At 60.9% G+C, this 66802-nt stretch overlaps 3 protein-coding genes across 3 annotated transcripts; 1 reads left to right on the top strand and 2 right to left on the bottom strand.

Annotated features, from left to right (window-relative positions):
* Positions 1 to 22415: 22415 nt before the first annotated feature.
* ZBTB42 (zinc finger and BTB domain containing 42) lies at positions 22416 to 25899 on the bottom strand. The gene has a single exon (XM_036270016.1). The coding sequence runs from the start codon at positions 25897 to 25899 to the stop codon at positions 24646 to 24648; it is 1254 nt and encodes a 417-aa protein (XP_036125909.1). The 3' UTR covers positions 22416 to 24645.
* A 5634-nt stretch (positions 25900 to 31533) lies between these two features.
* AKT1 (AKT serine/threonine kinase 1) lies at positions 31534 to 52858 on the top strand. The gene is made up of 14 exons (XM_036262138.1): positions 31534 to 31767; positions 34313 to 34426; positions 43488 to 43616; positions 46249 to 46360; positions 46554 to 46701; positions 47000 to 47131; positions 47198 to 47263; positions 48059 to 48127; positions 48279 to 48404; positions 48531 to 48659; positions 48734 to 48948; positions 49310 to 49397; positions 51612 to 51714; positions 51964 to 52858. The coding sequence occupies exons 2-14, from the start codon at positions 34381 to 34383 to the stop codon at positions 52041 to 52043; spliced, it is 1443 nt and encodes a 480-aa protein (XP_036118031.1). The 5' UTR covers positions 31534 to 31767; positions 34313 to 34380; the 3' UTR covers positions 52044 to 52858.
* Positions 52859 to 55857: 2999 nt separating this feature from the next.
* SIVA1 (SIVA1 apoptosis inducing factor) lies at positions 55858 to 61120 on the bottom strand. The gene is made up of 4 exons (XM_036272999.1): positions 60979 to 61120; positions 58687 to 58881; positions 57662 to 57818; positions 55858 to 56116 (listed from the first exon to the last, which is right to left on the bottom strand). The coding sequence occupies exons 1-4, from the start codon at positions 61094 to 61096 to the stop codon at positions 56059 to 56061; spliced, it is 528 nt and encodes a 175-aa protein (XP_036128892.1). The 5' UTR covers positions 61097 to 61120; the 3' UTR covers positions 55858 to 56058.
* Positions 61121 to 66802: the final 5682 nt, after the last annotated feature.

Genomic DNA, 66802 nt, shown 5'->3' with positions numbered 1-66802 from the left:
TCTCTCTCTCTCTCCCTCCCACTTTATCTGAACAAAAAATGGAAAAATGTCCTCAGGTGAGGATGAAAAAAAAAGACAAATGGACATCAATCCCCCATGGAGAATGTCTGCCACCAAACCAAACCTCCTCACCAGCTGCCTGGTGCAGCCTTCTTCATAGCGACCCAGAGCAGCAGGGCAAACACAGTGAGGGGCCAGCAGGCAGCAGCCCTGCTGTGCCGCGTGCCCGCCAGGGCCTGTGGCACCGACTCGGAGCTCTAGCCCCGTGGAAGTTTTATTCTAGTCAAGGGGACAGAAAACACACAACTCAATGTATCTAAGATGTTGGCCAGTGGTTAGTGCTGAGCTCAAACATAATTCAGGAGAGGCGGGAGTGAAGGGATCATTTCCACCGACAGGGCCACGCGGAGAGCCCAGTGCTTGGCAGTGAGCGAGCAGGTTGCTGAAGGTCCGCCACGCTGGACAGGAGAACTCGGTGAAGGCGCCCGGTTCACGGGCAGGAAGGCTCGGCATCGTGAGGACGGCAGTTCTACCCAAATCACGATCTCTACGAAAACCCCATCAGTCCTCTCCCACGGAAACAGAAAGGCCGATGCCCGGATTCACATGGAATGGCCAGGGGTCCCGATGAGCCAACCAGTCCAGGGAAAGGATCAAGTGGGACCCATGCTTCCCAACTGCAGACCTGCCGCGAAGCAGGCGATTCGCACAGGGCGGTTAAGGCCCAGGGCACAGCCAGAGCAGGACCCTCCGCCTGTCCCATCTCACGGCACATACACTAATTACTAAACTTCTGCAGCACAGCCGGGCCAGTGTGGCTCAGGGGCTGAGCGTCAACCCCATGCACCAAGAGGTCGCCGGTTCGATTCCTAGTCAGACAGGTGCCCAGGTTATGGGCCAAATCCCCAGTGGGGGGCATGCAGGAGGCAGCCAATCGATGTTCTCTCTCATCGATGTTTCTATCTCCCTCTCTCCCTCCCTTCTTCTCTCTGTCAAATCAATAAAGAAAAAAATTTTTAAAAATTCTGCAGCATACCAAAAATATACTCTACTTTTTGCCGATCTGACACACACACACACACAGACACAAATAGGTATAATTTTGATTCATTCATACAGGACGGCTATTGTTGCATTGGCTGTTGCCATTTTTTTATTTGACAATCTAAGGGAAGAGGTCAGTGCCCTGGACAGGGTCAGGTGTTGCATGTTGTGAAAATCCCCGCAGCTCACCAGCCTGCCTGTCGAGGCACCCGGCTGACCATCACTGTCCTAGGGAGCTCACAAGCAGACCCTTCGAATACGTTCAACTAATTGTTGACAAAGGTGCCAAGACCATTCAGTGGGGAAAGGACAGTATTTTCGACAAACAGTGCTGGGAAAACTGGATCGCCATGTGCAAAAGAATAAAGTTGGACCCTTACATTATATCAAGCACAAAAGCTAACTCAAGACGGATCAAACTTAAGCTGTTCAACTCTCAGAATAAAACTTAGGTAAAATCTTCGTGACCCTGGATTTGGCAATGGGTTCTTAGCTGCGATACTGAAAGCACAGGTAACTAAAGAAAAAATACATAAATTGGATCTCATCATAATTAGAAAACTTTGTGAGTCAAAAGACATTATGAAGAGGATGAAAAGGCAACCCGCAGAATGGGGGAAATGTTTGCAAACCACACATGTGATCAGGGATTTTAAAAATTTTTATTTTTTGATTACAGTTTACATTCACTATTATTTTTATCAGCCTCAGGTGTCCAGCACAGCGGTTAGACAATCGGATACGTTACAAAGTGGTTTGCACCATACTTCCAGTACCCACCTGGCACCATACACCGTCATTACAATTGACTACAGTTACTATTTTTGTTTGTTAATCCTCACCCGAGGACATTTTTTCATTTTTTGTTCAGATAGAGTGGGAGGGAGAGAGAGGAAGAGAAAGAGAGAAACATTGACGTGAAAGAGACACATCGAGTGGCTGCCACCCACACAACCCAACCAGGGCCCCAGGGACAAACTGCAACCGAGGTACGTGCCCTTAACAGGAACCGAACCCGGGTCAACACTCTAACTGCTGAGCCAAACCAGCCAGGGCTTTCCATTGATTTTTAGATAGAATGGAAGGGAGTGAGGGAGAGAGAGAAACATTGATGTGAGAGAGACACACTGATTGGTTGCCTCACACACGACCCTGACGAGGGCTGGGGATCTAATCTGCAACCCAGATACATGCCCTTGACCAGGAATCAAACCCACAACTTTTTTGGTCTTCAGGCCACTGGATGCTCTAACCACTGAGCCAAAGTGGCCAGGGCAGACTACAGTTACTATTATTAACTATATTCCCTGTTCCGTGGCTGTTTTGTAACTGCCAATTTGTGCTTCTTAACCCCCTCACCTTCTTCACCCAGCTGCCCAGCACCCTCCCATCCGACAGTCATCAGCTTTCCCTCTGTATCTATAAATCTGTTCCTGTTTTGTGTTTTCATATATTTTGCTCTTTAGATTCCACATAGAGTGAACTCATACGGTGTTTGTCCTTCTCTGTCTGGCTTATTTCACTTAGCACAATGCCCTCTGGGTCCATCCATGTTGTCGCAAACGGTAAGATTTTTTTTTATTTTTTTTATCCTCACCCGAGGACATTTTTCCATTTTTTGTTCAGCTAGAGCGGGAGGGAGAGAGAGGAAGAGAGAGAGAGAGAGAGAGAGAGAGAGAAACATCGATGTGAAGGGACCCATCGAGTGGCTGCCACCCTCACGACCAACCAGGGCCAGGGACAAACTGCAACCGAGGTACGTGCCCGGGTCTCTCTGTACCGCAAGCCGACGCTCTAACCGCTGAGCCAAACTGGCCAGGGCAAGATTTTATTCTTTTTTATGGCTGAGCAGTATTCCATTGTGTATATATGTACCGCACCTTTTTATTCCCTTGTTCGTTGATGGGCACTTGGGTTGCTTCCATATTTATCTTGGCTATTGTAAATAACTCTGCAATGAACATAGGGTGTATATATTTTTTCAAATTAGTGTTTTGGATTTCTTTGCATATATACCCAGAAGTGGAGATGCTGGGTCATAAAGCGGTGCCACTTGTAACTTTTTGAGCACCCTCCATAGTGTTTTCCATGGTGGCCGCACCAGTCTGCATTCCCACCAGCAGCGCACGAGGGTTCCCTCTTCGCCACGTTCTCGCCAGCACTTGTTGACTCACTGATGATGGCCATTCTGACAGGTGCGAGGTGATAGCTCATTTTGGTTTCTATTTGCATTTCCCTGATGATTGGTGGCATTGAACATCTTTTCATGTCTATTGGCCATCCGTATGTTCTCTTTGGAGAAACATCTATTCAGGTCCTCCACCAATTTTTATTTAATGATTGATTGACTTTAGAGAGAGAAGAAGGGAGAGGGGGAGAGATAAAGACATTGATGAAAGAGATACATCAATTGGCTGCCTCCCACATGCCCCCACTGGGGATCAGGCCCACAACCTGGGCATGTGCCCTGACCAGGAATCAAACCGGCGACCTCTTGGTGCATGGGTCGATGCTCAACCACTGAGTCACAGCAGCCGGGCCCTCCACCAATTTTTAAATTGGATTGGTTGTTTGTTTTTGTATTAATTGTACGAGTTCTTTATGTATTTGGGATCTTAACACCGGATCAGACATATCACTGGCAAGTATCTCCTCCCATTTAGTAGGCTATCCTTGAGTTTTGCTGATGGTTTCCTTTGCTGTGCAAAACCTTTTAGTTCCATTTGTTTATTTTCTTTCTTTCGTTTCCTTTCCTGAGAAGAGATGTCAGAAAAAAATACTGCTAAAAATATATGTCAGAGTCTGGCAGGTGTGGCTCAGTGGATTGAGCCTTGTTCCATGGACTGAGAGGTCCTGGTCTGATTCCCGGTCAGGGCACAAGCCTGGGTTGCAGGCTCGATTCCCTGTGGGGCGTGTGCAGGAGGCAGCCAACTGATGTTTCTCTCTCACATCAATGTTTCTCTCTCTCTCTTCACCCCTCTCTCCCTCCCGCTCTGTCTGAAGATAAAAGTAAAAGGTGTCCTCAGGTGAGTTTACTGCCTATGTTTTCTTCTAGAAGTTTTATGGTTTCAGATCTTACATTTAAGTCTTTAATCTACTTTGAGTTTATTCTTGTATATGGTGTAAGAAGGTGGTCTAGTTTCATTTTTTTTGCATGTATCTGTCCAATTTTCCCACACCATTTATTGAACACACTGTCGTTACCCCGTCACAGGTGCTTGCCTGCTTTGTCGTAGATTGACTGACCAGATCTGTGTGGATCTGTTTCTGGGCTGCCCATCTGTCCCACCGACCTGTGTGTGTGTTTTGTACCAGGCCATGCATGTTGATGACCATAGCCCTGAAATATAGTTTGATCTCAGGTAGCTTGATACTTCCAATTTTCTTCTTTTTTCTCAAGATTGTTGTAGCTATTCGGGGTCTTTTGTGGTTCCATATGAATGTTTGGGTTATTTGCTCTAGTTCTGTAAATAATGCCACTGGCATTTTGGTAGACATTGCGTTGAATCTATAGATTGCTTAGGGTAGTGTGGACAGATTAATGATGTTAATTCTTCCTAACCGTGAACACGGTACTGATAAGGGGCACTGAAAAATTCCTATAACTTGGTAACAAAAAACAAGCAACCCAATTAAAAAATGGGCAAAAGACTTGAACAGGCATTTCTCCAAAGGTGTACAAATAGCCAATGAGCACATGAAAAGATGCTCAACATCGCCTGTCACTGGGGAATGCAAAGCAAGACCACAGCGAGAACCACCTCACACCTAACAACATGGATATTTTATTTTATTATTATTTTTTTTTAATCCTCACCCGAGGATATTTTTTCCATTTTTTTGTACAGCTAGAGTGGGAGGGAGGGAGAGAGAGGAAGGGAGAGAGAGAGAGAAACATCGACGTGAAGGGACACATCGAGTGGCTGCCACCCGTACGACCAACCAAGGCCGGGGACAAACTGCAACCGAAGCACGTGCCCTTAGCGGGAACCGAACCCGGGTCTCTCCGGACCGCAGGCCAACGCTCTAACCGCTGAGCCAAACTGGCCAGGGCAACAACATGGATATTTTAACAAAAGGAAGCGTGGTGAAGGTGTGGAGAAATTGACAAGCTGATCCTAAAATTCATCTGGAAATGCAAGAGGCCCAAAATAACCAAAACAATCCTTAAAGTTGAAGAACTCATGCTTCCTGATCTCAAAACGGGTACAAGTCTACAGTAACCAAGACGGGGCGGTCCTGACACAAGATACACGCAGGGGTCAGCGGAACAGAACTGAGCCCAGAATTAAACCCTCGCTATCACGACCAGCGGGTTTTCAACGGGAGGTGAAGACAACGCGGTGGGAAAAGAAGGGTCTTTTCAGCAATGGGGCTGGAACACTGGCTTTCTACATGCAGAAGAACAAACCTCAGACCACATGCAAAACCCACTCAAAGTGTATTGGAGACCTGACGGTGAGGGCTGGTGCTCCGAGGCTCTGAGAAGGGAACAGAAGTGGATGTCCATGGCTTTGGGTTTGCCGCTGTTTTTTTTTCTTCCTTTTTTAATGTTTTCCTTTATTGATTTTAGAGAGAGGAAGGGAGAGGGAGAGAGAGATAAAAACACTGATGAGCGAGACCCCCCCTGGGGATCGGGCCCACAACCTGGGCATGTGTCCTGACCGGGAATCGAACCGGTGACCTCTTGGTGCATGGGTCGACGCTCAACCACTGAGCCACACCGGCCGGGTGCCCCTGTTTGCTTAATTATGACATAAAAAGCACAAACAACAAAAGAAAAAAAATAGATCAATTTGACTTTCAAAGAATGACAAGTCTTGTGCCTCAGAGGACACCATCAAGAAAGCGAAAAGACAACCCACAAAATAAGAGAAATGATATGCAAACCTTACATCTGCTAAGAGTCTAACACTGTCACCAGAACATATAAAGAACTCTTACAACTCAATAACAATAAAAAGACAGATAACCTAGTTAAAACGCGGGCAAAAGGTTTGACTAGAACTTTCTCCAAAACAAGATGCGTAAGTGGCCAGTGAGCACAGGATGAGGTACTCGATATTCTTAGTCATTGGGGAAATGCAAATTGAGACCACGATAAGCTATCATTTCACACCCACTAGGATGGCTACGATTAAAAAGATACCTAGTGATAAGTGTTGGCACAGAGGTGGACTAGATGGAACCCTGGCACCGGACTGCTGGAATGTCAGACAGTGCAGGAGTTCTGGAAAACAGTTCCGAAGTTCCTCAACAGGTTAAACAGAGTTACCAGAAAGTCCAGTTCTCGATGTATAACCAAGATGATGAAGACATCCATCCACACCTGTCCACACAGAACGTGCAGGTGAATGCTCCCAGCAGCACTATCCACAAGGCCAAAAGGAGCCACAACCGAAGTGTCTGTGATGGGTGAATGGATAAACATGCTGTGGTCCATCCACGTGGTGGAATATTAGTCGGCCATGAAAAGGAATGGAGGATTGACTCTAGCTACAATACGGGTGAACCTCGCCCTGGCCAGTTTGGCTCAGCGGTTAGAGCGTCGGTCTGCGGTCCAGAGAGACCCGGGTTCGGTTCCCGCTAAGGGCATGTACCCCGGTTGCAGTTTGTCCCTGGCCCTGGTTGGGTCATGTGGGTGGCAACCACTCGATGTGTCCCTTTCACATCGATGTTTCTTTCTCTCTCCCTCCCACTGTATCTGAACAAAATATCAAAAAAGGTCCTCGGGTGAGGACTAAAAAAAAACCAATACGGGTGAACCTCAACCTACGATGCCTGGTGAAAGAAACCAGACACAAAGGACCATGTGTTGTTTGATTCGGTTTATATGACTGTCCAGAAAATGCAAATTTATAGACACGAAGTAGCTGGTGGCCAGGGGCTGGGGGTGGAGGTACGAGGGGCGGGGGTATGGGGAGTGGCTGTTGCCTGGTGCGGGCTTTCTTTTTGGGCTGGTAAATGTTCTGGAATTAGGTGGTGGTGGTGACGAATGCACAACTGTGAATACACTATAAACAACCACTAAATTAACACTTTAAAGAGACCATTTTATATATTTATTTTTTATTTATTTATTTATTTTATCCTCACCTGAGGACATTTTTCCATTTTTTGTTCAGATAGAGTGGGAGGGAGAGAGGAAGAGAGAGAGAAACATCGACGTGAAAGGGACACATCGAGTGGATGCCACCTGCACGACCCATCCAGGGCCTGGACAAACTGCAACTGAGGTACGCGCCCTTAGCGGGAACCGAATCCAGGTCTCTCTGGATCGCAGGCTGACGCTCTAACCGCTGAGCCAAACCGGCCGGGGCTAAAGGGACCATTTTAAAAAAGATTTTAAATTGATTTTTAGAGAGAGAGGAATGGAGAGGAAGAGAGAGAAACATCAATGGGCCACCTCCTGCACACCCCCTACCAGGGATCGAGCCCACAACCTGGGCATGTGCCCTGACCGGGAATCGAACCATTGGCCTATCAGCGCATGGAAGGATACCCAACCAACGGAGCCACACTGGCTAGGGCAAAGGGGCAAATTTTATTATATTTAAACTACATGTCAATGTTTTGGTTTCCAAAAAGTGAATGAAAGGAGGAATGAGAGGCGTGTAGAAACAACATCCTACAGTTATTGTGCAGCAAAGACTGTGCCTTTTGTTACACGTACATTTCAGTTCAGTAAGAATTGCAGGGAAATGTAATCACAGCATGACGGTCACAGTGGCTTCACTCCTACTCACCCCGAACTGGGACAGCCCCAGTGTCTGCAGACAGAAGGGGGGTGCTGGTCGCCTGCAGGCTGCCAACATGGGTGCAGCTCGGGGACACTAGGTGACAAAGGTTGGATGCAAAGGAGAGTGGACGCTGTGGTCGCTCAGCAGCATTCACAGCAGACAAAGCCGACGTGCGAAGCTGAGGCCGGGCAGCAGCCCCGGGGCTGCACCGACTGAATGGCATGAGGGTGCCGGCTGGGGCATGTGAACGGGGTGATTGCAGGGGCGTCTACACGCCTGAAAATGATCTAACTGTACACTTAAGAGTGGGGCTCAGGACAACGTGTGAGCGACACCTCAATGAGAACGTGTCAACTGAAGAACCAGCATGGTCTTAGCACATGGCTCTTCGTGCACGTTTAACACGCATACATGAGCCCAGCGGTGTGCTCAGTGGACGGAGTGCTGTCCCATGACTGAGAGGTCCCGGTTTGATTCCTGGTCAGGGCACGTGCCCGGGTTGTGGGCTGGATCCCCAGTAGGGGGCGTGCAGGAGGCAGCCAATCCTTGTTTCTCTCACCGCGATGTTTCTGGCTCTCTTTCCCTTCCTCTCTCTCCAAAAAATCAATAAAAACATAAAACACACACATGAAAGGAGCTTAAATATTTTTGAAACTCACATGGACATTTTATCCTGGGAGCAGCCAAGGCCAGGGGGCACCCCAGCGGGACCAGGGCCCAGTGATGAAGAAGAGGGGTGTGAACCTGGAGCTCATTCCCGCTCCCAGGCACTGTCCTGGGTTCTATTCCACTGAGGCCTTGGCGGCTGCCCCTCTCTCCCCTGCAGGAGGACTGGCACCCTCCTGGCCTGCCTCTCCCTCCAAACCAGCTACCGACCCCAACTTACTGAGACCCTGGGTCCTCGGACTCTCCTGCCAGCCTCCCCCAGACCCCAGTGGGTTCCCTCCTGTGGTTGCCTGGTCACAGGCAGGGGCAGGAACTCTGTTATCCTCGGAACTGTGATGCAGGTCACAGTGCCACACCCACCAGCACCAGCCTGGAGGGGATCTGAACAGCACCTGGGGCCACCCAGACAAGGCCTGGGACAGGAGAAGGCAGGGGTGTGCCCCATGGCAGAGGCCCCAGAGGGAGCCGCCTTGGGGAGACTGGCCCAGAGAATCCAGCAAAAGGGGGAGCCCTGGTCACTGGTGCCCCCAACCTCAGCCACAGGCTGCTGCCTAGATTCCAAGGAGCAGGAGAGAAAAAAGCATCAGAGGGCAGGCTAGGCACAGACTAAAGTTCCGGGGGCACTTAGAGTGCAATGGAGCCCGCGCCCCCTGGCTGCCATGCCCAAGCTGGGTAGAGACCCCTGCTAGGTCCCATGGGAACCTGGCCTGTTACCCCAGCCTCTAGGGTCAGCGCCGCCCCTGCAGGTGGCCCTGTGCTGCTGGGCTCCCCCAGCCCCTCTCCGGCCCTGCCCCGCACTCACCCCTGCATTCACCCTTCCGGCCGGTGGGCAGCCACCCCACGGCTCCAACGCAGGCCTGCGCTGGCCGCTCCAAATCCTGGTCCCCACCCAGGTTCCCCCAAAGCCACCCCCTTGGGTGCCAGAGCTAAGGTCACTGCCCTGGTGCCCCACAACCTTCCCTGGCCCCTGGCCCCGGCCCTGGCCCCCGCCTCACTGCCCCTTCCCGCGTCCACACCCACCACTGCAAGGGCGCAGGCACCGCCCTCATCCGGACCAGGCAGCGCTGCCGGCCCAGCTCGCGCCAGCGCACGAAGCGCCCTTCCTGAGTGCAGACCCCCTGCTTCCCCATTCCTCCCAGGACACCCCCCCCCCCAGTTCAGCCCCGCCGTCACCCCGCTCCTCTCTGGTCTCCCGCAGCCACGTCACTGCGGGTCTGAGCGGAGTCCCGGCTGCGTCGGGTCTTGACACGTGTGGTCACCTCATCGTGACACCCTTCCTTCCCGGAGGACACGGCCTGTCCTTCCCTCGCGCCCCTCAGCCCTTCCCGGCCCTCGCACCCCCCGCGGATGGAGAGGGGCGCTCCATCTCCGTCCCCTGCGCCTGAGACGTCCTCCCCTGCGCGCGCCGCGAACCGATCCCACCCTCCGCAGTGCGCAGAGCGCTGCATCCCCGCAGGCCCGTGCTCTGGGCCGACGGGTTTGCGCGGAGAAGCCGCGGAGGGCGCTCAAGCCGGGAGCCCTGCGGGGTGCTATTGCGGCGCGGCGCCGCCAAGTGGCGCGGTGGCCCCGGGGACCCCGCCAGGCCGTCTTGAGCGTGAGCGTGCGTAGCGCCCGGGAAAGGGGCTTCCTCCTGCATCCCCCCGGCTCCAGGCAGGCGCTGGGGTCACAGAGCACGAGCGTGGGGCTGGCGACCGTGTGGCCTCGGGGTGACTTGGGACGCTCCTAACACCTGTGTCCCAGTCCGCATAGCTGACCTGGGAACCCTCATTTTGGAACTTTAAAGCGCTCGGTTTACTCCACAGGGCCTGGTGGAGCGATCCACGATCCACGATCCACGACCCCCTTCCTGGGGCCGGGGCCCACCCCCGCCCAGCACGGAAGGAGATCCTGCGGCCTCTTGAACCTGTCCCCAAGGCCCGCTTTTCTCTGACTTCCCAGTAAGCTGCCAGCAGCCGGCCCTGACTTTCTTTCCCACACTTTTCCGGAGCCGAAGCAGCCCACCTGGGCTGCCCCCGTGGCTTCCTCTATGCTGCCCCGCCTTGTTGCACTCTCCCCAGCTTTAATACCTGTTCTCACAGTCACCTGGACTTGCCTTGTGCAATCTTTCCCGCAGGAAGTCCAGAACCCACACACTACCAGCCGGCCCTGGGCAGACCCGCTCCGGCTGGGTCCCTGCCCGGTAGGACCAGCTCCAGGCCCAGGACCCAGACAAGAACCAAAGCATCTCCCTGTGCCTCAGGCAGGAAGGTCCCAGCAGCGGTGCAGATCCCCGCCCCCACCTTACCCAGACTGCAGCCCAGCACATCCCCGAGGGAGCTGAATGTCACCTGTGAAGACTTGAAAAGTGGGTGGTGATTCTGTGAATAGCAGCCCCCGAAGAGGTCCATGGGCTACCCTGGGACCCAGACGCTGTTGCGATGGCACTTATGGGGTCAGCAGGACTTTGCAGATGTGATTCAAGGAAGTGTCAGCCCTGCTGACACCTGGACCTCGGACATCTGGCCTTCAGAAGTTGGACAGAATTGCCATGTCACTTGTTACCACAGCTCTGGAGACCTAACACGGAGCTGTGACCAGCTCTGGACATGTGGAGAGGTGGACCGGCAGCCCTGGGCCCAGAGCTGGGTCCCCGTCCCAGAGCCCATTCCTCGGAGCCCCTGCCCTGCCCTACCCCACCCAAAGACATGCCCCTCACAGCCTCCTAGACCCCCCTGCCTTGCTCCTAACCCTGCCTGCACCTCTACAAACAAGCCCCTCAGTGGTCTCCCCAGGGTGACCTCTGTTGCTAGGCTCCCGTCTGCAGGGGCACATGGCCCCTCTCCTGGTGCTGGCTGCTCTGAGTCACCCCCCATCTCGGAAACACCAGGGGGAGTGGACACTGTGTGCAGACCACCTCGGGAGGATCCAACCGGCTCCGTGATTTCCGGACTTCCAGCTGGGGAACGGGGCCTGTGTCCCCGTGTCCCAGGCAGTTCAGACTCCATTTCAGATGGGCTCTGAAGCACCCCTCACTGCCTTGGGGTGATGCAGGGTGGAAGCCACCTCCTGGGGCCTCGCACGCTGTGCTCCCACATGGCTAGGCGTCTCCCGACTGCCCTGTCCCCCCAGTCCTCCTGCGTGGACAGGTGAGTGTACTTGGGAGTGTGAGGACAGCTGCCCTAGTTGGTAGGTAGTTCTGATGCCTCCTGACAATGCAGGAAGGGCCTGGGCCAACCATCCAGTGTCTCTTTAGGATGAGGGAGCCTCACCACTAGCAAGTCCTGCCGCTTGGTTTCCAGCACCTGCCACCCCCGCCTTTCACTCACCCACACACTGTTGTTTGGGGAATGGGCTGGGTTCTTAGCTGTTAGTTTGGGGGGAGGCGGCTTACTCTCTCCCTATCTTGAGGCCAGGAGTTAGGGTGCCTGCAGGGCTATGCTCCCTCTGGGGCCCTAGGAGCGGAACTTCCTGCCGTCTCTAGCTGCTGTTGGTGGCCCTCAGTCCTTGGCTTGTGGCTGCATGTCAGTCTCTTCGTCCATCGCCACACGGCATCCTCCAGTGTGTGTCTCCAAATTTCCCTCTTTGTAATAGGTCACCAAATTGGCTTAAGACCACCCTAATAACCTCATCCTAACTTGATAGGGTCTCATTCCTAAGTACTGGCACTTAGGAATCAATGCAGCAGCATTTTGGGGGGACACAATGAAGCCCATAACTACTACAGATAACAGAATCCACTCCAGCTTGTTTAAGCAGACACGGACGCCCCCGAGCTGTGGGATGGCTGGGGATCAGGCTAAGCTTCCGGGAACAGCGCCAGGCCCCCTGCCAGCCGGCCCTGCTGCCCCCACCAAGCCCGGAGCTACTCTATTACTCTATCTCTGCAGCTGCAGGAAGCTGACATCACCCAGAAGGATCAGTAGGATACTGCCTTTGCGGAGGTGGGGGTTGGGGGGGTTTTTGGGGGGTGTAGATCCCACAGATCGGCACAGGGCAGGTCGCATGCCTGCCCCTAGTGGCAAGGGGGTGCAGACCAATGTCATCCTTCTGAAGTCTGAGTGGGAAATACAGGATTTACCATGTGGGAGCTATCAAAAGGCAGAGAGGATATTCAAAAGATGCTGGGCAGTCCAGCTGGTGCGGCTCAGTGGCTGAGCGTCAACCCTGCACCAAGAGGTTGCTGGTTCGATTTCCAGTCAGGACACAAGCCCAGGTTGTGGGCCCAATCCCCAGCGGGGGGCATGCAGGAGGCGGCCAGGCGATGTTCTCTCTCATTGATGTTTTTATCTCTCTCTCCCTCTCCCTTCCTCTCTCTAAAAAATTAATGAAGGAAAAAAAAAGATGCTGGGCAGCCACAGACCTTAAGTCCACTCTTCTCCCTTCTCTCCCACTGTAACCACTGGAAGACTTAGTGCCCACTCCCCGCTGGGCCCCAGTAGCCTTGGGCAAGGGAGATGGTTCTGGCCAGTGGGATGTATGAGAGGCCTAGTGGAGACTTCTGGGGACTTTGTCTCCATGATCAAAGAGATGGACGTCTCTGTCAGGATCCTTCCCGCTCCCTCCCGCCTAGCACATGGAGGTGGCATCTGGAGCTGTGGCAGCGCTCTGTGGCCACAGCAAAGGACAACTGGATTGCAGAGATGCTGGTCTGACCCCCTGGGCTGCTCAGTTAATGCAGACATGACTGCCTCTGGGCTCCTTGTTTCAGGAGAAAAAGAAATCCCCGTGAATTCAAACCACTGCATTTGTCAGAATGTCTGCTACCTGCGGCCAAAAGTTCTTCTGATGGATACATTCACCCAGTCATCCACCCATCCAACCAAACTATGGGTAACAAAGCTTCGAATGCTTTAGCAAGGTTAAGAAGCAGTTTAAGCTTTTTTAAGGAAGGGCTGAGGGGAAGAAAGGTGGGGCACAGAGACCTCCTGAAAGGTGGGAGCCGGGGGAGGGGGGCTCAGGTGGAGGGTTTATTCTGGAGTCATTTGTAGAAAATAGTTTACTGTGAGAAGTAGGAATCGGGAAGTGCTCAGGTTATTTTGTTTGTTTGTTAATCCTCACCCGAGGACATTTTTCCATTGATTTTTAGAGAGAGTATCAGGGAGGGAAAGAGGAAGATAAACATCAATGTGAGACACCTCAATTGGTTGCCTCCCACAGGACCCGGACCAGGGCTGAGGATCAAATCTGCAACCCAGGTACATGCCCTTGACTGGGAATCGAACCCAAGACCCTTCAATCCACAGGCTGACACTAATCACTGAGCCAACCCAGCCAGGGCAGAAGCCCTCCCTTCTGAAGGATGCGTGTTTTTACCAGGCTTGCAGTGAGTACGGCTTGCATGCAGAGCTCAGGTACCTGGCCTTTGGAGACGGGGCCAGGGTTCTCCTCCACCCCACTGTGGCCTCCAAACCCACCCCCTGTGCCCTGCAGAGAAAGCCACGCTGCACTGCCCTTCGTGCCCTCTGGTTGCACCAGTCTCTTCCCAACCAGGCTGGCCTGGCAAGGCCCAGGGAAAGCCCAGCCGGGCACCCAACCCAGACCGTCTCCCCAGGCCGGCCCAGCCCGGACAGACTCGGACTCGGAAGGGTTCCGCAGTGCTGAGGGTCCGGGCAGGGCGGCCGCCCCAGGGCTGAGCAAGGGCCCCCCGCAGGCTAGGGGCTGCCGGGGCGCAGGCGGTGTGAACACAGCCCGGCCTCGGCGGCCACCATCTGCGTGCAGGCTTCAGGTCCGGGCCCGCATCCACCCGGACCCAGGGCCCTCCGTCCCGGGCCTGCTGTCACACTGGGTATGCCCGTGTGTCATGGACCACGTCCCCTCGCTCCGGCCTCCAGTGTGAAGCGCCCGTGCCCGGTACTGATGGACACGCCGCAAACACAGGGTCCCGCCCGCAGGCGCCGCCGCCCCGAGGGAGGCGAACAGGTGAACCCACGGGGGAGTCAGCGCCTGCGCCGGCAGCCCGGCGGCCACGGGCGGAACCCGCGGCCGCGGCTCGCGTTCCCGGCGGCCCTTCCCAAGCGGCCCGCCGTCGCCCCACGTGACGCGCGAGCGCGGGAGGGGACTGCGCATGCGTCGCCCGGCGCCGACTTCCGGGCCAGCGGCGGGCGGAGCGAGGGTCGGGGCCTCCAGCCGCCGCTCGTCGCCGCCCGTCTGGCCGCGGCGCCAGCTCGGGGAGGGTGGACGCGGCGCCCCGTCCCTGCAGAGCCCGGTGGCGGTGGCCCGGCCGCGCTGCCCTGGCTCTGGGCACGGGGCGGCGGAGGGAGAGGCTGAGCCCGGCGGGGCGACTCCTGCCCTCCCGGGTCCCTCGGGCGCTGCTGGAGGGCGAGCGAGCGGTGCAGCCGAGACCCGGAGCCGCGCTGGGCGGGCGGAACCGCGGGCTCCGGGCTTCCCTTTGCGCGTGCGGGCGGCTGCGCCGGCCCGGTGTGTGCGGGCGACGGGACGTCCTGGGAGGGCGGGGGGTGCGGGCGGTGGGGTGTCCTGGGATGGGAGGGCGGGGGGTGCGGGCGGCGGGGTGTCCTGGGAGGGCGGGGGGTGCGGGCGGTGGGGTGTCCTGGGAGGGCGGGAGGTGCGGGCGACGGGGTGTCCTGGGATGGGAGGGCGGGGGGTGCGGGCGGTGGGGTGTCCTGGGAGGGCGGGGGACGCGGGCGGCGGGGTGTCCTGGGAGGGCGGGGGGCGCGGGGGAAGGACTCGGCCAGGCAGTGCTCGCGGGAGGCCGCGCTCAGCCCAGGGGCGCTCCGAGGGCAGGACTAGCCCCTCCGCCGGGGCGGCCCGGGGTTGCCGGCGTCTCGGGTGGCAAGCTGTGTTGGATGCGGCGGACGGCAGAGGAAATACCAGGATTCCTAGAACCGGATGCGCCGACTGTGGAGTTCGCGTGGGAAGTGACCAGCGGAGCTAGCCCAGAAAGCCGAGAAGGAAGAAGAACGAGAGCCGCCGGCCTGAGGGGACCAAGCATGTTCCGCAGCCCGTTGGGTGCGCCCCGTTGGGCAGCCGTGGGCGGGCGCAGGCGGACAGCGTGGAGGAACCGCAGCCCACGGCCGACCGGGGAGTTCCCTGGGATAAGGGTTGCTCTCTGACCATGAAGGTGAAGACGGGCAGGTTTCATAACGGTGTTGCTCATCTCAATGACAAAGTTAGGTCCCTAGCCAGACCACATACAGTTAAAACTAAAGAGATCAAAGACACAGATGTAAAAGAAGTCAAACCATGAAAAAAAAAACCGCTAGAAAGAAATGTTTTAACATCGGAGTGGAAATGCCCAGTAGGAAAAGGGGCAAAAGACCAGAGCAAAGAGTCAGCCCAGCCAAGACCCTAAGGACCCGCAGGCACAGGAAGCTGTGGAACCCCACTCCTAGCAAGGAAAGTGCAAATGAGACTTGGTAAGTATTTTTCCTGAAGAATCCTGGTAAATACCACATACCTGGGAGCACCAATCAACTGTTGGAAAATAAAATAACGTTGGGGTACCGTTTCTCACCTGTCGAGTTTTGAAAAATCCCTGTTTGCTAACATACTGTGGTGGGCAAGGTTACAGGAAGATGTGCGGAGGGAGTGGAGGCAGGGGCAGCTGTCGGGGAGGCATTTGGCACCGACACCTTACAAATGCTTTGAGCCCCCGGGAGTTTGTCTCATCCCTCCCTGTGCCAACGATGCATGATCAAGGTTATTTGCTGTAGCCTTGCTTACAACAGCAGAAGTTAGAAAACCACCCAGGTGTCCAGCCCTCGGAGAGGATGCGATGTTTCAACCACACTGAAATAGTGCAGCTGTCTGGAAATAAAGGGGTCAAGGAAGTGTCTATGTGCTGATACGGGCAGATCTCTATAATCTACTTTTAAGTGAAAAACCAGCAACGTGCAGAACAGCATACATGGTATGCCACCTTTTGGGGAGGTAATTAATAGGGGATGTATTTACAGAAAGAAACATTGGCAAATGCCCAAGAAATGAACAGTAATATAACCTGAAGGCAGGGACAAGTTGGGTGGGGTGGGGGCACAGCAGCAGGGAGGACAGAGCGTCTTCAATGTGTATCTTTTAATGACAAAGAATAAAACAAAAATGCTTGCCCAGCCAGTGTGGCTCAGTGGTTGAGCCTCGACCCATGCACCAAGAGGTCACTGGTTCAATTCCCAGTCAGGGCACATGCCCAGGTTGTGGACCAAATCCCCAATGGGGGGCATGCAAGAGGCTGCCAATCTATGTCTCTCATCAGTGTTTCTATCTCCCTCCCTCTCTCTCTAAAATCAATACAGGAAAAAAAAAAAAAAAACATGCTATAAAAAAACAAAACTAAAAAACAACGCTTGTCCAGCCGTGGTTTGGTGAACTGAGAGGTCTGGGTTCAATTCCTGGTCAGGGTACATGCCCAGGTTGCTGGCTGGATCCCCAGTAGGGGGCATGCAGGAGGCAACCAATGGATGTTTGTATTTCTCTCCCTCTCTCAAAGAAAATCAATAAAATATATTTTAAAAAAGAAAAAGCAGTACTTAGGGGGAAATGGACATAGAAAGCACATAGCATCAGCCTGTCACGTGAGAAGCATTGCCAGGAAGTGCAGGAAAAGGAGATGAAGGCAGAGGTTTCCATTTTACTTGAATGCATCTGGGTTGGTACCTACTGCTTGGTAATGTGATTCAAAATAAAAAGATCTCCCCTCTCCCCCCGTGCTCCAGGCACCAAGTTCCCTCCCCACAAGGGACCAATGTCCAAATTCTCTATTTCTTGAATACCCTTCCAGGAATCTGATACACACCACGTAATTTCCCCTCTCCCTGCCCTGAGGGAGGGCACACTGTCGCACTCCCCTGCACTTTGTAACTTCCACTTCACGATGTGGAGCTCATCACGCACCGTCCCCACCGTGGGGCAGATCCTAGGTCTGGTCAAAGCCTTCGGACAGTTATAATGTGGACGGCACTTGTCCGATTGCCCTTCGAAGCGGGCACGTGCCAGCTTAGAGCCAGTGATGTGCGGCGCACATTGCAGAGTCATCGCTCACAGCCTCACCCAAGATGGGTTTCTTAAGTGCAATAAGCTGCCTGTCCCGTTGCCACTTTCCAGAGCCACCCTCCGGCTGTTGTCCCGGTCCGTCTGTTTTTATTAGTCCATTGTACATGTACATGTGTCAGAATGCACAAATCTTAACTTACATTTAACAAATGGCTACACCCACATAGCACACCTCCTATAAAACTCTGGAAATGTCCACATTGCCAAAAAGGTCCCTGCAGCCCTCCCAGGCGGTCCCCACTCCACCAGTGGCGGTCATTGGCTCCACAGCCCGCCAGGTGCCTGCCCCCTTCTTGTCCTCACAGCAGGGACATTCACCCAGTTGCTCCTTCCCTTGCTGGCTGTAGGCTGCCCCATGCGTGCCTTAGTCTGTCCGTTTTCCGACTGCGGGACCGTCGGGCCGTCTCCAGTTGTTTGGTGATAGGGATAAACCAGGTGAATATGGTCCCTTTGCGGACACGCGCGCGGCCTTTCTCCTGGTCACACTGAGGACTGGCGTTGTTGGGTCCAATGATAGGTGTATAGTTAACTTGGTACGAAGCTGGCAGACCCTTCCAACGTGGTGTGCCACCTTCGAATTCCCTCGTTGGGCACCTTGCCGCTGCGCCCTGTCCCCAGCACGACTCCCGGCCGCCAGCCCGTGGACTTCAGGGCGGGCATGTGGCGGGATCCCACGTGGCTGTCACTTGCATCCCCAGTAACTGCTGGAGCCGAGCATTGTTCCACATGTTTATCATGTAACTTCCCCCTCAAGGCATCCGGCAAACCCATGGCCACAGCACACAGCTCACGGAGGCAACTTCTGTATTTCATGGGGAGATTCCTGTCCTGTTTCTGCCTATTACTGACTCCAATTTTAAAAAAATTCTCACCCGAGGATATGTCTGGAGAAAGGAAGGGAGAGAGAGAGATTGGTTGCCTCCTGTATGCGCCTCAGTGGGGGATCAAACCCGAAACCATTGAGCGCACAGGATGACGCTCCAACCAGCTGAGCCACTCAGCCAGGGCTCCGGTTATTTTTAAACAGATATGTCTTTGTCTAGAACTTCACTGTTATCCGCAGGCGTGGGGCCAACCAAGCTCTGTTCCGTTGAGTGGACTCACCGACCTGGAGCCACACGCCCCCGTTGTGCGTGGGCTGCCCAGTGGAGTATCTGCCTTCATCGGGTTTAGATTTGCCAAGGAGTTTGACAGAAACAGGCCTAGCTGGGACGCCTGGGCAGGGCTGCTGAGCCCGGCGAGGGGTACGGGGGGGAGAAGCTGCTCCATCAGGCAGACGGGAACTGGGGGGACTGGAGCTTCTGTTGACTGACGGCGGGATCCACACTTCAGATTCAAGAGCAGGTGCCGGAGCCCAGAGGTGGGGCCTGGGGCTTGGAGCAGACCCGGCAGGGGTGGGTGCTTGGCCTCGGCCTCTGTGATTGGGACGAACCAAGGAGGCGGAGCCCGGAGCTGGAGCCTCTGAGGGCCAGTGGGAATGGAGGGTGGTGGTCCACCCAGGACAGAGCCTCAGAGAGCTGAGGCTTGTGACACGAGTGGGCAGAGATGTCTCTGCCTCCTTCCCAGCCACGTGGGTGGGGCGGGTGGGAGAAACAGCTTGGTGGTGACACCGCAGGGGAGGCAGAGTCTGGGAGGGACAGCCCAGTGAGGGGCCCGTTTGAGAAGTTTGCCCAAGGGGAATGCCCACGTCACACCCAGGAAGTTGGCCCTGGGACGGAGTGGGTGAGAGGGTGAGGTTCAGGGGATGGAGGACCACCGTGGGAGGTGTGGCAGAACGGGGTCGGGCCTGGGGCCCTGCGCTGCAGCTCGGAATGCCAAGCGGCCTGCTGGCCCTCAGCTGTGCCCGGCTGCCTCTGGGTTGCCCAGCACATAGAGGCAAAAACAGAAATGCCATCGAATGTTACTGATGAGAAAACTGCAGGCTGGCCCAAGTGTGGGCAGAGCCAGGCTGGGGTCTGGGCCTCCAGGCTCCCAGGCCAGGGTCCTCTGGCCTCCACGCTCTTCTGAAACACCATGGGTCCCCCAAGACTGGCATGTTGAGGTCCTAACCCCGGCACCCCCGAATGTGGCTCCATTTGGAAACGGTCTTTGCAGAGATAATCAAGTTAAAACTAGGTCTCTTTAATTCAGTCAGCCTGGGGTCCTCAAAAGAGGAGATCAGGACACAGGCCCAGCCCTGTGACACCTGGTCAGGGACCTCCGGCTCCAGTGGGGAGAGAATGGGTTTCTGTTGTTTCAATGGCCCAGGCCACTGCAGCAAAGTCACACAAGCGCTAAAGAACAGACACGCGAGCCCTGGCCGGTTTGGCTCAGCGGTTAGAGCGTTGGCCTGCGGTCCGGAGAGACCCGGGTTCGGTTCCCACCAAGGGCATGTACCTCGGTTGCAGTTTGTCCCCGGCCCTGGTTGGTCATGCGGGTGGCAGCCACTCGATGTGTCCCTTTCACGTCAATGTTTCTCTCTCTCTCTTTCTTCCTCTCTCTCCCTCCCACTCTATCTGTGCAAAAAATGGAAAAATGTCCTCTGGTGAGGATGAAAAAAAAAAAATTAAAAAAAAAAAAAAAGAACAGACACACGAGATCTGGTGCTTCTAGAAAGAAATGCGTCTTTTTTTTTTTTAAATCCTCACCCAAGGATATTTTTCGATATTTTTTTCAGATAGAGTGGGAGAAAGAGAGAGAGAGAAACACCGACGTGAAAGGGACACATCAAGTGGTTGCCACCCACACGACCCAACCAGGGCCGGGGACAAACTGCAACCTAAGTTATGTGCCCTTAGCGGGAACTGAACCCGGGTCTCTCCAGACCGCAGGCCAACGCTCTAACCGCTGAGCCAAACCGGCCAGGGGGTGTCTTTGGTCTCCATCCGCTTTGCTGCACAGAGCAACCCAAACCTTGGGAATTTCCTGTGACAAGAGTGGCAAAGGCGTCTTCCGTTATGTCATTGAGGTAACTTGGAAACTTGGAAAGACCCAGGTCACCCTTAGATGGGGATTAGAGGGTTGGAACTTCCAATTCCTCCCCCCCCCCTCCCCCAGCTTCCAGGGAGGGCTGGGAGTTGGTCAGTCGCCAGTGAGTTCATCAGTCGTGTCAGGGGAATGAAGGATCCACACAGACCTCGCAGGAGGGGCCCGTGACCAGGTGGAGATGTGAGGGGTGGTACCTGGAGAGAGCATGGTGCTCCAAGCCCCTTCCCAACTGCCCTGGGTATTCCCGAGTTACATCCTTTCATGATAAACCTGTGACCTAGTAGGTAAACTGTTTCCCTGAGTCCTGTGAGCTGCTTAGCAAACTAATCAGACCCCAGGAGGGGCCATGGGAGCTCCGGTCTGCAGCCGGGTCAGCGCAGGTGAGCACCTGGGTGTCTGCAGCGAGGTCCGGGCTGCGCCGGTCCTGCAGGACTGAGCCCTTGACCTGTGGGATCTGACGTTGTCCCTGGAACTTAGGAACCCAGCTGGGGTCGGAGAATTGCTTGTTGGATTCGGGGGCCTCCCCACCCCACCATCCACACGGAACTTGGTCCCGAACCTGAATCAAGCTGAAGCTGTCTGCTGAAGGCCAGGGGATGGGTTCCCTTCACCCAGCCTGTTTCATTATCACACTGATGAAAATAAAACTGTGTGGATCCAACTCGGGGAGCTGACTCCTAGCTCCCTCAGAGCCCCTGGCCCCGATCTCCCTGGATCCCCCTAGCACTGACCTCCCTACGGGGCTGTGGCGGGTGGGCATGCCCGACACTCAGTCCAGCTGGTCCCCCCTCTGAGCTGCCTTCTGCCCCCAGCCCAGCCCCCCACAGCCCTGGAGGCTGCACTTTCTGCCCCTCCTGGCTCCACACCCTGGAACTGCCCCAGCCCCCAGCCAGCTGTCCCCAGGCCTCCCCAGTCACTGCTCACACACCGCCCTGCTCCCCCTGGCTGCTGTCCTGCTTGCCTGTCACCTTTGCAGTGGCTGGTCCTCAGCCTGGACTGCCACCTCTGTTATCCCCCCGATGCTCCCAAGAGCCACCGTGGCAGGGGTGGCTTTGGGATCCCTCTTGCTGACCCTGAGCTCCCTGTGGGCTCTTCCTGGCTGCCCTGCGGAGCCAAGGTCCCAGGAGGGCCAGCTCAACCAGGCAGCAGCCCCCTCCTGCCTCAGTTTACTATGAACAAAGAGGTCACAATGAATGTCGTCCAGGGAGTGTGCGTGGAAGTCACCCTGCCCAGGAACGGGGCTCCAGCGTGAGCTGTGAGCACAGCTTGGCAGAGCTGGGCAGGAGGGATGGGCCTGGGAAGCCCCCTCTGGGGGTCAGCCCCTCCCCTCAAGGGACCTCTTCACCGCCCTCCTCCCCTAGCTGGCTGGCATGGTGACAGCCTCCTCCCAGTTTTGAGAAGGCTGGGCTGAGTCATGGGACCAACTGGGAACATGACAGGGCCTCCCTGCAGGACAGCGGCTCCCCGGGAGGCGGGCTGGGCAAAGGAAGAGGCGTCAGGCATCACCTCCAGAGCAAGGGCTGCATTTGGGTCAGGACTGGGAAGGCCTCAAAGTTTGGTCCAAGGATCAGTGTTCCTTCCAGCACAGCTTGGCCTGCCGACCTCTGAGGACCCCTTGGCAAGCTGGGCCCACACCCTGCACGGGCTCTGCCCCAGCTGGAGGGCACTCTGGCCAGGACTGGGCTTGGGACATACAAGAGGCCGTCTGCCCATCTGCCCCTCTCAGGCCTTCTAGGGGCTAGGCAGGCCAGGGGTGAGGGGGGCAGGAGGGACCACCCCTTTTCCAGCCTTGCCCACCTCTTGCCCAAACCCGGGCCTCTGAGGGCTCAGTCCCGCCCTGGGGGAGCCCCGGGAGCAATGAGGTGTGGAGGGGGGCAAGGCAGAGGGTGGTGAGGGGAGGGCAGACGGGGCAGGGGAGTGGCACTGGCTCTGGAGGCTCAGGTCCAAGCCCAGGGCCTGTGACTGCTCAGCAAGGTTCCCCTCCCTCAGGGCAGGAAGCCACCAGGCCTCCAGGCTGGTCCCCATGGCATCCTGCCCCCAGCACAAACCTGCCTCTGGGCACCCCCCCAAACTCAGGGCAGGGTGGGGGCAACCCAGGCAGAGGATGTGCCAGCAGTCTACAGCCCTGCCCCAGCCGACTCCCCCACGGGGTACAGCAGGTGGTGGCATCTGGGACACCCCCGGCCCCACCAGCTCAGCCCAGCAGTGTCCACACCCCCACACACTCGGAGACGCACACACTCCCTTCCCCAGGAATCACCGGGCCTCTCCAGCTGGGGTGGCCTTTATTCACCGTGTCACCATACAGACGAGGACGTGAACACAGGGAGCTCGGCGTGTGCGCAAACAAAGCCTCCCGCCCAACGGCCAGCGGGAAGCACTGTCCTCTGGTCACCCGGAGCCTCCCCCTCCAGGGGCAGAGCGGCAGCCAGCCAGAGGCTGGGCTGGCCCAGGGGGACCCCACGGCAGGCTCCACCCAAAACGTGTCTACACACACTCCCACACGATTCGTATCTTCAGTGTGTACACACTTCACGCGAACTGTGTCGCTTAGCGAGCTGAACGCTGACAGCTTCTCTTCAAGCTCACTTCACAGTAACTGTCGGCAGAAGACAATGAGTCCAGTGTTGATAACTCAGGGCCGACTTCCCGCCCCAGGAAAGTCCATTTCTCCCCCATGGAAGCCCCTGGGGAAAACCAGGCCCTGCCACCTCCCGGCTGCCCATTGCTGCCCGCAGGGCTTGGCCGGCCATTAGCCAGCTTGCACACACACCCACATGCGCGAGCACACACACACACGCACACACACACACGGAAACATCATGCCCAGTGTGCAGTTGCACTGGCCTTTCAGTAGGTGGGAGACGGGGCAGGGCAGTCGGAAGCAGGGGTCCCCTTCACCCAGCTCCCTGCACAGGGGGTCTAGGGCCTCCGAGCCCCAGGCATCAAGACAGGCCAGCCACACACTGGGGAGCCAAGGGCCTGCAAGGGGATGAGCCCATATGTCCTACTGGGAAGGTCCTGTCACTTCAGACCAGGAAGACGAATAAATACGACATCAAGTGTTGTCAGGAGAAGGGAAAATAACTTAAACTTGGCTGGACTCTGTCCTCAACCATGTCCAGTCACAGCAGAAATAGCCCCTGTGGTCTGGGGAACCAGGAGTCTAGGTGGCTCTACCACCTGCAAAACCCCCCAAACCTGGGGCTGCCTGTCCCGACATAAACAGAGGTTCCAGCAGCAGTGAGTAGGCGAGCAGGGAAGGGTGCCCCCAGCCAGCCACAAATACAGCGCCTTCCATATCCGAGGAGCATCAGTCCCCCAAGACTGTGCATGAAGCTGTGGCCCAGCCCACAGCTAGCTACCCTCCCCCGCCCCGCTGACTTCACGCAGCCCACTGTAGGGAAGGGAACCCTCCATGCAGTGCTCCTGGTAGAGAGGAGCCTGGGCCCCTGCTCTGTGCTCTGGAAATAACCAGCAGCTCCAGGAATGGACACGTGACCTGCAGGGTCCGGTCCCCTGAGGCCTGGCAGCGGCCACCCTGGGGTTGCTCACAGGCATCCTGGACCCTGTGCCCAGGCAGGGGAGGTGACACGGCCCACTGCCCATGGGCAGACATCTGGCAACTTCAGGAGGCTATGCATCTAAAGAAAATAGTTTCCAAATTCCAAGCCTGTTACAGTGTGGTCAGGGCCACAAGCTGTCTCCCACCGTGATGCCTGGAACCCCACAGCCACAAGCTTCTAAATGGTTCTGCTCCTGCTGCCCAGATGCCCGCACTGGGCCTGCACCCCCTCCAACACCAGCTGTGCCCCAATGGCCTCACACTGACAGCTTTGGTGATGCATCCTTCACCAAGTGGGGCCAGACTCACAAGGGTCCCCAGAGCACACCAGTGAGGGGATCAGGGAGTCCTCAAGGGAGAACACACAGGCTGCCCCATGCAGAGGTGTCTGGGCCAAGTTCGGGGGCCCTTGAGACACCCCCAGAACTGGAAGGAGAGGAAGACAGTGTCACAGTCAGGGTACAAGGTGGGGGAGAGGGGCAAGGCATGAAAGGGAGCTGCAGAGTCTGAGTCTGGGGCCACTGTTCTGGGGGGCAGCAGGGTTCTTTCTGCTGGGCGGGTCCAGCCCCAGGAGCTTCCACCGGCCAGCTCTGGGTCCCTCGCACTGCATCCCAGTGCCCCCCGTCCCCAGGAGGTCAGCCTCGCCCTTCCACTACCACCCCCGCAGAGACTGACAAGTCACACCAGGCCGCAGTGGAACTTTCGGACATGGCGGTAGAGGTCCCCCGACTGCGTGAAGCGGCGCTCGCACCAGCGACAGGCGTGGGGCTTCTCGCGGGTGTGCACCACGGCATGGCGGCTCAGGTTGTGCGAGTATTGGAAGCTCTTGCCACACTGCACACACGTGTAGGGCTTCTCGCCCGAGTGCGTGCGCTCGTGCCGCTTCAACGTGTACGCGCAGGAGAAGGTCTTCCCACAGAGTGGGCAGGTGGGCACCGTGCCGTCAGGCGAGAGCCGGGCGCGGGCGCTGTCCCGCTCGCGGAAGTGGGCACTGAGGTGCAGCTGCAGCACGTGGGCGCTGGGGAACAGCTTGCTGCACAGCGGGCACATGCAGAGGTGGCCTCCGGGTGCCAGCTCGTCCTCGATGGCCTTCCGCTCTGCATCCAGCGCCAGCTCCCGGCTGCCCACCCCACTGACTGGCAGCAGCTCCAAGCCCCCTGCCAGGTGCTGGGCTGCAGGAACACAGGGTGGCTGCAGGGGGCTGTGGGGACTCAGGGCGCCAAGGCTGTCCTGTTCCGACAGTGAGTCCTGCTCCTCCTTCACTGGTGGCTGGGCCCGTTGCTGCATCTGACTGCAAGGGGGTGTCTGCAGGACACAAGGCGGGTGGACTGGCTCCCGCCTCCGGCCAGGCTTCAGTGACAGGTCCAGAGCCCGGTCTGATTCTACTGGAGCCTTCCAGGGAGGAGGCCCCCGGGCTCCTGGAAGGATGGCAGCCTTGACCCCAGCCCGGGGGAGCCTGGCCTTCTGGGCAGCTGGGCAGAGCTCAGGGGTCCAGGAGGGCAGGAGGCGGACAGGCTGGCCGGCCGGCTCGGCCCCAGGGGTCGGGATCTCAGGAAGCAGCGCGTGGTCCTTCTCCCTGAGCCTGCCCTTGCAGACCTTGACGATGTCGTACATGTGCAGGTAGCTGGCCGCGGCCAAGACGTCCTCGACAGGTAGGCTGCGCAGGTCCAGGCGGCCCTCATACATGAAGTCCAGCAGACGGCCGAAGGCGGGCGCCGTGACGATGTCGCCGTTGAGCCGCACCGTGTCGCGGCTGCCCGCGGGCCGGTCCCTGTAGAAAAGATGGAAGTAGACGCTGCACGCGGCCAGCACGGCGCGGTGGGCCGGGAAGCGCGCGTCGCCCACCAGCACGGTGCAGTCGCACAGGAAGCCGAGCTCGCGCTGCTGCCTCAGGCGGCCGAGCAGCCGCCCTCCGTGCTCCGGGAACTCCATGCCGCCGCCGTCATCACCTGGGCACAAACGGACGCCCGTGAGCGCGCCTGCCGACGCCGCGGCCGCCGCCGCCCCGGCCGCCCGACGCGCCCTCCCGGGTGCCGGCAGCGCGGGCAGAGGGCGCGGGGCGCCGCGAGTAACCTCCTGCCCGGAGCCGTTTGGGGCACCTGCCCCGAGCAGGAAAAACTCGCTCGAAAGTAAACAGAAGCCGCTCCGCCGCGGGGGCGGGTCCCGGGGCGCGGGCGGAGGGGGCGCGAGCCGCTCGGACTCGCACGACTCCCCGCCTGGGGCGCCCCTCCCTGCTCCTGAGCCCCTGAACTTCACTCTGGGGCGGCCGCCCGCCGCGTCCCCCGACGCCCGGGTCGCCGCGCCGTCGCCGCCCCAGGTCCGCGCCTCCAGCTGCCGCCCGGCCCGCCAGATGCCGCCGCCGCCGCCGCCGCCGCTGCGGGCCCCATTTATGGCAGCGCGGCCGCGGGGAGCGGGCCGGCGGGCGGGGCAGGCGGAGCTCGGCGCCCGCCCCCCGCGCTCACCTCCGCCGTCCAGAGCTCCTCTCCGGCCGCCGCCCGCCCTCCCCGGTGCGGCCCCGGCGCACGGAGCTGCGGGCAGCGCGCCCCGGCGGGGAGGGCGCCGGGCGGGGCGCCCTCCAACTTGGCGGGCCCGGCACCGCCTGCAGCTCGCCCCGCCCCAGAGAGAGCGAAACTCGGGGCGGGGGCTGGAGGGGGCGGGCCGAGGCGACTTCCCGGAGCGGCGGAACCGCTGAGGTCACCCTCGCCTCCCCTTCCTTGCCCGCCCCGCCCGACTGGGCCCCGCATGCCGCCAGCTGGGGCGCCGGGGTGGGAGGGTATGCGGGACGCGGCGGGGGAGGGGGCTCTCTCGCGATACTTGCCGCCTACGCCTCGGTGCCCCCCTCCCCAATCCCCGCCCGATGGGGTCCCAACTGCGCCCGTCTGCTAAGGGACCCCTTCGGAGGACCAGCCCCTCTCCTAGCCCGCGCTGGGGCAGTCATCCGAGAGCGCTCTCGGGACCCTGGCCTTCTGCCACCTCGCAGGAGGCCGGCGCGGGATGGAGGAGGGGGGCGGAGTGGGGGTATCATAATCATAAATTTGGAAAAGATGACTCCCCGTTTTCCTTGAAAGTCAGTATTTAAATTTAAGTTAATTTAGCTGGGACCCTCTAGCAAACACTCAAGTGGGATCTCGACCTTGGAGTCTGGAGCAGGGGACTCCCACGCTCAGAGGGCCCTAGCTCAGCATGTGCCTTGGAGCTGTGCCTCTGAGGCGAGGGGACATGACAGGTCCCAGCAGACATGGCAGGGTGGGGGGCCAAATGCCTCCAGAGCCCAGAGCAGGTGGGACAGTGTCCAGGGAGGAAGAGACACCAGAGGGGCCTGGTTGGCGTCCCAGGTACAGGGTGTCTCAGGTGCAGGAGCACTGAAGATGCAAGCACCTGGTCCTGCTGCCCGAAGGAACAGACAAGCTTTTGGAGAGGTGCCCACCGCCCCCCCACCCCCACTCTTGGCTGTGGAGTGTTCTCCCAGGGGCGTGATCTAAGGGGCTGCCCTTGGCCGAGCAGCCCTGAGGCTCTGTGGACCACAGCTCTGCTCAGCTTCACAACAGTCCCTCTGGTTAGATGCTGGAATCATCACACCCATTTGGGTGTGGGATGCTGCCCACATTGCAGGCAGCAAGTCACTGAATCAGGATTCGAATCCTGAACTCTCCTGAATTCCCACCTGCACTTCCTGGCAGTCCCCAGATGGAGGGTAGGCAGGGAGGTGGAGATCCAGCCAGGAGCGAGGGGTAGAAAGGAGGCCTTGACTAGGGGATGGGGCGGTCCTGGAGAGGCACTAGGTTACAAAAGATGGGACTCTAGCTGGCCAGGTATCAAGGGCAGAGGAGTGGGGAGCCCTCCAGCCATTCTTCTTGGTGCCACAGAGAAGGGAGAGCCATCTGGGAGGGTAGGTGGCTGTCCAGCAGTCTTGGTCAAAGGCCATGGGTTGGGGGCCTGAGGAACCCTGCAGACATACAGTCTGCAGGAAGGGAAAGCACATTCTTACACTAAAAAGCTATTCCTGCCCTGGCCGGTTTGGCTCAGTGGTTAGAGCATCAGTTCGTGGACCAAAGAGTCACAGGTTCAATTCCTGGTCAAGGACAGGTACCTTGGTGTGAGTTCAATCCTTGGCCCGGTTGGGGTCATGCAGGAGGCAGCGAGTCAATGTGTCTCTCACATTGACCTCTCTCTCTCTCTCTCTCTCTCTCTCTCCCCCCCCTTCCTCTCCTTCACTCCCTCCCCTCCTCCTCCCTCCCTTCCACTCTGTCTGAAAATCAATGGAAAAATATGCTCAGGTGAGGATTTAAAAAAACAAAACAACTCTTCCTTGTTTGTCTGAAATGCAGATCTGCCGGGACACCCTTCATTCTCATTTCCTAAATCCAGCACTTAGAGCTTGGAACCCTGGACTCCCATTGTACTCCGTCACTGAGACTGCCCTGGCTCCCATGGCCCCGCCCCCTGTGGGGACCCTCCTGGAGGAGGGCCACCACCCCACCCCCCTTGCCCCAGCTGCCAGCAGGGGAAGCTGGATTCAAGTCTGGTGTGAGTGAACCCAGATGGGCCACCCCCCTGGGTCTGGCCTCCCAGCCTTGGGCATGACCCTTAATTTCCTTGAACTTTAATATCCTCATCTCCGAAACGGCAAGATCCCAGGGCCTTTTACTAGTCACTCAGGTTCCTCCCGAGAGAGCCCTCCCCTGCCCCCCCCCCCATTGCTATCTGTAACAGTAGGTACCCAGAGCGGTCTTCCTGATCACCCAGCTAAGCCCTCCTCCTGCCAAGCGCACATCCCTCTCTGGAGCCTTCTCCTTCTCCAGCTCCCCGCCCAGCAGTGTGCCCATGCTGTGACAGGGCTGCTGGCACCAAGTGGCCTTTCAGTTAATGTCTCTTGAGAGAATGCCTGCTGGTGGCTCCTGTGAGGGACGCACGTAGGTGCCACCACCCTCATTCCCACTGCTCTGTAGTGCCCACCGGCTCACTGATGTCTCCCCTGGCTTGACCCTCGAGCCTGTGGAGGGAGGGGAGGCCGGCCCTGAGGAGCTTAGGTGGAGTGCGGCCCTGGGGTGGGCAGAGTGCTCCTTGGGCACCTGCAGAGGTTGTGGGGCACAGAGAGGGCCCATGCAGGCCAGAACGCTGTCCGCAAGAGCCTGGGGTGGGCCTGGGGGGCCAGCCAGGTCGGGGTGGGCTAAAAGAGGAGGAACGCCACTGTGAAAGAGGCCCTCTGGCCTCTGGAATCACAAAGTCTGAGCTAGATCCTCTTGTCCCAAGGAAGGTCTGTCCCAGGCAGCCCCAAAATGGCAGTCCGGAGCTGGCCACCCCGTAGCTCTCGGGTGCCCTATCTGCCTAGCAAGGTCTCAGGCGTGGGATAACAGGAGGCATCGCAGTGGTGTGGACAGTGCCTCCCTGGGTGCAGCGGACCAGGCGGCCATCTGGCCCAGGAGCTGCCCTGCGGCCCCGCCCTGCAGCTGCTGCTGAGACCAGGCAGCCCTGGGCACCAGGCGAGGAGTCCTGCTCGATGGCCAGCAGCTGCAGAAGGTGACAGGGCTGGAGTCGCTTGTGCTCCTAGAGGGGACGGCAGTTTTTGTTGGAAACATCTGGCCAGGGGGCTCCCCAGTAGGTCCAGTAGTGGCCAGGGCCAGAGACAGACTGGGCCCTCTCTGACCATTCTGTCTGGGGGGCAGGGTGGGGTGTTCTTGGGGAGAGGGCTCTGCTTTTCCTCCAGGAGGCCCATGGAGGAGGGGACTGGCCCTGTCCAAAGGGTACCCCATCACAGGGCAGTCTCACACACAGGTGCAGAGTGGGGTGTGGGGTCATAGAGGGTCCCCGGCACTCACTGGGCGCCAGAGCTCTGTAAGAAGCCTGAAGAGAGGCATCCTGGAGCCAGGCCAGTGGCGAGTGGGCCAGGAGGTTTGGGGCCACCTCAAGGCAGCCCCCTGGCCAAGATGCTGTTCCTCAAATGGTCAGCAGGCCAGAGAGCAGCCTGGGGAGTCCCCACATCTCCCAGGAGAGGGCGCCCTCCTGGCCCCCCTGTGGCCGCTCACTGTCATCCCACCCCATTACCACCTCCTCTCTCTCCCCCTACCTTCTCCCAAGTACTGTGGGGCCCAGGATGGGGGGGAGTATGGAGACCCCTCCTGGAGAGCAGTGGGTAGGTGAAACAGTCCCAGAGGGAGCCCCAGGGGCCCAGTGGAAAGTCTGTGAGGTGAGTGATGGACAGACTTCGGATGTTTGCGGAGTGACCCTTAGGTCAGGCATCTGGCCAGACCTCTCACTTGGCCCCTGGAGGCAGGGCATGCCTGGGGGTACACAGTCAATGGTGGGACAGCTGCACTGGGGTGAGGTGCGCCCGGAGGGGCCAATAGGAGAAGCAGGGACCTGAGAGTACCCTCCCCAGGAGCCAGTGTCCCCTGAGCAGAGGAGACAGCCCTTCCCTGAGGAGCATCACCCTTGGGTCAGCCCAGAGGCTGGGACTGAGCTGTGGACACTGTTGGGGGGAGGGCTGCACCTGCCACTCACCCAGATGAAATGTCTATACCCCCAAGGCTGAACTCTGACCCTTGGAGAACAAAAATGCCCTTCCCCCCCAATACATACCAACTCCAGGAAGATAACTCTATGGTCTTCCTTTTACAAAGGATTACTATCAACTTAGAGGCCTCAGGCCCTGGGGGGAGGGGCCGCTGCAGGAGAAACTTGAGGCTCCAGGGGAGGGCCAGGGCCAGGGAGGGGTCACAGGTAGGGCGTTGTCCTGGGACTCTACAAGGAGGGGGTTAGAGTCCCTCTGCCTCTGGTCCCTTAGCTGCCCCCCAGTGGACTGTGGGTGCCCGGGACCCACTGGGACAGCAGGGAGGGTCCTGGGCTGCCTCAGCTGTCACAGTCCTTCTCTAGAGCCTGCCCCCAACCCAGCTCCTGCTCTGGTGTCTGTGCCCAGCGCAGGGGTGACACCCTAGGCCAGTGGACACCCCTCCACCAGTCCCTGTGCCCTCTCTCTGTCACCGTGCGAAGAAGTCTCCATCCACTTTCGTAGCCGCCACGTGTCAGTATCTTCCTCCTGGGGGAGGGTAAGTTCCTGGAAGCCCCCCACACGAGGCTCAGCCGCCCTGCCCTCCCAGCCCGGCCTTAGCGCACCGACGGGCGGCTCGGCGCTTTCCCTCTCCTCCGCAATGCGGCCAGCCTCCAGGCCACCCCCGCCCCGACTGCGCCGCGGGCAGGGTCCTTGGCTGGGGTCTTCAGGGCGACCGTGACCGCTCCCTCCCTGGCCCCCAGCAGGCGGCTACCCACTTGGGGAACGTTCTGATGTCCAACTAACCTGCAGCCCACCCCACCCCACCCCCACCCCTCGGAGGCAGAAGCCGGATTCGTTCGGGTCGCGGCAGCGCGAGCCCAGGAGTGCGGCTCGCTGGACAGACGGGGAAACCGAGGCCGGGAGGGCGTGGCCAGGGGCTGGCCGCCGGCGCGCGCGGGGCTGCGGGCCCACCCGGCCCGGCCCCCACCCTCCGGCCCGGGTAGGGGCGCCGGGCGGCGGAGGCGGATGTGGGCGGGCGGCCGGGCGGGGTGCGCGGGGCGGGGACGGGGCGGGCCGGCGGCGGCGGGACGGAGCGGCAGCGGCCGGCCCAGCGCGCGCGCAGCAGGCACCGGAGGACGCGAGCCGCGGCCGCGCACGAGCACCGGGCCCGGCGCGAGGCCCGCCCGACAGCGCCCGCCGCCGGCCCGCGCCGCCCAGCCCGCCCCCGGCCCGGCCCGCGGGGATGCGGAGCGGCGGGCGCCGGAGGCCGCGGCCCGGCTAGGCCCGCGCTCGCCCGGACGCAGCGCCCGGTGAGTCCCGCCCGCCGCCGCCGGGGCCCGGATTTCCTCCCCGCGCCGCCGCTTTGTTCCCGGCCGGCGGGGCCGGGCGCGGGCCGCGCAGCCGGAATGGAGGCGCGGGAGCAGGAAGTGGCCGAGGGCGGCCTGGGCGGGGAGGGCGCGGGCCGGGCGGGCCGGGGGTGCGGGCCGCCCCGGCCTCCCTCTTGACCTTGGGGAAGCGGCCGGCGGCCGGCGAGGCCCGGGCTGGGGCGGAGGGGCGCGGCCGTGGCGAGCCGTGGCTGGGGGCGCCCCTGAGGCGGGGGCTCCCCAGGAGCGCTCTGGGCGCCCGGCCAGTGCTGCCCGGTGCACCGGAGGCGCTCAGGGGCCTTAGGAAGAGGCTGCCCCGGCCCTCGTTCAAGTTTGTGGGTGGGCCCTTGGAAGGAGACCTCATCTTCCCACAGACAAAAAGTTGTCTCATGTGCCCACAAAGGACGACTAACCCTCCTGGGCCCTGAAACTGCTTCCTCATCTGGGTGGGCTCCGGGTGCCGCCCACACCCATCCCAGAGGCTGGGGCCTGGAGGGTGGGTGGGTCTTAGTCCCCAGATTGCGGGGAGGGGGGGCATGGGCCTAGCTCTGGGGCCAGAGGGCCCCTACCTTCTCTCCGGAGGCCCTGCCTGGCTCCAGGCCACCCCTCACTGCTCTGAGCCCCTGGCCCACCGAAGGGCCAGTGCTTGGGTCCCTGCCCCTCCAGCTGAACACAGTGTACGAACCAGTGTTTTGGGGGCAGTGGAAGGGGCCCTTTCAGAGCACAGGCTATTTTTTAAGAAGTTCTGATCTCATAGGAATAGCAGTCGTGTGTTATGGTGAAGGTACTCCGTGCAGAGGCAGCAGGAAGCAGGTCCCCTGGTCCCCCTGGTCCCCCTGGTCCCGCCGGTCCTGTGCGGAGAGGCAGGCCCGGCGCTGGTTTTGGTGTGCGTGTCCGTGCAGATGCGCACCCCCGTGTGTGTGCACAGATATATTTTTACACATGGGCTCTGCACAGCTGTCTGACTCTGTCAGCAGCAGGCCCTGCTCAGGCCCCGGGTGGGGGTAGGGGACAACCGTAGGTCTTTGAGTCCAGCCCTCTGCCTCCAGGCCACGCCCACTCAAGTGTCACCATAGCCTCTGGGCCCAACATGCTGGGGCCCAGAGCTCTGTCCTGGGGGTGTCTTCCCATAACTGCCTGTGGGCCTGCTGAGCACATTGGCACTTTGTTGTGCAAAGGGTGTCTTCCCTGTCCTGGCCTCAGACAGGAGGCAGTGAGTGGGGTCTGACTGCCCTTCTCACTGCAGCCTTGGACAGTCAGTGCCTAGCCACCTTCTCTGTGCCCAGCCCCTGCCTCTGGTCAGTCAAGTGGGCTGCTGGAGGGCGGCTAGGCAGCTGCAGGAAGACCCACATCGGGATCCCACTCCAGAGGTCCTCAGGGGTCTCCGCCAGGCTTGGGGATCCCAGAGAGGAGTCTCTCAGGGCCTGCACTCTGAAGTGCCTATCTGGAGGGGTAGCAGAGGCCTGGGATGCCCAGAATGGGTGATGTGGGAACTGGGTTTTGAGGGATGCCTAGGAGTTTACCCAGCAGGGGAGCAGTGGGGCGGGCCACGTAAGATGAATGGCCAAAGTGTCTGCTCAAGAGAAGGCTGCCGGTGGGCCACGGGGCAGGCGTCAGTTCTGTGCTTGTGCAGGGCCCCCCACCCCATTTGTTGCCTACTGAGCTCAGTAATTATGGGTCTGTAACCACCCTGGACTGGGTGCTCCTTACAGACAGGACCTGTCTGAACCTCTCTTTGTCCCCAGCGCCCAGCACTGAATCTGGCAAAACCAGAGGTGCCTGGTCCACATTGGCCGAATGAATGAAAGAGATTCAGGCTGGTGGAGCACTGTGGTTTGGGAGGGGTCTGGGGTTTCTGGGGGAGGGTTCACATCACCCTGGAGGACTCCCTTTGCACCAGCCACCCACACTTCTGACCCTGCCTTCTTCCTGTTTGAGTTTCTCTCCTTTCCCAGTCTGGGGCAAGGAGGAGGGGCCCTGTGCTCTGCCTCGGGGACCCCAGCCTGTGGGTGGGAACACCGTGGGTAGGGATAACAGGCATCCTCACCAGGGCCCTGGGGAAATCAAGTGCCTTGGGCCAAAGCAGTCAGGGGCTTCCTGGAGGAGGTGTTGTTTGCTGGGTCAGCAGGTTAGGGAGGCTGGGATACACTGGGGGGGCCTCTTAGGAACAGGGCCATTTGTACAAAGGCCAGGGGAGTGGGTATGGGTACGTGAGGGGCATAGGGATCTTCCAGGGCATAGGGCCCAGGAGGGCAGGGAGACCTGGGCCCAAGGGGCAGTTCCAGTAACAGGAACTTTGTCAGGTGCTGTGGCGGGGAATACGCAAGGGACAGAAGCAGGAGCAGCGGTGGCTCTGAGGGCCAGGTGGGGCAGGTCGCTTGGGGCGGTGGACCCAGGCCTGGACCCCGGGGGCAGCCTCCTGGGTGCACTGCTGGCTAGAGGAGCGGCTCCCAGCTGGACACGGCCTCACGCTTCCCCTTGCGTTCCCCAGAGGCTGTGGGCACCGCTGGGCTCGGCGAGACCCTTCCGAGAGAGGAGCGTGAGTGACACCCAGGCACCATGAACGACGTGGCCATCGTGAAGGAGGGCTGGCTTCACAAACGAGGTCGGTGCCTCGGGGCTGGGCCTGGGGTGGGCTCCAGAGCTGGCCTGTGGGCTTCCCCTCAAGGGGCGGGGGCTGTGGCAGCCTGGGGGACTGGGAGCCTGAGCCTGCTGGAGGGGGAGGGCCTCCCAGGGCTCCTGGACTGGCCCAGGGGAGCGTCTGGGCACAGTGTCTCCCATGGTGTTCAGGGCACAGCCCGGTGGGACTCCTGGGTGGGGGATGTGAGGCCCAAGGCCTGGCGTCCAGCCGGTGACAGAGTGGCCGCCTGGCTGGGCCCTGTTGGCGGGTACAGCCTCTGCCACCTCCCTCCCCACTTTCCTGGAAGGCAGTGAGCACTTTGGGGCCTGTCCAAGGCCTGGCTCACTGGTGGCCCGGGGCACTGCCTGAGGGCTCCTGAGGGCAGGGCAGGGCAGGGCTGCTTGGCCTGGCCCTGTGCCTGTCTCAGGCCTGGGCTGCAGCCCTGGGCTGGGTCTGAGCTGCGGGGGAATCACACACTCGGGCCTGGGCATGGGGTGTGTTTGGGCTGCAGCCTGATGCCCGCCCAGCATCCCCTCTCCTCCCTCACTCAGCCCTGTGCCTAGGGAGGTGCTTGCACAGGAGTTGTTGAGATGGGAGCCGAGGCCTTGGCCCCTCACCTTCCAGCCCTGCCCTCTGCCCCTCCCCCGCCGCCCTCTGTCCCCACTGCTCAGGGACAGGCACAGGGGATGATGGGCCTTCTATCCAGGTGCCTTGGGCGAGTCACTGCCTCCTGCCCCAGGACAGGGATTGGCTAGCCAAGCCCCTCACTTCCTCATTTTTGGGTCTGGTGATCCCTTGTCCACTAGCCGCCCCTCATGCTTGCCCTGTAACAGATTGGGTAAGGGCGTCCCTCTCCCTACCCCAGGATCCCCCAGGATGTTGGGTGGGGGAACCTCAGACACTGATGGAGCAGACAGGGAGGTGTGACAGAAGTGTGTGTCATGGGACTGGGTATTGTGGGATGCATAGGAGCTCCCCAGGAGCCAGGGAGGCTGCAGCAGCTGTGGTGGGAGGCTGCACAGTGATGGAAGTGAGTCACTGGGACTCAGAGCTTGGCTCGGGGATCAAGGATGTGGTCAGCTGTGTGTTTTTAGAGCTCGCTTGGGCAGCTGCAGGGAGGACAGCGTGCTGGGCCTTGAGATGGAGGCGAGGAGGCTGCAGGGGCCTGTGGTCCGTGGGGCGCCCTCTGCCTGGCTTCTCCCAAGGCCTCTGGCACCTGCCTGCCTTCTCGACCCCCTTCCCCAAGGCTCGGCCTCTCCTTGCTCCCCGGGAGCCCCACTCCCTGTGCGGCCTCACCTACAGCCCGCAAGGTTGGGGACCCCCACCCCAGACACTGCTCCTTTCTCCCTTTGTGCCTGGCGGCAGCCCGGAAACACACTCCCACCCGGGACCAGTATCTCTTGACCTTGGCACACGTGTCGACTGGACGTTGCTTTAGGAGCTGGTGCAGGAGATGCCTGGGCCCGGGGCATCCACTGGCCAGTCAGGGTCAGGCAGCTCCTGAGAAGCCTGGGTGAACTGAGGTTGCCAGCCAGGGTGTGTGCCTTCTGAAGGGGCGGGCTCTGGGTGTCCTGCTTTGAGTGCCTTGTCATGTGACCCTCTCCAAGAGCAGGTCCGCTGCGCTCCTTGGGCCTTGGTTTCCCCATCTATATAATGGGAGTGATGGCTGGGAAGTCCTGGAGTAGAGAGTGTGGTTTATGGGGGCCTAATGGGGTGCAGCCAGGCCCCCGGCCTCCCGGCCAGCAGAGGGTGCTGTGTTCCTGCCACCCACGCTCCTATTCTTTGTGTGGCGCTGGGGGTGGGAGGGGACCTGCCTCGTGCAGGGGGGTGTCCCACTCCTCATGGCCCCCCGTCCCACCTCCCTGCCCCTGCTCACTGAGGACGACCTGTCCTCGTGGGCGCCCCTCATTCCCCCTCCCTGTTCCTGGGGACCGTGGCACCTCTGTGGGTCGGTGGCTGCCTCCCGTAAGCCCTGCCACTATCTGCGTATCTACCTTTTCCTGGGTTGTTCCCCACAAGTGTTGGGGCTCTTCCTTCGTGATGTGCTGGACATTGGGGCCACCCGGTGAGATGGCGGAGGTCACAGGGCAGGGGTGGGGGCTGGGAAATGGGTGGTTTTCAGTGAGTTGTTGAGGGAATCAGGACAACCCCCAGTGTGGGGCTAGGGGTACATGGTGCCATTAGACGTGGGGGGGTCAGGTTTTTGGGGTAGGGGAAGGTCAGGATTGTGTCCTGGCTGTGGATGGAGGCTGAGCAGATACCCTGCAGACCTGAGTTCCATTCAGCAGATAGGCAGTGCTGGCCTGGCATGGGCACATGGCCTGGCAGGGGCACATGGCCTGGCAGGGGCACACGGGCCAGGGAGCCTGGGGCAGCCCTCGTCACATTTCCTTGTCTCACCCAGCCATTCCGGAAGGATCCTCTTCCCTGCCACCCCCTCCGAGAAGCCTCCCAGGGCCGCCCTGTGTCTGCTCTTCCTCCTCCAGCTCCTGGCTGACCCTCTGCTCTGCCCACCACCTCGGGAGGGGCTGGAGGAGGACAGTGCGGCTTCACGGGGGGCAGCTCGGGGTGGACTGGGGGACCGTGGGACTGGGAGGGGTCCTGGGTCTGGCCTGGGGTCCCCACCTGAAGTGCTGGTGTGATTCTTCTCCCCCTCCCATGCTCCAGGTGCCCAGGGCCGGCCAGGGGTTCGATTCGGAACATGGGTGGGGTAGGGGAGCTGTGATGGCCTCCAGGGCCCAGGGCCTGTTCCTCCTCACTGACCTGGAGGCGAGGTGCTGCTGTGGACAAGGGCCAGCACCTGTCCTTTCTGCGTCCAGCCCAGGGCCGGGCACACGACCAGCGCCTGCCAGGTCCAGGGGCTGTGTGGGTGCTGTGGAGGGGCAGGCGGCTGGTCCCCTGCAGGGCACAGCCCCGGCCCAGGCTCCTCCCGTCCCTTGGGGAGGTGGGCGCCCACCTCTGGGGAATGACCCTGAGCCATGTTTCCGAGGGTCCTGACACCGTGTGCTTTAGGCTGGAGCAGCTTTGGGTGGGGGCTGGGCAGAGTTCAAGTTCTCGGCCTGCACTACCCTTTGGGACCCAGGAAAGCCCCTGGGCCTCAGTGTCCCGTGGTTCCAGTGGGGGGCGGGTCCCCAGGAAAGTGAGCTCAAGCTGCTAGAGGCTCGGGCTGTTGTGGGGCAGGTGGGGCCTGCAGGGACAGGTGGGCAGATGTCCCCTGTGGGGAGTGGACATCCTGAGCTCTGATGGGCAGACTCCCTGAGTGACAGGGACACTTGAGCCGTCAGTGCTGAGGGCTGGTGGGTGGAAAGTTTGCTCAAAGGTTGCTCAAACTTTTGCATTTTCCAAGATTTTGTCTATTCTGTGCATGCTCCTGACTTGAAGAACCAACCCTTCCCCAGAATGTAGGTCTGGTAGGACTTGTCCCGTGACCTCTGGTTTTGTCTCGACTCCCTCAGAAGTGGCCAGGCCCTGCTTCTCGCCACGGAGTGGGCATTACCTGCGCCCCTCGTGTGGCCCTGGGATGCAGAGATGGTGGTTCCACATTGCTAACACGCGACTCCATGCCGCCCTGGTCCCGGGGTCCCTGAGGGGGTGGGGTGCAGCCGGCCCCCTGGTGGAGGAGGCAGCGGTTTGCTGAGGACACACCAGGGGAAAAGGCCTGTGAGGGCCTGTTTAACCCACTTGTGAGTGCGAGCTGCCCCGATGTGAGGGGAGGCCCCGATGCGGCCTGTCCCTGACCCAGCGAGGGCTCTGCGGGGTGCCAAGCAGGGGGAGCCCAGGTCCCATCTAAGTCCCACCCTTGTGGCTGAGGCTTCGGCTGGCAGTCCCCTCGGTTCGCTGGGGCAGCCCGTGAAGTGCCCCCGTCTGCAGGGGCCAGAACTGCCCTGGGGCAGGTGCATGTGGGGCAGTCAGGCCCCCGGTGGGAGCAGGTGCTGGGCCTCTGCCCAAAGCGTGGTGCCAGGGAGGGCAGTGCCCGTCCCAGAGGCGGGTTCTGGGGCCTGCTGGGTGGCGCGTGGCGCGTGGCTGTGGCCGTGCGTGGCCACTCTGTGGCTGGGGGTGGGGTGGGGCGGGGCAGGACCGGCGGCCTGTGTGGGGCTGTTTCCTGTTTTGTGTGTGTTGAGTTCTCCCTTCAAAACAAACAACAAAAGGGGAAGCTCAGGCCTCTCACAGGGGCTGGGGTTGGAGGGACCCTGCCCACCCCGGCCCTGGTCCCGGGCTCCTGCCTGCTGGCCCCCAGCGGGTTGTTTCTGGCTCCTTCCTGGGTGCCGGGTGCCCTCGGGCACGGCTGCCTGCACGCGGCCAGACCCGATCGGGGCCCGGGAGGGGAGGGCCCAGGGCTGGGCGATGCCCAGCCACCTGGGCAGCAGAGAGCACACGTGCAGAGTGGAGCTGAGGCCTAGGCCACAGAGCTGGTGTGCTGTCCTGGCCGGTGCCCCGACCCCACCACCAGCGCTCGAGCCCGGCCGGTTGCGTCAGGCTGGTTCCTAGAAGTGCTGTGAGGGCGAGGGCAGGGAGCTGGCTCGGTCCCCCTGGCGTCCCCTCTGCCTGGCACACCCAGCCAGGCCTGGGGCCAGCGCCCTTCCCAAGAGCCCGCCTGTAACTGGAGCCTCTGGCTGTCTACGTGCCCACAGCGGGCACAGGCTGCCGCCTCCTCTCACACGCTGTGCCCACCCCAGCCCAGCCCAGCCCCGTGGCCCCACCAGAAGGCCCCCAGGCAGGCTGGCAGAGGGCTCTCGGGCTGCAGGCTGGGCGGGGCCAGCTCCTGGGGTACACCCCCCAGCTCCTCACTCACCGCCTTCCCCCCTTGGAGGCAGCTCTGGAATGAGAACAGCAGGCCCCCAGCTCAGGAAGCACTGGTGGACGGGGGCTCTGGCGAGGTGCCCAGGTGGCCTGGTCTGCAGCCCCTCCGGCATCTGCCCGGGGTCCCACCTGCCCCCAGGCCTCGGCTGCTAGCCCCATCAGCAGTGGGGGTCTCTGGGGCACTGAAGGATGCCTTTGGTGGGATCCTGGGGCAGAGACCCACAGAGGGGAGCCCTCTGGCTGCCAAAGGGCTGGGGTGCATGGGCAGCAGACCCGGTGGAGGGCACACGGCCAGCCTGAATTTGGAGCATGAGGGACGAGGCCAGGGTGGGTGTGGCCAGGGACATGCAGTAAATAGAAGGTGTGGTCGCTGGATGGAAGTTCTCTGGAGGACATGGGCACCTCCATACCCCACCCCCATGCAGGGGTTGCTTTTTCCTGGGGGTGTCCAGGATGAAGGCCCATGCCCGAGACAGTGCTGGGATCTCTTAGGTGCAGGGGTGTGGTTCCACCTGCGGGGGGGGGGGGGGAGTGTGGGACTCGAACTTGTCCCTCTCCTGGCAGCTGGAGCCCTGGGAGGAGCCGGCCAAGCCCTCCTGCTGTCCGTTCCCCGGCGTGTCCTCTGGGAGGGCTCCGGGGCTACCTGGCGTGACCTGGCCCTCCGCTCCTGTCCTCTCTGCACGCTCCTCCCTTGTCGTGTTGGCCGTGCGTGCCCTGCCCCCGTGCGGCACCCTTGGCAGGCTCCGTCCTGAGGGTTCGCCCGGCCCACCTCCAGGGCTTGTGCTGGGCCATCTGTGGCCTAAAACCCTGCTGGAGGGATGGGGACATGGGGACCCCGCCTGGGCACAGGCAGAGGGGCCCCCAGAGGTGACCCCTGCCCGGTGGGCGGCGATGGATGGGCTGCTGTCAGCGAGGCCATTTGCTCGCTGTGCCTGGGAAAGTAAATGGGTCCCCAGCAGCTGTCGGCCGATGGCTGTGTCGTCGGCAGGGGACCGCGTGGCCGCCGCTGTCAGCTGGCGGCGCTCCCCGGGCTTGCTGGGGCTCGCTTGGCTGTGGAGAAACAGCTCGGCGCCGCCTGGCGCCCTGCCAGCGCCACCAGCACTGCGGCAAAGTGTTTACCCAGCAGTTTCCCCGAGAACTGGGGACTTGCAGAGACCGTTCACGGAGCGCAGGGCGTGGCAGCTGGGTGCCGTGGCCCAGGTGCCATCTGCCATGTGCCAGGGAGCCTGAGGATGGCAGGTTGCCCCCCAGGCTGCTCACGGTGCCCAGTCCCGGCCCAGGACACGTGGCTGTCTTATCCCCAAGCCCTGGCTGTGTGGCCGGCGGGGGGTGATGTTGGTTGTGGCTGGTCAGGGCCCCTCCCTCAGGAGTCCTGTGACCCCTTGGGATGGAGCTGGCTCTCAGGAGAGTGGACAGGACCCCTGGTGGAAGACACTTGGGGACACGGAGACAACTGAGAGCTGAGGCACCCAGGGAAGCAGGAGGGGGTGGGGCATCTCTGGCCAAGCTGCATGCCCCCTGCCCACCCAGGGCAGCTGCCTCCTGGGACCTGGAGTCTCCCCTGGGGGTTGGCTGCCTGGAGATTCAGGTTCAGGGGGCACAGTTTCCACCGGGCAGGATGAGGCTAAGCTTCTGAGAGAACCCCAAGAGGGACTGAGCTGTTGCCCGTCCTGCCCACCTGCCACCCGGCTGGCAGTTCCTCGGGGTGGGTGGGTACCAGAGCCCCAGCCCTGCTCAGTCCCAGGTCGGCTGGCCATGGCTCCTGCTTCCTGCCAGTTGGCATGGGGTCCTCCCGGCTGGGGAGCTGAGCTACTGGTGATGGCTGTGCCGAGACCATGTGGGCTGCAGGGCCCCGTCCTAAGTGTTTGCCTGGGGTGGGTGGGGGCCTTTCCTGTGTCCTGGGCTGAGTATTGGGTGTGAGTGGCAGGGATGCAGCAGATGTGCCCTGTGCCCGGGTGTTGGCCAGTTCCTGCTGCCCACCAGCGGGCCTGGAGATCACCCTGGTTGTGGGCAGATGTGTGGCTCTGGGGGAGCCGTGGGGACCCTGTTTAGGGAGCAGTGTCCTGAGGGCATACTTGGGTTTCCATTTGTTACCTGCCTCCCACGGCCAGCACCTCCAGGTGTGCCCGCCCCCAGGACCTCAGGACAGGTGCGGGCCCTCTGGCATCCTGTGGTGAGGACGGAGATGGCTGGGCACAGGGTGGCTGCCGCCTCCACCGCCCGTCTGTGTCCCTCTGTCCCTGTCTGGGCTGCCCTCATTCAGATGCAGGCCACGGCCCAGCCACAGCTGGCGTTCTAGCCGCTGAGTGCCCGCCTCCCTGCACCTCCCCAGGCGGGCATCCCGACACTGAAGCAAGGGGTCTGTGTCCCGGAGCCTGGCCCAGCCTCCCCAGGTTCCTGCTCCTCCTGCAGGGGTCTGCTGGGGCTGCACGGGTGAGGGGCGGAGCCAGGCCACCTTCCCTGGCTGGAGCCCTCCCCGGGTGTCACCTGTTCTGGGCTCAGCCGGGTGGGGACAGTGTGGGCAGCCTTGGCTCCCCTTCGGGGCCTGGGGGCTGGCAGAGGGCCTGGCAGGCTCAGGGTCCACCTCCTGGGCCCCTCCCCCTGGCTCAGCCTGGTTGGTACCCTCCCCTCAGCCTCTTCCTGTGGGGTCGCTCCCTTGGCCCCCCCAGCTCCAGGTTCCAGAACCTTCCCAGCCCTGGGTGCAGCTGGGGCGTATCCTGGGTGCCCCGTGACTCAGGCACCCCTGTTCCAGAGGGTCCCACTGTGGGGAAGCCGAGGCCCAGCCCGGTGTGCGTGGGTGACACGTGCTGACCACACGAGCGAGTCTGGCGCTGGAGGCTGTGCTGGGCACGGTGGGGCTGGCACAGTTGGTGCAGCAAGATGGATTTTCGGGCTGCTCGGGTGAGGCGCTCCTCGCTCTCCCCGCTCAGTTAGCGTCCTGGGGAGCGGCAGCTGGCGGGATGGGAGGCACTCCATCAGGGGCCGACAGCTCCAGACTGGCGCGCAGGCGGGTGGGAGCCAGCAGCGGGCGGCCGCGCGGCATGGGCGGTGGCGCACCCCGCGCCCGCTCTGCTTGCTGCCCACCCGAGGCACTGGTGGGACGGGCCTGGGAGCTGGTGGCACCGCGTGGGCCTGGTGTGGGGGACTGTCCCCAGGGGCTCAGAGGACCAGATGGGCTGGACACTGCTAAAGGCTGTTGCGGTGGGCAGGGGGCAGGCCCACAGTGTCTGGGCCTGGCTGGAGCCCCCATCTCCCCAGCAGCCCCCAGCAGCCCAGGGTCAGGGAGAGGGAGGCACTTGACTGGAAGGAAGGTCCAGGCAGTGGGGCTGGGGAGGAGGGCTGCACCGATGGCGGCTGGTCCCAGCGAGCGGGTCTTTGCTCTGTCTGGGGCTCAGCATGGCCCAGAGCTTGGGGACCCCAGGCCTCTCCCCGCCCATTGGCTTCTCTGAGGAGCGGCTGCCTAATTAGTAAGTTCTCCGCTGTTGTTCAAACTCCTTGCTCGGCAAAATGTAAATGAAACATTTTTTCTGGGTGTCAGTATGAAAAATGACAGTCCCTGGGACTCACAGAGGACATCTGCTCGCTTCTGTGTGAGCGCTGTTTACGGCTGATGTCGCAAAACTGGGGGAGCTTTGCATGTACCTGGGTGACCCGTGGATGGGATGTGGGGGTCCAGGGCTAAGTCTCAGCCTAAGGGCCACACGGCGGCCTCTGGGTCTGGCTCCCCTGCGGTGCCCACATGGTGCTCTGGGTCCCTGGATGGTGAGTGTCATACGGGTGGTGGGGGACTCTGTCCTGCGTGCCCAGCCAGAGGGTGTTGTCATGGATGCCAGGCTTCACCCCCTGGGCCAGGGCTCAGCCATGGGGATCTGCCCACTTGCCACTGTCACCACAGCAACTGTATCAGGGACAAAAGGCCAGACCCAGGGCGGGCATGGGGGGTTCTTGGCCCTGCAGTCACCGGCAGGTAGCTGTATTTAGTGCTTGAGCTGTTGCTGGTGCCTCCTGGGATACACTGGCTCGGTGCCGCCTCCTCTAGGAAGGCCCTCTGGATTGGGCCAGCCTCCTGTCAGTCATTTCCTTTCCCCCACGTCCAGGTGCCCACCTGGCCCCTTTCCAACACAAGTGAGGGTGGGTTTCTCCTGCCGTCTTTGTGGGAGTTGGGGTCAGTGCTCGCACATGTTAGGGTCCTGGTGCCTCTGGCCTGCACAGCCAGCTGCCCAGCCCTCATAGCCTGTGTCCTCAGGGGAGTACATCAAGACCTGGCGGCCCCGCTACTTCCTGCTCAAGAACGACGGCACCTTCATTGGCTACAAGGAGCGGCCACAGGACCTGGAGCAGCGGGAGTCGCCCCTCAACAACTTCTCCGTGGCACGTACGTGCCCGCGCCGCCCCCGGGGGCCTGGGCTTGGGCCGCCCTGGCTGGCAGCAGCCCCAGAGCTGACATCCCTCGGGCTCCCGTGTCTGGGGCTGGCAGCTTCCAGGGGGCAGGCTGGACAGTGCCGGCCTGGAGTCGCCGCGGGGACCCGGCCTTGGCCAGCTCTGCTGGCGTTCTCTGTGCCAGGTTCCATGGCTCGCGGCCCTGGAGCTGCCCGGTGCTCCTGCCCTGGAGGCCAGGCCTGGCCGAGGGTGCACAGTCCCGTCTGGGGACCAGAGGGGCCCGCTGTGGGGGCCGGACGGGTGTACGAGGAGCACCCGGCTCCCGGGGGCCTGTGGCTGCCCCTCAGAGGTTGTCAGAGGCCCCAGCCCTGGGCTGAGACATTTCCGTCAGCCCTCAGCTTCGGTCGGGGAAGAGGGCACAGCTGGGTGAACTGGCCCTTCCTCTAAACCGCTGCTGTGGCCTCATTCCGTACCTGGGGTGGGGGGAGGTGGCAGAGGATGGCAGGTGTAACCCTCCCCACGGGGCTAGGGGGGCCAGGGGGTGGGAGGCTGAGCCAGGTGGGCCCTGGATCCCGCCCCTTTCCTGCGCTCTGCCCAGGGGTGGCCACAGCAGCCGGTGGGTGGGAACGACGGGCTCATTAACCAAGCCTCAACGTTGATCGGTCTTGGGCTGCTGGCTGGGGTGTGGGGTGCAGTGCCCACTGTGGGGTCCCAGATTCACCCCAGGTTCCTTCTGCATACAACCCCACCCTCTGGCCAGCTCTGCCTTCCCTGCCATTCAGCCCACAGCCTTGCTGGACCCCAGGTCCTGGCCCAGGGTCTCAGGAGGGCATAGAACAGGTGGGCTGTCCCCAGGCTGATGGGAAGGACCCTGGGCTCCCTGCCTGCAGGTAGGCTGAGGTGGGGCCATCCTGGCACCTTGGCTGCCCTGCACCTACTGCAGGGGCAGGGGGCATGCCAGGGGGGGCAGAGCTGCTGCCTAGCAAGTCTCCCCAGAGGGTAGAGTAGGGGGTCCAAGTGAGGGGAGACCCAGGAGGCAGACACCCCATCCTGGCATCCTCACGGCTGAGCAGAGGAGCCGTGGGGGTCAGGGCTTCAAAAGGAAGCTTGACCGGGGTGGGGGCCTCCCTGCTGGGGGATGAGACCCCTTGGGAGTGCTCCCCAGGCCGAGTGCATGGGGATGAGGGGGTTCTCTGGAGGCACACAGGAGGTGGGCACCAGCCAGAGGGGCTGCCTGAGCTGTGGGTGGGACGGGCGCTCCGGCCCAGGAGCAGAGTACACAGGCCAGGAGGTGGTGGTGGCGGTCCTGGGACCTGTGACCAGGGGCTTTTCTTGGGGATAGATTCAGGTATGGGGGACAAGAACCAGGCCCTGGGTTGGGTGTCAGGTGCTTGGGTCCCAGGAGCACCTGGTGGTCTCCAACAGGGAGTGGGAGGTGGGTGTGTAGAGAGGAGGCCTGTTATCCCTGCCTCATGATGCCATAGGCCACCCTCCATACAGACCGCTCCTCCCTGTGCTTGGCGGAGCCCTTCTGTTGCCGGGGACCAGAGGCTGGGATGTCAGAAGCCCCTGCACTGGCCCCACGCCCCTCCTGCCTCACAGGCTGAGCAGAATCTGGCCTAGGAGCCCTCAGCGCCCCCACACTCATTCACGCCCGTCTCGGGCCTGATACATTCCCACAGTTCTGCAGCAGCAGATGTGCCTGTGCTCCAGGTGTGTGCCTGATCCTGGTGTGTGCACTGTGCAGGTGTGCCTGTGCTCCAGGTGTGCATGTGACCCGGTATGTGTGTGCTCCAGGTGTGCGTGTGACCCGGTATGTGTGCCTGTGCTCCAGGTGTGCATGTGACCCGGTATGTGTGTGCTCCAGGTGTGTGCGTGACCCGGTATGTGTGCCTGTGCTCCAGGTGTGCGTGTGACCCGGTATGTGTGTGCTCCAGGTGTGTGTGTGAACCGGTATGTGTGTGCTGCAGGTGTGCGCGTGACCCGGTATGTGTGCCTGTGCTCCAGGTGTGCGCGTGACCTGGTATGTGTGCCTGTGCTCCAGGTGTGCGTGTGACCCCAGGTGTGCGTGTGACCCGGTATGTGTGCGCTCCAGGTGTGCGTGTGACCCGGTATGTGTGCGCTCCAGGTGTGTGTTTATTCCCAGGCCTGCCAGCCTGCCTGTCCTGTGTGAGCCCAGACTCCCCCCCGATGGTGGGGTTGAATCAGTGGGGTGGGTCGTGTCCTCTAGCCACCTCTGGGACAGGCAGCCTCCACCCTGGGATTGGCCCTGAGAGGAGAGGGGCATTGGGGCTGGCAGTGGACAAGCTGCTTTCCTGTGAGGCCCCATCCGCGGCCCCTCCCTGGGACCCTATACGCCTCCCCCTCTGGCCAGTCAAGGGCTGTGGCCTGGCAGGCAGTGGGGGCTCGGACTGAGGAGGGGCTGCAGGAGAGCTGATGTTGTGGGGTTGGCTCACCAAGCTGACGCCTGGAGGGCGGCCCCAGAGCACAGTGTTGGAGTGGGAACAGGGGCCCCAGCCCTGGTGCAAGAAGGGAAACAGGCATGGAGAGGGGATGGGGTAGGCCCCCAGGACCAGCGGCGAGGTCTAGGTGTGTGTCCAGGGTGCTCACCTGCGCCCCATCCCCAGAATGCCAGCTGATGAAGACGGAGCGGCCCCGGCCCAACACCTTCATCATCCGATGCCTGCAGTGGACCACGGTCATCGAGCGCACCTTCCACGTCGAGACGCCCGAGGAGCGGTATGCAGTGGGCGCCCGGGGCGGGCCGGTGCCAGTGCCCACTGCTCCCGTCCCCTGGGGGGAGGGGTGCAGTCCTGTGGGGCTGGGTCTCGGTGCCGGAGTCCTGGACGCTGAGCGGGTGTGACTGGCCCAGGTCTCGGGGGTGAGCCCTGGGCCTGGGCAGGGCTAGAGACCTCGCCTAACCTCTCTGCAGGGAGGAGTGGGCGACGGCCATCCAGACGGTGGCCGATGGACTCAAGAGGCAGGAGGAGGAGATGATGGACTTCCGATCGGGCTCGCCCAGTGACAACTCCGGGGCCGAGGAGATGGAGGTGGCCCTGGCCAGGCCGAAGCACCGTGTGGTGAGCCCATCCCCCACCTCTGCAGGGCCTGGGGAGCCTCAGTGCTCTGGGACCCCACTCCTTCCGTCTTTCCCCCGAGTCCTTCCCTGTGGACAGTACAGTCTGACCATCAGAAGCCCTGTGTCAGAAGTGAGATGTGGACACGGGCTCCATCCCCCCAAACCCCAGCGCTCTGAGTTGGGGTGCAGAGCCCCTCGTCCCACGAGCCCTGGACTGCCACCTGTGCCAGCCCTGAGGTCAGCCGTGGTGGCTCCAGGCCCGGCACCCTGAGTCCCTGACTCCATCCACTACCCCTCAGACCATGAACGAGTTTGAATACCTGAAGCTGCTGGGCAAAGGTACCTTCGGGAAGGTGATCCTGGTGAAGGAGAAGGCCACAGGCCGCTACTACGCCATGAAGATCCTCAAGAAGGAGGTCATCGTGGCCAAGGTTGGTGCAGCAGGGGCAGGGCGGGCTGCGGCCGGGCGGGCTGGTGCTCACCTGCTTGTCTTCCAGGACGAGGTGGCACACACGCTCACAGAGAACCGTGTCCTCCAGAACTCCCGGCACCCCTTCCTGACGGTGAGTGGCCCCCGAGGTCGCCTGGGCCCAGGGCAGAACCAGGCCCTTCTGTGGCCCTCGTGCTCCTGGGAAGCAGCGCTGGGCCAGGCAGACACTCCCCAGCCTGTCTGAGGATGGACTTCCTGGGCTCCAGCACTCAGGCAGCAGTGGGCAGGTCTCTGAGGGGTCCGGGTGGAGGGGCTGACGCAGGCCCGCGGGCTGTGCTTGCTGCCCCCAGTGTACAGAAGGGAGCAAGTGACCTGGGGCTTCCCTTTGACCTCCGGCTCCAGGGGTTTAAGCCAGGGGTGCCTGTCCAGGGGGTGCTTGGTCCAGGAGGAGTTTATGGGAAATCCTTAGCCTTTAGAGCAACAAGGACTCAGCTAGTGTTGGGTTCCCAGGCCAGGCCAGCTCCTGGAAGGCATGGGTGGCCCTGCTCTCTGCAGGGCCAGGCCTTGGGCCCCGGGCTGCTGGCCCAGGGTCTAGCTGGGCCCCAGGCATGCACACAGCTTGCGGACCCGTCCCCCGGAGCCCCCAGGCCCCGCACCCTGTGCTCAGTGCTGCTGCTCTCTCTGCACATTCTGGGAGCCGCTGGGCTGCAGCCACTAACCAGGGTCAGGGCAGCATTTGTGGGCAGGAGTTGGACAGCGGGCCCACCGTTCTCAAGTAAGCCCGCCTGTGGTTCGAGCTGGGAAGCCTGTGGGCAGCCGTGCTGTCCTCCTCTTGTCCAGGGCCGAGGCCGGCCTGTCGGGGAGCCTCGCACCCAGTGGCATCCCTGCCTGGCTCTGAGGCCGTGGTCCCAGCTTGTGTTCCTTGCAGGCCCTGAAGTACTCCTTCCAGACGCACGACCGTCTCTGCTTCGTCATGGAGTACGCCAATGGCGGCGAGGTAGGGCTGCCTGGTGGGGGTGACCCTCTGACCCCCGCCCACCCCGAGGCCCTCCCCCCTGAGTTCGGGTCTCAGGCCTGTCCGCACCCTCTGCCCTCTGCCCTCGGCCCTCGGCCCCTGGCGGCGGAGGCTCAGGCTCCCTGTCCCGCAGCTGTTCTTCCACCTGTCCCGGGAGCGGGTGTTCCCTGAGGACCGGGCCCGCTTCTATGGCGCCGAGATCGTGTCCGCCCTGGACTACCTGCACTCGGAGAAGAACGTGGTCTACCGCGACCTGAAGGTGGGCGGGCGCGGGGCGGGGCCAGCGCAGACAGGGGCGGGGCCTGGGCTGGGGCGGGGCTAGCGCAGGTAGGGGCGGGGCCAGGGCTGGGAGCCCTGCCTGCTGACCGAGGCCCCGCCCCCGTAGCTGGAGAACCTGATGCTGGACAAGGACGGGCACATCAAGATCACGGACTTCGGGCTGTGCAAGGAGGGCATCAAGGACGGGGCCACCATGAAGACCTTCTGTGGGACCCCGGAGTACCTGGCCCCAGAGGTGTGCGTCTGCCGCCCGCCCCGAGTCCCCCAGCCCCCGGTCCCGGCGGCCTGTGACCGTGCTGCGTCCCCCAGGTGCTGGAGGACAATGACTACGGCCGCGCGGTGGACTGGTGGGGGCTGGGCGTCGTCATGTACGAGATGATGTGCGGCCGGCTGCCCTTCTACAACCAGGACCACGAGAAGCTCTTCGAGCTCATCCTCATGGAGGAGATCCGCTTCCCGCGCACGCTCAGCCCGGAAGCCAAGGCCCTGCTGTCCGGGCTGCTCAAGAAGGACCCCAAGCAGAGGTGAGCTGCCTCGCTGCCCCCAGGGCGCCTGCCCGGCAGCTTCCCAGGCCGCCCTGGGTACCAGCACTGGTCCATTAAGAGGGGCCAGGCAAGCTGGGGCAGGACGGGTCCCTGGACCCCAATCTTGTGGGCCCTCACACCTGCTTGGGAAGACCCCACCCCACCAGCAGCCCTGCCCACCCAGCGTTCTGTACCTGCTGGGACTTGGGTGTGTCCCCACCACCCTGGGCCACACTGTCCATGCACCGCCCTCACGGCCCTGGGACACACTGTCCAGTGCTGTGAGGCAGCCCAGCCTTACCCAGCAGAAGCAGGGCCGGGCGGATGGCAGTGTCATCACCGTGGCCTCTGTCCTCCACAGGCTTGGAGGGGGCTCCGAGGATGCCAAGGAGATCATGCAGCACCGCTTCTTTGCCAGCATCGTGTGGCAAGACGTGTATGAGAAAAAGGTGCTCACACCCACCACCTGCTCGCCCAGCACTGGATGCCCACACACACCTGTACCTGCTCACCCTGCCCCGCACACCCACACACACCTGTACCTGCTCACCCTGCCCCACACACACCTGCTCACCCTGCCCCACACACCCACACACACCTGTACCTGCTCACACCCACCTCTTGCTCACCCAGCACTGGATGCCCACACACACACCTGTACCTGCTCACCCTGCCCCCCACACCCACACACACCTGTACCTGCTCACATCCACCTCTTGCTCACCCAGCACTGGATGCCCACACACACCTGTACCTGCTCACCCTGCCCTCCACACCCACACACACCTGTACCTGCTCACACCCACCACTTGCTCACCCAGCACTGGATGCCCACACACACACCTGTACCTGCTCACCCTGCCCCACACACCCACACACACCTGTACCTGCTCACACCCACCACCTGCTCACGCACTCACACACATACACCCCAACCACACGCTCATGCCCACTCACCAACTTGCATACTCACCCACATGTTCACATCCACCTGCCCACATGCACATGCCACCACACCCACGTGCTCACAGCCTCTCCCTCCCCGGGGCTCGAGGCTGCATCTGTTTCCTCCTGACCACTATGCAAGGCCCTCCCTCGTTCCTCCTGGGAGAAGCTGTGTGTGTGGTCTCCTGAGAGTGACACCCTGTCACCTTGGGGCACTGGGGTTCCCTTCCCTGGTTCTGCCTGCTGAAGGCTGGCGGTGGAGTTGGGGTACCGCCCTGTTGTCCCAGCTCCATCCATCGTCTGACCTCAGTCCTTCACGCTGCAGGGAAAAGCCCAGGTCTGCCCTCTGGGCCTCGGGATGGGCAACCCCTGCCCGTCTAGCTCGTGAGGGAGGCCTTCCAGGAGCGAGTCAGCTGCGTCCCACGCCCATCCCTCTGCCTGTCACCCTCGGGGAACCCCAGGAGCCCCAGGCCCTGGTCCAGGCAGGTGTGGCCCCACCAGCTCAGGGAGGCTGTACCTGGGTGTGCTGGTGCCCTGTCACCGAGCCTGCTCCTGCTGTTTCCAGGCCATCCCTCCCCTGCGGACCCCTCGCAGGCCACCCCTGGCCGGCTGGGCCTCTGCCCTCCCTGTGAGAAGGGCACCCTCACCCCACCCACTCTGGTCCAGGCTCCAGCCCCAAGGCCTTACACCTGGCCCTGCCCAGCCTTGACCCAAGACCCTGCTAGCTCCTGAGGGCCAGCCCAGGCCAGGTCTGGGGATCGGGTGGGGGGGTTACCTGTAGCACCCTCTCCCTGTGCTTGTCCCTGTACAGTTGCTCTGGGTCATGGGTCACGGTGAGTCTTCTCCTGTCTGCGGCCAGGCTCGGCAAGGCCACACTGTGGCCCTTGAGCCGTGTGTGAGGCTGAGCAGCCCCACACTCAACCCCTTCCCCACCCACACACGGGTGTCCTGCAGGGCCAGGCCCAGAGCCAGCACGGACAGGAGGCCCTGGCCCCATCCTCGTCTCCTGGGTGGGAGGTTGCAGGGAGGCCCCTGGAGCCCATGTGGTTTGGGGGCATGTCAGGGCAGGGCTTAGGTAGAGCAGTCCCCCTCATGCCCCAGGGCACCTGGCTGGGCTGGTGTGGGTGGGCATGAGCACAGCCAGCTGCTCTTTGGGCCCCTCCCAGGACTGGGGAGGCACGGCTGCCCCTCCGGCCCACCATGCAGGAATGCCACTCACCAGCCCCGGTGGGTTGAGGGACCGTGGGGCGGTGGCTGTCCCCCTATCATGCACCATCAGGGGAAGCCCCCAGCAGCTGGGCTGAGTGGGTCAGTCAGGAAAGGTGAGCGGCACCTGGGGGGAGCCGTGCTGCACACCTCGTTCATGGTGCCCTCCCTCTCTGTCCCCTTCCCAGTTTATAAGGAAAATAAGTTAGGAAAAAGGAAAATGGACTTGTCTCTTCTGCCTGGGTGTTTGTGTGGAGGGGGTAGGGCTGTAGAGCTGAGCCGCACTACCTCCTGTCACCTGCAGGGGCTCGCCCTGCCCTTGGTGGAGGGGCCGTCCTGGGCCTAGACTACCACCCTCACAGCCGTCTCCGTCCCAGAGCTCTGTCTGTGGGTGGGTGACAGCTTACCCCACCTGGAGACAGTGCAGTGGGCTCAGCTCCCTGGGGTGGCGGTTGGGAGGGTGCGCTGGGCGGGCAGAACCAGTCTGTAACCTGCCCACCCCTGCCCTGCAGCTCATTCCGCCCTTCAAGCCCCAGGTCACGTCGGAGACAGACACTAGGTATTTTGATGAGGAGTTCACAGCCCAGATGATCACCATCACGCCGCCGGACCAAGGTGAGGGGGCCAGCCACCTGCGACTCCCCCCTCCAAACAGAACCCAGGCTGCCCTGCCGGGAGGTCTGCAGTGTTTAGCTGTGATCAGAAAGGTCCCCTTAGGAGGGTATTGATCAGTGTGGGAGGGCCATCGTCCCCTACCCCCAGCACTGGAGGGTCGGGATCACCGAGTCCAGAGCCTTCAGGGACCTGCCTCAGTTTCCCTGAACTCGGCCCTGGGTCTGAGCCCTGTCTCCTGCCTGCCCACAGATGACAACATGGAGTGTGGGGACAGCGAGCGGAGACCCCACTTCCCCCAGTTCTCCTACTCGGCCAGCGGCACGGCCTGAGGAGGGCCAGCCCGGCGTGCTGGCAGATGCCATGCGGGGGCCACACGCCTAGACGCGGCTCTGGACTGGGAGGAAGCCGCGCCGACGACCTGTGTGAATGTGTTCTTTCTGGGTGTCTGGAGGAGCCGCACTGCTCCGAGCGCGGGAAGACGTTCATGCTGTGGGGCAGGGCTGTCCTGCAGTTTTTCTTAATTTATTTCATCCGGTCTCCAGACGCGGCCTCTGCTTTCAGACAAGTGCTGAGGACATCTGCGGCCGCGCGCACCTGGGGGTCCAGCGGGGCCCTGCCCTCAGCCCATCCCTCGCGTCAGCTGTCCTTGGCTGTCACCTGTCCCTGCCCAGCTTGGAGGCACCAGAAGCAACCCGGTTGTGGCGTGCTGGCCTGGCCCCCTCTCCCTCAGGTGGGGGCCAATGGCAGCCCTGGCGCCACAGCCCTTGGACAGTGGCCCCGAGGTGGGCCGGGGCTGGCTATGGTCCACCCAGGACAGGAGCAGGTTGAAGCTGCTGTGTGTCGTGCTGTTTGTGTGCATTGGGGGTTCACCTTAGACAAGAAAGCCCTCCCCCCAACCCCCCCACCCTGCCCTCCCTTCGGGACTCGCCCGATGGCTTCCCCTGTAGCACCTGTCCACCTGTCCTTCATAGAAGCTTCACGGCCCCGCGCCCCGCCCGACGCCCTGGAGGGCGCCACCGCACCCTCGGCAGCCCCAGCCAGACACTGCGCTGCACCATGGCGGTTTTTTACATTCAACTTTAGTATTTTTACTATTATGAGAATTTCCCTCCAAATTCCTCAATAAAAATGGCTTTTCAACTTTGTGGCTTGTTTTGCTTGTGGGGAGCACCCCTTCCTGGCCCTGAGACCCCAGGACAGCTGAGGGACGATCTCTCCTTCCAGCTCCCACAGGTTTTGTTGGAGGGAGGGTGCCCTGGCTGTCCATCCCTACTAGCTTCGCCCCACCCCATGCCCAGGGGCCATCTGACCACCAGGAAGGAGCCTGCAGGGCCCAGAGGTCATGTGGGGCTGAGGGTGTCCTGCTCCCCCCATCCCCAGCAGAGAAGCCCAGCAGGATGTACTGTGGGCGCCACCTGGTGGCAAGGAGAGGAGCCAGCCACCCAGGGCCGAATCCTTGGGTCAGGGTTTGGCAAGGCTGAGGGAGGGCCTGGCTCATCTCAAGTGGGTGCCACCTGCAGGGGCGGCCAAGATGCCCCAACGTGTACAGGCCTGGCACCTGTCTCCCCTGACTCCATGGTGTCCCTGGGTTGGGGACAACCCAGCCTGGGGTGCAGCCCCAGTCCCCGGGGGAGGGGGGTCCTCTCGCTTGGTCTGACAGGCAGTGAGCTGCACCACAGCAGTGACAATGTACAGGTTTTTTTTCCTTATTGATATTTTTTTGTTTTAGAGAGAGAGGAAATAAGAGGAAGAGAGAGAGAGAAACACTGATGAGGAAGAACATCAACTGGCCACCTCCTGCATGCCCCCACTAGGGATCGGGCCCACAACCCGGGCATGTGCCCTGACCTGGAACTGAACCGGCGACCTCTTGGTGCAGGGTCAACACTCAACCACTGGGCCCCACAACCCAGGCACAACGTACAGATTTTTAAAGCCTCAAACAGCCAATGTCGCACACAGCTTCGGGGGTTAAGACCCAGGTTTTGGATAACCCCGTGTCAGACAGGGCCCTGTGCGCCTGTGGACAACAGCGGGATCCTCAGCAATGAACGCAGACCATCTGCTCCAGCAACCCCACTTCTGGGCACACCCCTGAACAACTGGAAGCAGGGACTCCGAGAAACACCTGCACCCCAACGTCCACAGCAGCATCAGTCACAGCAGCTGAGGTGTGGGTGCACCCCGTGTCCACAATGAGGATGGATAAGGCAGACTGCGGCCCAGCCACAGCACGCAGTCACTCAGCCTCAAGGACAGATGTGCCGCCCTGCGCAGTGTGCTCCGTGGTTAGCGCATCGGCCTGCAGACCAAAGCCCTGCGCAGTGTGCTCCGTGGTTAGCGCATCGGCCTGCAGACCAAAGGGTTGCAAGTTCGGTCACAGTCAAGGGCATGTACCTGGGTTGCAGGTTTGATCCCAAGCCCCAGTTGGTGTCGTGTAGGAGAGAACCAATGGATGTGTCTCTCACATTGATGTTTGGCTCCCCCCCTTCCACTCTTATCTGAAAATCAACAGAAAACATCCTTGAGTGAGGATGAGCAACAAAGGACGGACACGCTGCTACCTGCCACCCACGGGTGGACCTTGAGGACACGCTGCCACCTGCCACCCACGGGTAGACCTCGAGGACATGCTGCCACCTGCCACCCACGGGTGGACCTCGAGGACATGCTGCCACCTGCCACCCACGGGTAGACCTCAAGGACACGCTGCCACATGCCACACACGGGTGGACCTCGAGGACATGCTGCCACCTGCCACACACGGGTGGACCTCGAGGACACGCTGCCACCTGCCACCCACGGGTGGATGAGGACACGCTGCCACCTGCCACACATGGGTGGACCTTGAGGACACACTGAGAAATGAGCCCAGTGCAGAAGGGCAGATGCTGTGACCCCATGTGACAGGCCTGCAGGAGCCAGGTCCACACAGAGAAGGGGATGGTGGTGCCTGGGGCAGGGGGTGGCTCAGGATTAATGGGGACAGAGGTTCAGCTTTACACGCTGATGAGTTCTTTTTTTTTTTTTTTTAATCCTCATCCAAAGACATTTTTCCATTTTTTGTTTAGATAGTGGGAGGGAGGGAGAGGAAGAGAGAGAGAGAAAAAAACATTGATATGAAAGGAACACATCAAGTGGCTGCTTCCCGCACGACCCAACCAGGGTGGGGACAAACTGCAACCGAGGTACGTGCCCTTAGCGGGAACCGAACCCGGGTCTCTCTGGACCGCAGGCCGACGCTCTAACCGCTGAGCCAAACTGGCCAGGGCAGGCTGATGAGTTCAGAGATGATGGCAGCGATGGGAGCAGAACAGTGGGAATGTGCTTGATACCACCGAGCTGAGCACTTGGAATGGATTAAATGGTACATTTTGTGTGCATTTCCACACAATTAAAAATGGAAAAGTACATTGTAGAAACCAGAAAATACAGCTATACCCTCCCATTACCCTCCGACTTGGAGCAAATGGCTACCAAGTGGCAGGTGTGGTATGAAAATGGGGAGGTGCCTTCCAAGCTGGTGCTGGGGTGTCAGGTGGGGCCCAGCTGGCCAGACTGAAGGTGTGACCGGCTCCTTCCCATGGAACCCCCTTTGGTGAAGGGGGGAGATGCCTTAGGGATATTCCTGTGGCCAGGGGTGGCTTCAAGATCACTGGCATGAACACAGCATGGTCTTATCTCATGTCCCCATCCCAGGTGGGCCACCTCCTGCAGCAATGACCGGGGAGAGCAGTTTGGGGTGTCCGGAGACAGGCACCTCAGAGAGAACTTCTGAGCGCTATCCTGCACGGCCAGCAAGGCCCGAGCAGCAGGCCCGGCGGCTGTGGGGGTAGTGAGGGGTAGCAGGCCTGGGGTCCTTTCTGTGTCCCACCCCCACCCCTTCCTCTCCAGGCCAGCCGCAGGAGGGCAGGAGGGTGGGGGACCAGTCCGGACATTGCCCCCTCTCCCAAGGTGTGCTGGCACAATGGTTACCCACTCTGGGCTCTTGAGCCCAAAGTGCTTTCTCACCAAGACTAGCTGGGTGGGCTGGTAAAGACCCACTTTGACCTGGGCTTCCCCAACTGTAAAGGGGGGCGAGCAGCAGGCACCCCTCAGCAGGCATGGCCAATGAGCTGCCAAACGGGCTGAGACCCCGCCCCCTCTGTGGGCCCCTCAGCTCCTGGCCAGTCACAGGGCCAGGAGGCTGCACCCTCAGGGCTGTCAACACGTGCAAGTACTCTGTCTAAATAGATAGCATTTATTCAGTCATCAGGAGTACAAAACACCGATCAGAAAGCCCCCACCCCCACAGTCCTCTGCGCTGTTCAGCGAGCCATCCAGGCAGCTGCCTCCAGGTGGCCCTCAGGACTCGAACACGGCACAGCTGGCGCAGAGCACCTTCTCGTGAATGTCGCCGCAGCTGTGACACCGCAGGAGAGAGGAGCTGGTATTAGGGGCTGCGCTGGGTCCCCCCGCTTACATGTCGAGGTGCTGACCCGGGACCTCACTGGGACGCCGTGGCTGGCTGCAGCTGCAGTTAATTAGGACGGAGTCCCCCCCGCGCGAGTGTCCTGGGAAGAGCACTGGGGCACCGAGCGTGCCAGCCACCACTGGAAGCCGGGACAGGCGCGGAGCAGACCCGCCCACGGCCTCGGGAGAAACCACCTGCGATGCCCCCCCCCGGGGCTGCGGGCTACCAGAGTGAGGACGAAGGCCGGCTGTTTGCAGATTGACAGCCAACCGGCCGCCTGGGCCCAAGCTGGGTAACACCCTGGAAGGAGGCCTCCCAGAAACCTCCCGGTTGTCCAGTCAGGATTTACTAAACCATGACAGTTCATATCAAACAGTCAAGATGAGAACATTTGCAGGGAAAACACCTTGGGAGAGGCCCTGGAAGGCCAGGGAACTAACTGGCAGCACACCACAGGAGACCAAGGCAGACTGTCTACGGCATCACCGTGAGTCAGAGGTGTGAGCAGGTTTTTGCGAGTGAGCTGTTACAGCCCCAGCCAGCACCCCCCAGCAGCAGAGCTGTGAGCAAGGACACTCCAGTGTGGGCAGGCCACCACCAGCAGCAGGAATCTGGGACCACGCCTAAAGCAGCTGGGGAGGGGGCAGAAGACTATGGGCACAGAGGCCCAAGGTCTGGCTTCCAAGCCTGGGGATGGCAATTCAGCTTTGTGACCTGGAGCAGGTCGTTGGTTTGTGACACAGGACAGAGAGCCCACCCCCTGGTTGTGGCCACGAGAACCAAGGCGTGTGCACCGTGAGGCCTGAGGCCTGCTCTGACGTGGCAGTGTGAATTCTATGGGCAAAGGGAAGAGGAAGTCGAGGAAGTCGAGGCTGGCAGGGAGGACAGCAGGGACACTGCAGGCAGGAGGGTTTCCAGCCCCTCTGCTGTGTTCCTGTCCTCGGGTGAGGAGGCCCCTGGCCACAGCCAGCCCTGCCCTGCAGTCCACACATAAACAGAAGAATTAAGCTGGTGAAACTTACATTCAGGACTCCCTGGGGCCATCTTGGGGCGTGGGTCCTTCCCCTGGGCCACCCACACCGCCCCGGCTTTCTGTCCCGCCAGACACACCCCTCACTTCCCAAGGCTGGTCTAAAGACGGCCTGGTCAAAGCTGGTTTTCGGTCCACCAACAGCTCATGTCTCGGGGACACGTCTTCTCACAGCTGCGGCTGGGACTCACACTCTCACTAACAGCCCAGCAAACACACATTCCTGCTCGACAGCCCACCACCCACCGACGGCGACACACAGTGCACGGCTGCCACCTCCGAGATCCGCTCCAGTGAGGAGGCCCTGGGAGGGAAGCCGTGTGCAGTGCTAACGTCAGGGCTCGGAGGACTGTGCACCAGACCGCGCAGGGGCAGAGGGGCCCTCTGCGGCGGGTTTCCCAGGGGACTGACTACAGTCTCCAAATGCCCAGCCCGGCTGCCCCACCCGCTGCTCCTGCACTTACTCCACGAGGGCACACAGGGCGCAGGCCACAGCCCCACAGCTGCCGCAGGCGCGCACGCACCGCCCGCACAGGGCGCGCTCACACTGGCCGCACACCGCCGTCCCGTCCACGGCTCGCACACACGAGGAGCAGGCTCTGGATGCTGCCCCAGACACGTCTGTGAGGAAGAAATGCCAACTGTCAGCCTGTCCAATGCCTCGAAGTGCTGGGGGCTTTGGGGCCACCGCCTCCTCTGAGGACGGCTGACCCTCCAGCACCTGACCTCCCTGGACCCCCACAGACGCCTGTGAGCAGGTCCACACACAGCCCTGTTTCAGGAGGGAGAGCCCAGGGGGCTCTGCGACTCTGCTACCCAAACCTCCCACGGTCCAGGTGCCAGTGCTGGAAGGGTCAGCTCTTCCCTGCCTGTGTGAGAGTCTCAACGTGTGGCCCCCATGTCACAGACCCAGGGGTGGGCTGGGGACTATAATGAGCAAAACAGGTGATAGTCTGAGATGCACACCGACACATGACCAGGCTGTTCCCGCTCAGACAGGACCCTGCGGAGCTGCAGGAAAGCAGGTGGGACACACTCGAAGGCCACGGGGGCGGGGGGTATGGGCGTGTCTCTGCTCCTTTCCCCCTGACAGTTAAAAGCGTTTACAACTCCATGACTTGGTCCTGGCCAGTCTTGCTCAGTGGTTAGAGTCAGCCTATGGACTGAAGGGTCTCAGGTACGATCCCTGACCCCAGTAGGGGTTGTGTGGGAGGCAACCAACCAATGTATCTCGCCACCCCCCCCCCCACTCCCTTCCACTCTCTGAAATATCAGTGGAAAAATATCTTCGGGTGAGGATTAACCAAAAATAAATAAATAAAAACGAGTAACTCCCTGACTTGAATGTTGGCAGGGACAGAAACTCCACAAGTCAGGGCCTCCCAGGGCTCACCCTGCTGGGCAGACAGTGTCTCAGGTGGCAGGACGGCACTTACCGTGTCCATCCCTAGCGCATCGCTGGGAAGCGCCCACTGCCAGCCTCACTCACCAGCTTCGCAGGCCTGGGCTCCCCTCCTCATCAGTCGGCCATCGGGTCCAATCAGCATCTGCCCACGCGTGGCCCGAGGGGCCTCCATGGGGCCTGGCTTTGGGGACTCTGGTAGGTCAACCATAGCGCAGCCTTCCTCCCACACATGGTCCATGTAGGCCTGGGCCCCACGAAAAAGGAGCTGCCTGGTCTTCTCTGGGGAGACAAAGCACGCCCCGTCACACCTTCAAAGTGTGGGCCCCTTTGCACAGCCACCTCGTCCTTCAAGCCAGGTGTGGCGAGGCCCCTCTGTGCTCTGCTCTCCAGGCCCCCCGCCCCGCTGCTCCCTGGTGAACTGGGTCCACTCTACCTCCCACCCACCCTTACCCAGGCTAAGCTGCCGCCTCCTACAGGGAGGTTGGGACTCTGCAGCCCCACCGGGCTCTGTCTCAATCACTCCGCCCCTTTTCCTCAGAGCTCTCTCGAGGTGCAGCCTCATCTCGCTGCTGCTCCCCCCTTGCCAGAGCCCACCAGTCCACTGGGTCCAGCACCGAGGAGCTCCGTGCTACGGAGCACAAACTCAGAGGCAGAGGTTCAGAGCTGGGCCTCGAAGCCCCGGTCAGTTGGCCCCTCACTCACTGCAGAGCTGCTGGCAAGAGGTATGGCAGCAGCTGGCTCCTGACACAGGAAACCTACCAGGCTTCTGTGGGCCCTGGACACTGTCCGCCCCGCCCCCAGAGCTGAAGTGGCTGCTCAGCACCCAGAGCAGGGGCTTTCCATCAGACCACAAGCCAGCCACCAGAGGCTCTCACAAGACCAAGTGCTGGTGCCAGCCCCCACAATACTTTGTCCTTTCTGCTGTGTCCCCACAGAGCGAGGGAGGAACTGCTAGAAGCTGGTGGCTCCGTGAAACTGACCAGAACTGTTACCAGGTAACTCAGATGTAGTGGCTGATGACAGCCCAGCCACACTCAGCTCCTCCTCCAGGCTGTCCTGCAACCACCCCCAACCTGAACAGGATGGGAATAGGGTTGGGGGTCACCTTGGAAGGCTAATGTTTGTCTTCGAAGTCTTGTGGTCGGGGTGAATGACCTCCAGCTTGGAGTTCATCACATATGAGATGTGAGTTCAAGCTGGGTGTCCTGCCTGCATTATGCAATGCCCAGGGAGCCCCCACCCCCACCCCACGAGCCTGCACTGCTTGCGGCCCAGCAAGACTGAGGTCAAGGGAGAGAGTCAAGAGCCAGGCTGCTTTGGTTCCCATTTTCAGTCTTGTTGCTCGCACAGTGTTTACGGTTTTGAGTTTCCCGACGGGGCACGCATTTGCACGGCCTGGGGAAGGAACTGTGTTTACAGCCCAAGTATGCACGGACACAAGGTGCAGAGCAGCTGCAGGAGGCGGTAGCTGGGTGACTGGGAGACCCAGGAAAAGAGAACCGGGGTCTCCGGAGGCGGGCTCCTCTCGGAGCCCCTAACACAAAGCAGCAACACTCAATTACAAACACCCAGGTCCCTAACAGCTCAGCGGGTGCAAATCCCCGCCCCTTCCTCTCGGTAAGGTAAGCTCCGCGTTGTAGCTGCCCCAGAGTATCAACCACCCCAAACTGATGGTCAATAACATCAACGCATCTAAAAATGTTCACGAGAGCGCCAAGTGAGAAGGTCTCCGACGGCTGGCTGCCCTCACACATCACCCTGAGCTGGCCCTTCCAGCCACACGAACCCTGCTGCGCCCCCGCTTCCCGGCCTTTGCACGTGCTGTCCCGCAGGCCGGGGTCGCCCTCCTCGCCCTCCGCCCGCCTGACTGCTTTCCCCGGCAGGGTTCAGCTCAGACGCTTCTCCCCGAGCCCTCCGACACCCCTGCCGGCGGCTTGCAGCGACCTGCGCCTGCGCGGACCACCCCGGCCAGTCCTCCACCCGAGGCCCGAGCTCCCGGAGGCGGCGCCTCGCGCGCAGCCGCAGTGCCTGGCGGGAGGGCGCGCTCCTCAAATACCTCCTGGTTAGTCCACCCAGAACACGCCACTCCCGACCTCTCGCTGGGCCGCAGGGACCCCGGCGCCGCGCCGAGCAGGGTTAGCTGCTCGCGAGCTCGGCACCCCCGCAGGACCGAGCCCCGACGCGGCCCCGCGCAGAGGGGCCACCGCTGGTGAACATGGGTGCAACCACGCCCCGCTCCCTGCTCCCAATCCCCGGCCTCCCAGCGGCTCCCCGGCCTCCCAGCGGCTCCCCGGCCTCCCAGCTCCCGGGGGCGCGGCCTGTGGGGGCCGGTGCCCAGACCTGCGCCGCAGGGAGGAAGGCCTATCCCGCACTCACCGAAGATCTCTCGCGAGTAATGCTCGGCGCACACGCCGCGGCCCAGCTCCTTCCAGCCCACGCGGACCTTGAGCTGCAGCGGGGCCGCGTCCCCGAAGGGGCAGCCCCGCTTGGGCATCGCCGCGGGCCGCAGAGCTCGGCGTCCGCGCCTGGCCGCGTTCGTTTCGTCACAGACGCGCGCCAACCCTCGCGCAGGGCGAGGACGGAGCGCGTGCGTGGCGCCGCGCGGGATAGGCCAGCGGCGAGGGCAGGGGCGGGGCTCGTGAGCAGCGCGGCGCGGAATAGGCCGGGGAGATCTCGGGGGCGGGGCTCGCGCGCGGCGCGGGAAACAGCCCTGGCAAGTGGGCGCGCCGGGGCTGGGAGAGGGTGGGGTCGTGAGCACGCGGCTCCGGATAGGCCGGCTGAGGGCAAGACTCGCGCGCCGGGGGTGGGCCCTGAGTGCGGCGCGCCGCGGGATAGGCCGAAGGCGACCTTGGGGGCGGGACTCGCGAGAGGCGCGGCGCGTGACTGGGTGGGAGGGACGGGGTGTCTCAGGTTTTTTTTCTTTTGGTCGGTAAACAACTGTCGAAACTGGTTCTAGTTCCTGGTTTAAGTCAGTAGAGATGGAGGGTGACTCCACGTCTCCTAATTTTCACTCTGTCGGCATTCCCATCCTCACCGAAGCGGAGAGTGACGTTGCACGCCCCGGAGTAGGCCTGACGTCACGCCCAGTCCCCGCCGCCGCCGGCGCCGCTGTTCGGACGGACCCGCGGGGCGCGCGCGGGGTCACCCGGCTCGACCCCACCGTTGCCCGGAAGCGCATCTCTACAGCCGCTCCGTTTGGCTCGGCAGCGCCACTGCCCCCCACCCGCTTCTTTCGGCTCCTGCGTCATGCACTTTCGGTGACGAGAGCCGAGGCCCCAGTCTGACTGCAAGTCACACGTGACGTCACGTCTGCCGGCGGCTCCTCCCGAGGCGCGCAGTGTACCGCACGATGATGCATTATAATAATGTATTGCAGTATCATAGTAGACCTGAAGCTTATGTAATCCTACTAACCACTGCCACCCCAATGAGTTCAGCTGAAAAGGGGGATTCAGCTCTTACATTTCAGTCTAACTTGAAGACGTTTGTCCAGGGCCCATGAGTGCTGTGTTCATTCACTGTGGTCCGCAGCGCTCACAGGCCTGTCCCCGGGTCGGAGCAGGTGTCGCGGGCTGGCTCCGCCCAGGCCAATCTCCCGGGCATGTGACTGGCCACCTGCCTGTGTCCTCACGTGGCCGTCCCTCTGTGTGTCTATGTCCCAATCTCCTCTTTTTATAAGGTCCCCAATCAGCTTGGCTTAGGACCCAACGCATGTGACCTTTGTAGACTTAACCAACTGGTTCTTCAAAATACTGAAACAGAATGACCATATGACCCAGCAATCCCACGTCTAGACATAGAAAGGAAATGAAATCACTTTCTCCAGGCGATGTCTGCACCCCCGTGTTCACTGCGGCGCTATTCGCAGTGGCCAAGACATGGCAGCCACCTAGGCGCCATGGACCGATGTATGGACAGAGAAGAGGTGGTGCATACACACAACGGAATATTACTCGGCCATAAAAAGGACTTCCTACCCTTTGCACCAATGTGGATGGATCTAGAGGGTATTATGCTAAATGAAGTAAGTCAGAGAGAGAAAGATAAATATCGTATGATCTCACATGTGGCATCTGAAATCCTCGAACTCAGGAGCAGAGAGTAGAAGCTGGTCCCTTGGAGCTAGGGGAGGGTGGTGTATGGGGAGATGGGGGACAAAGGGACACCCTTCCAGTGATAAGATGGACAAGGTCCAGTCTGAGATAGTCTGAGCCTCTTAAACAATGGGAATGCTCTTCAGTTTTTTCTTAACCCTTTTCTGGATATGTTCAAAGTTTTTCCTCAAGCAGCCCCCAAAGAGCTTCACTCTGCAAACCTGGGAAGCAAGGAGCTTGGCTCTGGGCCTGTGAAGGGCCCAGCTCCGGGCCTGTGTGAAGAGCCTGGCTCCGGGCCTGTGTGAACAGCTGAGCTCTGTGTGAGCCAGACCCCAGCCAGGCAGTAGGAGCCACACTCTTCCTTTGTGTGCACTCCCCTGACTCATCGAGTTCTCACGCTCTCTCCCTTCCCTCCACCGTTTTCAGTAAACCTCTGAATCTGTTTTGCCTCCTCTCCTGATTTCCAACTTACTGGGGTAGGGGGCAGAAACCCCTTCACGAGTGACACGGGTCTGATACAGCGCGGTGACGAGAGTTGGCAATGCCATGCTGTGTACTTGAAAGTTGCGACGGGAGGAGGTCTTAGATGTTCTCGCCACAACACGGCGATTCACTGAGGTGAAGGAGAGTTCACTACCCTTACTGTGGTGAACATTTCGTAATGTCAAATCATCACATTGCTCACCGTAATTTACAGTTGAGGTGTACACTGCATGCCAATGACACGTTCGATATCAATTATATCTATCAATAAAGCTGGGGGGAAACTGAATTACCTCCTTAAAGATCATATTTCCAGACACGGTCACATTCTGAGGAACTGTTGGGACTTCAACATGAGTTTCAGGGGAACACAATTCAGCCCACCAGTGCCAAGCTCTGCGCTAGATCCTTGTGGGTGGAGTTGAATAGAACCAACAGAGTTTCTGCCCTCTAGTGGGACAAACGCCACAGAAGGGGACGCCCAGAGTCAGGAGACCTGCCCCCGAGGGGATGGGGAGGGGCAGGAAGACGGGCTAGCAGGGCCTGAGCTTGTGGGAAGCACTTGCCTACTGGCATAGAAAGCTGGACATTCTAGCCCTGGCCGGTTTGGCTCAGCGGTTAGAGCGTCGACTTGTGGTCCAGAGAGACCGGGTTCGGTTCCCACTAAGGGCATGTACCTTGGTTGCAGTTTGTCCCCGGCCCTGGTTGGGTCATGCGGGTGGCAACCACTCGATGTGTCCCTTTCACGTCGAATGTCTCTCTCTCTCTCTCTCTCTCTCTCTCTCTCTCCCTCCCACTCAATCTGAACAAAAAATGGAAAAATGTCCTCGGATGAGGATTAAAAAAAAAAGAAAGAAAGCTGGACTTTCTGAAAGTGAACAGTCACCAGACTGTCTCCCCACCGGAGGAGCTGACGTCCCCTCCCTCCAACAAATGCACAGAGAGGCGGAAGCCTGCGGGACATGTACTTGTTAAAATGTTTACTCAGAGGGGCAGTTTGAGTAATTAGTGTCTCAGCTGTGCCAGGAGCTTGTATTACTTCTAGTAACTTCTCAATGGGCTGTGCCTTCTGCCTCCACAGGGTCGCACGGCCGTCCTAGACCCACCATCCCCTCGTGCGTCTGCCTCCTCTCTGCACGCAGACTGCCCATGTTCTCATGCCCTCCGTGGCCTGTTCCTTCTGTGGCTCTTCCGTGTGTGCATAGACCACAACTTGTGTACCTGTCGGTGGACACCTGGGTTGGTGCCAGGTTCTGCAGTCACCAAGGCAGATGCTCTGGACACTCCTGTGTAAGACTTTTTCTGCACATGTGTTACTTCGTTGTGGGTCCATGCCTAGGGGTGCGATGGCTTGGGGGTAGGTACATGAGTTGTTGTTTTTTTAAATCCTCATCTAAGGATATTTGTTTTCTATTTATATTCAGATGGAATTGGGGATGGGGAGAAACATCAATGTGAGAGAGACACATCAATTGGTTGCCTCCTGCATGACCCCGACCAGGGCTGGGAACCGAACTGCACCTGAGGTACGTGCCCTTGACCGGAATCAAACCCGCCACTCTTAGGTCTGTGGGCTGACGCTCTAACCACTGAGCCAAACTGGCAAGGGCGGTGGATAAGCCTTTAATTCTAAGAACACTGGTAGTTTTCCAAAGTGCTGGAAAAACACATTTTTTAAAAAATCCTCACCTGCCCTGGCCGGTTTGGCTCAGCGGTTAGAGCGTCGGCCTGCGGTCCTGAGAGACCCGGGTTCGGTTCCCGCTAAGGGCACGTACCTCGGTTGCAGTTTGTCCCCGGCCCTGGTTGGGTCGTGTGGGTGGCAACCACTCGACGTGTCTCTTTCACGTCGATGTTTCTCTCTCTCTCTCTCTCCCTCCCACACTCTATCTGAACAAAAAATAGAAAAAATGTCCTCGGGTGAGGATAAAAAAAAATCCTCACCCGAGGATATTTTTACATTTATCTTCAGACAGAGTGGGAGGGAGGGGGAGAAAGAGAGAAACATGGATGTGAGAGAGACACATCAGTTGGTTGCCACCCGCACGACCCCAACCAGGACCAGGGATGAACCGCAACCGAGGTACATACCCTTGGCCGGAATCGAACCTGGGATTCCCTGGTCCTCAGGCCAACGCTCTAACCGCTCAGCCAAACTGGCCAGGGCAAAATGCATTTTATCAAACAACATTACCGAATCTCTTATTTGTCTTTTATCCACAGATTGAACTAGGACCACTCCGAGCTCATCTTCACTGGGGCTGTGTTATTGGTACAAAGAGCACCTTATTATAATTTCTCAGACCCTCAGAACACCCAACGCCAAGGAAACAGGGCTGTCTGCACAAACCGCCCCTCGGAGGACACGGCCTCCCGTCCCTGGGCCACCAGTGCTGGGGAAGAATGACCTCTAAGTTAACGACCTTTCTGCTGGGAGACGTGTGCAGTCATGTGAGACAGCAAAGGGTGTCTGAGCCGCTCGGACCTGCTCAGTGACCGAGGGACAGTGCGTTCCTAACTACAGCCTTCCGTGGGCCTGGCCACATGCACGCTCCAACGGTTCCAGCCTCAGAGGTGAGTGATCACAGGCCTGTTCTTTCCACGTCCGATACGAATGTCAGCATCCTTGCTCCCGCATTCCTTCCAGGCTCTCCATCCACTGCGGGTGCTGAGACCCCGCCTCACCCACAGTCCCTGTGGCCGGTGCAGAACTTTCCACCCCGCTGCGTGTGACTCCTGAAACCACAGGCGCCCACCTGTCCTCTCTGCTCCCCCCTCCGTGAGCACACCCCCTTCCTGCAGTCCGGCCCCTACAAGACTTCCAGCCCTGCTCTGGGGCATGTCCTCGGATGGGCCCCAGCAAAATCTCTTTCCTTCCATCTACAAAAGCGCCAGTCTTCTTTTCGTGGACACGCGCCACGCCGTGGCCTGGGGCTTCCTCCTAGAGACTCTGTCCGAGACGGAGGAAATAGGGCACCTGCGTCTGAGTGGCGGGCGCAGCGGCCTCCAGGCCGAGCTCCCCGCAGCTGCGGAGTTAAAGGGCAGGCTAACCTCGCAGGCCAGGCCGGTGTCTCCCTGCGCAGCGGGAAGCGACTGATCTTCCTTTGGAAACATGCGGACTCTGGTCCGTTGTCAGAACCCTGCTGGCCGTGGTAGCGAGAGGCGACCAGATGGGCATCTCTAGGGAGAAGCTGTCTCCTGGAGGCCGTGAGGGGCCGGGGTCCCAGAGCTCACCCGCCTGGGACTCTGTCCCTCTGCCTCTCTGTGTTGCGGAAGGGAGGAAGTAACTCCCTGGAAACTCAGCCTGTTCCTGTATGTGCCCGTCACCTGCACCCCGCGGGGCCAGACTGCTGGTGATGGGGAGGCCCAAGGATGCTGGGGCAGAACGTGGTTCACTGACTTCTTTCGAGTCCCTGCAGCCGTTCCGGGCACTGTTGGAGAGGTCTGCGGGCACAGGGAAGTCCCAGGGGTCCACGTCTCCACCTGTGAGCGGGCCACACCGGAGTGAGCCGACTTCAGCGAACCCAGCTTCAACTCTCAGCGCTACAAAGCCCGGGCTCGCCCTGGCGGCCCCTCTCCGTGGAACTCCTTCCCTCTCAGAGGGTAGCAGAAGGGCAGTAACTTTC

Source organism: Molossus molossus, unplaced genomic scaffold (assembly GCF_014108415.1).
Source record: "Molossus molossus isolate mMolMol1 unplaced genomic scaffold, mMolMol1.p scaffold_m16_p_1, whole genome shotgun sequence".
Classification (NCBI taxonomy): domain Eukaryota; kingdom Metazoa; phylum Chordata; class Mammalia; order Chiroptera; family Molossidae; genus Molossus; species Molossus molossus.
Note: the sequence above shows the minus strand (reverse complement) of the source record. Positions and strands in the feature narration are given on the sequence as shown.

What these genes read in the sequence shown, in the direction of transcription:
- ZBTB42 (XM_036270016.1), bottom strand. Translation starts at nt 25,899, where the DNA reads ATGGAGTTCCCGGAGCACGGAGGGCGGCTGCTCGGCCGCCTGAGGCAG.
- SIVA1 (XM_036272999.1), bottom strand. Translation starts at nt 61,096, where the DNA reads ATGCCCAAGCGGGGCTGCCCCTTCGGGGACGCGGCCCCGCTGCAGCTC. An exon ending in AGCCCAGGCCTGCGAAGCTG is followed by an intron (nt 57,819 to 58,686) that starts GTGAGTGAGGCT and finishes TCTTCCTCACAG; the next exon opens with ACGTGTCTGGGGCAGCATCC. An exon ending in GCCCTGTGTGCCCTCGTGGA is followed by an intron (nt 56,117 to 57,661) that starts GTAAGTGCAGGA and finishes GCGGTGTCACAG; the next exon opens with CTGCGGCGACATTCACGAGA.
- AKT1 (XM_036262138.1), top strand. Translation starts at nt 34,381, where the DNA reads ATGAACGACGTGGCCATCGTGAAGGAGGGCTGGCTTCACAAACGAG. An exon ending in TGGTCTACCGCGACCTGAAG is followed by an intron (nt 48,405 to 48,530) that starts GTGGGCGGGCGC and finishes CCGCCCCCGTAG; the next exon opens with CTGGAGAACCTGATGCTGGA. An exon ending in AAGACGTGTATGAGAAAAAG is followed by an intron (nt 49,398 to 51,611) that starts GTGCTCACACCC and finishes CCTGCCCTGCAG; the next exon opens with CTCATTCCGCCCTTCAAGCC.